General features: G+C 31.8%; 1 protein-coding gene and 1 long non-coding RNA gene across 3 annotated transcripts in view; both read right to left on the bottom strand.

Annotated features, from left to right (window-relative positions):
* Positions 1-13,531: 13,531 nt before the first annotated feature.
* On the bottom strand, positions 13,532-41,307 carry LOC131844723 (neuroendocrine protein 7B2). Of its 2 annotated transcripts, none has more exons than XM_059193669.1 (6): positions 41,233-41,307; positions 16,394-16,484; positions 15,723-15,946; positions 14,785-14,948; positions 13,972-14,156; positions 13,532-13,618 (listed from the first exon to the last, which is right to left on the bottom strand). In XM_059193669.1, exons 2-6 carry the CDS (start codon positions 16,475-16,477, stop codon positions 13,544-13,546), a joined length of 732 nt encoding a protein of 243 aa, XP_059049652.1. In that variant the 5' UTR covers positions 16,478-16,484; positions 41,233-41,307; the 3' UTR covers positions 13,532-13,543. The 2 variants fall into 2 exon arrangements, with proteins under 2 accessions (XP_059049652.1, XP_059049653.1); XM_059193670.1 differs by having other exon boundaries at positions 14,791-14,948.
* Positions 41,308-70,832: 29,525 nt separating this feature from the next.
* LOC131844725 (uncharacterized) overlaps positions 70,833-72,089 on the bottom strand; it is a 12,542-nt gene continuing 11,285 nt past the window's right edge. The window contains exon 4 of the long non-coding RNA XR_009357603.1: positions 70,833-71,119. This is a non-coding gene — a long non-coding RNA (uncharacterized LOC131844725). The remainder of the gene's footprint in view (positions 71,120-72,089) is intronic.

The following is a 72,089-nucleotide window of genomic DNA, read 5'->3' as shown; positions in this document are numbered from 1 at the left end:
CTGAATGTACATTTGTTAATACTAGCTTATTCTATAATAATTAAGCATGTAAACAATTGATTGCAAAATATAGAGAAATTGAAAGCTTGGATTCTTAATAACATTGTACATTATTATGTATCAATCGGTAATATTTTACCGATTGATATCTATTTGTATTTGATATTTTAACTTGTTGTCCATACAATACTATTAACAACTGCTTAGTTACTTAATATTATCGATCGATGATTATATATGGCTACTAGTTTTTGAGATTTGTTGCTCATATTTTATACAATACTATTCATATCTAACTTCTTTCTTTATACACGAACGTTATGTTCATTCATAAACCATGTAAAGTTGTCCTTTTTTTGTATGTACATAATTTTCACATAAGTATAGAATAAGCTACATTATATTTTCTTAAATCTGTCCACTCATTCATGCATATCTTTTTTATACCATCCATTCATCTTATCTTTGGTCCATCACACCCTTTAATATCTACTTATATACAACTAACTATTTGAAATTTCATTCTACTTCTTTGATATGGTTTCAGTGAATTTAAGTAAACATAAAATGTTTTTAAAAAATTTTCATATATGTCTTTCCATCTTATCCTGAACATTCACCTTGGAGCGATTTTTAACCAGCTACAAATGTACAGATATTATGACCATTTTACTTTATACTCGAGCTGGCTGTTTGAATTACAATCCACGTTGGAGCCTATACGTTAACTATACATACAGGACATGATCCCCACCAAATAAACATAATAATATATACATTTAACTCTACAATGATAATTCTAATATGTGGACTATAATTAAATTTTGATTATTTACATCTAATTTCTATTTTACTTCTTTGAATGCGCCCTTAAATCTAATATACATTGTAATGTAATATATCTATTATAAGTTTACATAACTAGTAAAAACGAGGGATGAAAGATATGCTTTACAAAAAGTACAGCTCTTATTATACTTTTTAACGAAAGATTATAAACTACTTTTTTAATATTTAGGATTTTAATTTATGAAAATAACAAACAAGGTTGAATAGTACGATACATCCTAAGCCGATCTCTTCAATTCGTCCGTCGTAACCTTTCGTTTTCATGCGAAACCTCTACAAAATTATCATTAAGGATTATTAAATAAGTACTCAACGAATTGGGTACGTAAAAAAACATAGACTATCACAGGACACAAAAGCATATAAGCGAGGTTCATTTGAACAAACAACAAATCTTGTTTTTAATTATATAAAGCATATTTTTGTGTAAATTGAAAATAAATTTTATTTTTACAAAAAGTGTTATTTACATTTCGTAAAGTTAGGAAAGTGTTTTTTTCTGTTATTAATGAGAGTCAGCATGTTTTTATATAGTTTTTTTTAAAAGTGCTTTGAAACAGTGATGTTTCGTCCTGGACAAGATTTAAACTCAGGACCATAGGCGTTGGTGACCGAATATGCATTGTTATTGATATATGAAACTATATTCGTATGATGTTCGTACAGAAAAGTTAATGGAAACAGGTACGAAGTTGACATAGATACAATATTGATGGAAAATTCTTTTATCAATTAACAGGAAAATGACAACGGAATAATATAAGTCACTACCATTCAATTTTCCGTTGCAACTAGAATGATGTCACTAGTTATTATGTACGTCGAAAATCTTCTCCATATTATATAATAATAAAAATTTAGGATATAATTTCGCATAAATATAAATTTCTAGAATGTATCAAACACATAAAATTTGGTCCAGATTCGCTTGCATCCCTATCTTTTTTCGCAGTTTGGTCTTAAGCTAGGTATTGTATATTGCAGCCTGTTGATATAATTATAGATGTGGCCGTGCTCAGATTGCGGAAAAAACGACATTATTAAGGATAACTCAAAAAGTACTGATCAGATTCTTTTCAAATTTAAATGGGAGTATATAACAAGTACATTGTTAAAAAAAGTCAACAAAAATATATTGTCGATAGTGAAAATGTTCTCTTTTTTTGAAGTCGGCAAAATTTGTTACATACTCTAGGGTAGAAGATAAGGGCGCGCACTAGTCCGGACCTTTTGAGTGGTTTCATAAGAGACATACTTTCGTTCGTTCAACCCTCGCAAATTAAAAGGTTCTTTGGTCTGCTGCGTGTATCTTTGTAACCGTTATGGTTCGTATGTACATCTTAAATATAATTTAACATAGTATCTGTCTCTGAGACCGTTAATGCTACATTTATTATATTCTAGTAATCGGCTTCTAGCCTTAGTATATACAATCTAATGTTTTTAAGGATATTCAGCTACAGCATATTTACATTTTAGATCAATTTCCAGCTTATATTAAATACTAATTACTTAATGTAAACGAGAGATAATAAACAGAATGTAAATATTTAATAAATTATTATAATATATTTAATAAATAATTATTATAATAAATTAATAAATAATTGTAACATAATTAATTTAATCATAGTTAAGTATACACATATTATTTAATCATAAAATTAGTAAGTAATAAAAGAAAGTCTATTGTAAAATTACAAAAAAAGAAACTCAAAGAATAAAGGAGTTTTGTAATAAAAACTGCTATAGTCTTCTATTATAATAGAGAAAAGTATTCTAGATTATACGAAGTCTATAATTACTTGAGTACCTTCATTAGCACATTTTACATATACTATTACTAAGTTTTTCACCTACTCTACATAATTATGAACAATATTATCACTTCGGTTTGTTTTATTTTAAAAGTAAGTGCCTACCTATAATATCTTTTATAAATTAGTATATTAATTTAGATTTTAAAACTAATAATCCACAATGATCTTGTAAGAATATACACGTATTAGAATAATGTTAATAACTAGTTAAAATTATTACAATAACCTATACTTTACACGTTAACTTTTTAAAATTTTACGATGATTTAATAAATTATAATTCATACAATTATTGAAATAATACACATATTGTAAAATAAATACAATAATATATAAGTATAGTGTTATTTTTTTAAATGAAATGGTAAAAATATTATAAATTTCAGTATGAGGGAACTGCATTGATTTTAACTTGAATATATGTTTGGATACCGCCTTACTTCTGATGGTAGCAGGATCGATACCTTGCACGGTATGAATATTTGTATTCTGAGTATGATTGTTTGTCTTGTTATAGTTATGGGTACTAGAAAAATATATCATTTGTCTAGTACCCATAACACAAGCTCTACTTAGCATGGGACTAGATGACGATGGTGAATAGTCCTGGGTTATTATTATTAATATGTATTGTTTTATTACTGATTTTATACAAAATTATAATCGAATCATGATCTAGATGAATCAGCTTATCTTAGGTAATTTGGTAACATAGTGAATTCATATTTATTATAACAGATGTTCCTATGTTCGAGTTAAATTACAATACACAGTTTTCATGTTTTATTAAAAATAATTGAAATAAAGCGACGCCAGATTAATTTTTTATGTAGTGAAATTATTAAAATATAGGTGATAGAGTTATGGAGAGAATAAATTAATATAAATAAATATTCATAAATTGAAATATAAACTTTGAAAAGTGTTGCCAATAACGAATTATTTAGTAAATAAGACTTAACTAACACGTTTCACACGCGTGAGGTATATTGCGGTAATCTATTATATCATTCCTATTTAATGTATTACAATGGTAAATACTACAATATTATCAGTATGAGGGACACGCTGTTGTCTATTTTTATCTTATTAAATATTTTCACAGATACTAGTAGCTACGGATTATGTATTATACGTATGTAAAATAAAAAAAAATAGTTAATTGTTCATTTGTATAGATTACATAATTTAGCCATGTTTTTGAACTGTCTGGTCTCAAAATTTTCTTTTTTAATTAATAATTTATTAACTTCAATAATTTTATAAAAAAAATGCGATATACATATTTATTAATATGAAAAATGAGCAAATTTTAACTGAATATTTTATAATAATGCAATGATTGACAAGTTAAGGTTAAAATAATCAGTGTTGCCATTCCGATAGTAACCGTCCGTATACCCCCAAATTTTGTTCATAATGTCTACAAAATTTCATTCTATCAATCCCCCCCCCCCAACCCTCCCACCACCCCCAACTGTACAAAATTTCATGTGGCAACACAGACATAATAATCGACGAAAAAATTGGAATTTAAATAGAAATGTAGTAACATGACAAAAAAAAAATCTTTTTCAGAAGTACACTATTGATACTGTTAGCATTTTCTTACCGTTAAATTAAAAGAAGAAAAAAAAACTTGTATTACATTTAATTGTGATACTTCTTTAATATTAATATTTAATAAAATATTAATCTGATACCTACTTTGAATTGATAAACTACACATTTAATCAAAACGGTCGACGACTAGGAACTAGGTGACTCTGATTCATTGTTTCTATGTATTTTAAATTTTTTCAAGAGATATGGCAACATGAAATTTATATATATAAAAATGAATCCTTATTTCTGTCGGCCACGCCATAACTTGAGAACGACCTAACTGATTGCATTATTTTTTTATTGTTTTCGAGAGGGTTCTTGCGGAACAAAATTATAGAAAACTGTTAACTTATTAAATTACTATTGAGGGCCGAGTGGGTAACTTGTATTTTTAATTATTACTGTAAGTGAATACAATATTTAGTGCCATAATTTACGTAAACTTTTGCAAAGAGATATATTAGGGCCCAATTCTGTGCTTTATTTTAGATGGTTGAAAACTATTTTTTTATTTTATTGGATTGGCAGACATGCTGACTGTATACCTGATGGTAAGTGGTAACCGTTGTCTATATATATATACAAGAACAGCACTACGGATATCATGTTACACATATGATGCCAATGATGCATTGGTTTTAGAATATACAGTCGTCAATCAATTAGAATCTTAGTAAATTATGGCATGGATATTTTTTGCTTTGTAATGTTATATTGTTTGACCAAATATTGCGATATATAACCTGATTATTTAGAATAAACATTGTCTTAATATTACTGACTATTACTAAGTTATTTTTGTTATTTTTTAGTTTTTATATAAAAATATATTTTCTTTTAGTTTATTAAAAATAATTTGGACTTAATTAATATCTATTTATATACAAACTACTCATTTGACTAGAGTGATTTCTCGCCGACTTGGTAAAATCGCCATGGATTCATTATAGCTACATTCTTATACTAATTCTAAATTTCAGATCGCACCAATGAATAGTATTAATGACTAGAAGTTTATAGGAAGCAGACAAATAAATAAAGGAAGCAGTCAAATTTTGTGGCCAATACATGTGAATATACATAATTATTTATAAATATAGTAGAAATATATAGTATACATAATACGCCGACCCCAAATAAATGGGATAAGGAAAAAGCAGATGATGACGATACTATATTTATAGATAATTTCGTACGGGAATTTAATGATCTTCGTTTATCGTAATAATTTTTAGACTTCATCTGGTAGAAAGATAAGTGAAAAAATGAATGTAAGTTAAAAAAAAAGTTGTTCATAATGAAAAGTACTAAAAATTAAATATATCTTTGACAAAAGGCATGACAGATAATATAAGATTATTTAGCCAAAAAAAGTGCCTACTTAGAATATCTCAGGTTACAAATAGTGTCACCAATTTGTAACTAAAATGCAAATGAAGGTCTTGGAGGCCCTATTATCATTGATATTAACAGGTAAATCTAATAATAATCTGGTAATAAATATCATGAAACAAATATATATGTAATTTACATGTAAATATTATCAGGAAGAAAACAAAATGTGCCAATCAGGTCGTGCTCAACAAAATCTTGGTATTGGAAAGTATAGCAGTCAATTTATGCGAATTCGCCATGATGGTGTAACTGATCTGATATTATATCCATCTATAATCCTTGAAACAATTAAAACCTTCGCAGAAAACAAAGAATAGATACTTGGATAGTTTTTATAATGCTGAATTTTAAAATTATCCATTAATTTCATAAGCACACTACACTGTGTCAGCTGGATATAGGGATTTACTAAGGCATCCCACAAGGCACGATCTTCAGCTCTCTGCTTGCATCTATTAACCGTTACCTAACATTGTCAATTCGCATGAGTGGTCCATATTTCACCATCGTATGTCAGACCAGGTAAGGCACAAGATTATATACTTAAAAAAACTAAATAAATAAATATAAATACTAAATAATAAATTTCTAGTCCATAAGCATTTTGACTTTACTAACATCTTCGAGATTTCGGCATTAGATTTTTTTTACGAACAATTATTATTTAAGCGACACTATTATAACTTAGAGCACGTTAAGTAGGCAATTTATTTGACACGAATATATATGTTAATATTTTAATACAACTATTTATGTACACAACTACATGCTTTTCTAGTTCTTTGTGACTTTTTTTTATGTACAGATATTTACGACTAAATTCTTATATTATTATATTTATATACCATATCTAATTTATAATCTCTGTTAGACCTAAAATTATTATTAAAACTTTACCTAATATAGATTTCAAGTGGAACAATTTCAAATGTACAAGGTACTATATCTAAGTAATTATATAATTTTGAATCTCTGTTTGACTTAAAATTATTATTAAAAATCTATATCCTGATTTCAATGTTCAATTTTTTGTAATGTACAAGAGTTTGGTACTATTTCTAGGTAAATTAATTCTAATGAATATATTATATGTAAATACTAAGGAAGACGTTCATATTGGATGATGTATAAACATACTATATTATTGTTGTATTCCATTTAAGGTGTTAAAAAGTAACAAAATTGTAATTTAACTATTATTTAAAAAACAACCTAATAAATATGATGTACTTAATAAATAGGAACAGACTTTTTTATAGATTAGTCATCAAAATAAAGTTAAATTGCTTTTTTAAACCAAACATGCATATGTTTCAGGTTATATATATGAATGTTATTGTCCAGGGTTAGTCGTATAGGGTGTACCAACACAAAAGAAAACAGATAGAATACTGCATATTCAAATTGAAAAATAAACTTTGAACCTTCCATATCAAAGAAATAATGTGGCAAGTTTGTGCCAAAGTGTGTAAATATTCGTCTCCAATTTCTCATTTTGCTTCTGTAGAAAGAGAATGCTGAGTCGGCCAAAAAGAAGGCAGTGGTAGAATGCGGAAGAAAAAATAGGCGGTTGAAAGCGCCGAACTCGTCGGCGATCACGCTGACGATCGATCCGGCGGCAGCGGAGGAAGGGAAATTTTCAGAGAAAATTTCTCTGGACGCCATCGGCATCACCGGCCTACGGGTCCGACTGGGTGTGACTGGATGTCGCATCCTGGAAGTGCCAGGCGCCGACACCGGCAACAAAGCGAACTCACTGGCCGCAAGGTTAGTGGAGAACTTGCCAGTAGGAAAAGTCTGGGCCGCTAGGCCGGAGAAGTCGGCTGAGCTGAGTCTATGTGAGTTGGATGACTCAGTAATATTCGAGAACGTCGTCACCGCAAAAGCGCGAGAAGGAAATTGGCCCCTAAGGCGGTGGGCCAGAATGAAGATTTTCTTCACGTAAAAAAAGAAGTTATGATTATGGTTGGTATATTAAATTAAGTTGCATAAGTTAAGTTGCAGACATATAACAGTCCCATAGGGAACACGGTCTAAGCTACTTTTTAATACCTTATCTGTATAATAATATTCATCTCAATTCTCACCTAACGCAGATGTTGACAAAAATAGTGGGTGATATTATTAGCTTTTTTTTTCGAATGATAGGAGGCGAGTGCGGATGGCATTCCAAAGCGGAAGGATTATAGAGCGGACGACGGCCTACTCCTGCCTGACGGATATGACCTTAGTCAGAGGGCACTGCTATGAATTGCTGTCTGTATTTCCTAATTTCGTAACTGTGATCTGTCCTAAGTTTGATCGCCGTATGATGCGGACGGGGCATCGGAGGGATGAAAACAGTTACTCTAAATTTTCAGTTGATTAAAAAAATATACAGTCTAAACGGTAAATACTAGTCAGGTGGTTTTTCCTTCAGCCATGATTCAGATGCTATATAGGTATCAATGAGTCCGATCGGTTCAAAAATAAGACCCCTGTGATGCAAATTGCAGGTCTCATATATGACGATACCAAAATCGACAAATAATGCTTTTAGTGTTATATTATAGAACTTGACAACGGGTCTCAATGTTGAACTGAACGCGCTCTGTAGCACAAGATTTTACCTAATGGCTGAAGAAGTGGCTTCATTGATCCACCTCAAAAATCCACAAGAACCAAAATTATTACTGTGTGATAACGTGTTCTGAAGGTGATATTATTATTGTCTACTGCCACCCGAAAAAGAGATTTGGTGTTCATTTCAAACTACTATCTCAGGTTTTGTAACCATGAGTCTACCTGTCTGTCGCCTGGTCTTCGGCAGCCTTATTCCCATATATTCTGCACTATCTACGGTTGACTGGTAGAAAATACTGTATGATGTTAAGTGCAGCAAACGAATTATTTTTTGTATTATGTGCATTTAAGGTAAATAATCTAATTTCGACTGAACTATAAATGACAGTAGACCATATTCTGTAAATTTACCAAATTTTTGATGTTGAATATTTTCAAAATTTCTCCATTATAAAGGATTTACAGATGCAAATAATGACATGCTTGGCCCTCGTGGTTCTAGTATAGAGTTGCCATCATCGTACATTAGGAGGAATATCCATTAATTAATAATTAAATATAATTAATCCAATCCTAATTATTTACACTACAAGCTTTCATGTGGATATCGGTGTGAGTTTTTCAAATTTACAACTTAATATTAATATTAATAATTAATTATGTACTAAGTACACGTAGCTATTAGAATATATTCATTTCTTATCTTTATCTTTACTATCCACTAAACTTTATAATCTATTTTATATACATTGCATGATATATTTTGTCCCATTTAATTTATCATCACATAATATTGATGAAATGCGAAATACTTACATTATATTACGTTTTAATACTATAATAATCTTCTTATTTACATTATCAACTAATAAAAATCATTTACGGACATTTTCAAATGTTTTCAGTACTATTAATACTTATCACTACTCTATACCCCGTCTTTAATGTCATTTCTTCGTATGTATTAATAAACCTAGAGTCTTAGCTTACTGGAGATAAAAAAAAAATATATTGTAAAAATCCTGTAAAACAATTTAAGATTAAGCAACTTAGGCATAATATAAATAAGACAAATTGTTTTCTAAGTAAGAACTACTAGCTGGATATATTGTAAAATTATGAATAATATCACTGTACATTTGTGTATTTGACTGTTGTTGTATTTTGTTGTAAATAGAGATATATTATTAATTTCAATGTTGTTGTTCACAAAGTAATAATTTATTATTATTTTTTTTTTATTTTAATAAATTTTGAAAAATAAATGACATTCCAATTTATAAAACATCGATTGCATCTTATTATGTGTAGATATAGAGTTATAACATTTATGTGGAGTGAATATTTTCGTTCCCACTATTTAATAAATAATTAAAGGATTTTATATACTTTAAATATGTGATATGAACTTTAATTATTACTTAGAAAACAATATAAATACGACATAAAAATAGCATAAGATGTTTATAATTATAAAATATAATAAAAGTTTATAAAAAAATCACTTAATAAAATAATCAGTTGTGCTGTTACAAATTGTGTTATGTGTAGCCATCTTAATTAATGTAATTATAACCTATTATATACCTATATTATATTACATGCTTTCTACGATTATTCAGACGATTGTTCTATATATCGATTTTGTTAATAACCTACGGATTTACACTTTATGTCTCCATATAAGTAATTAAGCCTATTTATATTAATACTATGTAAGACTTCAAAAGAGGAACATGGAACAACTCTTTTTTTGTTTTTTGTTTAATTAGAATAGCATGCTCACGGTCCACCTGATGGTAAGCGGTGACTGTCGCATATATCGCATATGTAATACATTACTGGATTGACTAAAAAAACGTTCTTTTTTGGTATTAGACTTTATTCTTTAAAATTTAGAGTGCATTTTCGATCTGTATTTTTTAATACTTTCAGTATTGCATTAGGTACGCGATATATGAATGCAGTATGGGCATAACATTATCATGTAATGCCAGTGATACCTGCCATTCCAGAGGAAGATGATGACAAGCCTCTTTCCAGTAATTTCTCATATTTTCCATATCTCTATTAATATTTATAATATTTTCAAAACGATATTTCGCTTAGAAAATATTATTGATATTACATTAGTTCTTCAACATTAGAGATGGTTACTTATTCCAAAGATATTAATAAATTAAATGTCTACAAATCCAGCAAATATATTTACACCTAACAAAATTCACAGCTTCGGCGTTTAGAAATTTGTTAAACTAAAGTAAACTATACATACAGTAGGTTTAGGGGTTACTCATAAACTACGACGAACGTAAGTGGGGGAGGGGTGAGGATCGTCACAGTTTGACATAGTGTGACAAAGAAGTGGGAGAAATAGTAGAGTCTGTAGTCTAGTATATTTGAGAAACAACATTATATTAAAAAAGGATGCTATACTAAAGGTACAAAGTATTCAGAACCAATTGATGTTATATTGATTTATTAGCAAAATCGAATTGCAAAATAAAAAAAAAATGTATGGGGAAGAAGGGAAGAAGAAAATCGTACGATGTAATTTATGGATAGCCCCTTACTGCAAATAATATATTATTTTTAACGTTTACCTATTATGTATTACCTATTACTCAGTGTGTCTTTATATATCTACGATAATTACACAATTTAACCTTCATTCAATATAACTTATATATATATATATATTTAAATGCAATATTAAAGAAATAACGGAACCATATCACGTTTTTTTCGTATTATTGAATTCCTGAGAGCCAATGGCTTGTTGGTTTATTGCCCTGAATTCCACCTAACAGATAGTGAGTTCAAATCTAGCAGACAAGAAATGCAAACTTTTGTGTATAACTTAAATTAATTAAAGTAATTTATATTTTTGACTGATTCGGGTGAAGGAAACATCGATATGAAAACCAAAAATTATTCCGAAACAGCGGTAGGCTTTATTACCTTAGAGAGAGTTAGGGTTTAGGATTTAGGATTTGTCAAATGTTGTCATTTTGTCAAATTTGTCAAATGGTGTATTAATCAATTGTTGAAAATGTATCTGAATACCCCAATTGCGATAACAGCCATTATGGTTGTTGAGTTCTTGATAATTCTCTCCTATGTTGCAACCGCAATGATTACGAGTAAACTGCAGATCGGGAAAATGTATATATTCGTCAACCTTCACACGTTTTCAAATGTTGGAACTACTAAAACTCCACGATACCTATCTCGGCATACTACAGTCACTGCATCAACACATACAAGACACTTTCCCATTTTGATTGTAATATGTGATTTAATCAACCTAATCTTTCGGGAGTATACAAACCAGGTGATGGTCTATTTGATCTTAAATGTCACCTATCGCTTAAAAGAACTACACCATGGTTATCACGACATCATATGGTGCCCCCATGAGTTGTAATTTGGAGGACTATCGTATCCTGTAATTTCACTACCATGTCTCACCCTCCAACCTAAACACAGCCTATAAAGCAAGCTGCTTAGCGGTTGAAATAGGTGAGACAGAGTACCCACGCCCTACCACCCGATTACTTAGTATAACGGCAAATCTAATTTTTCTCTCTGATGTTTGATTAGTTTCAATAACAGCGTTGTAGACTTTATAGAGAAAGTTATTATGGGTGAACGTAATATTTCTTTGTTTTATCTATGAGGAGTAAATATACATATATCGTATCTATGGGGTATTTACTCATTAGACTGCTTATTTTATCTCTTACTCCTTTAAAATAATGCATGAGCATTAACAACATCATTAAAGACTTTATAGAGAAAATTATGGGTGAATGTAACATTTGTTCGTATTATCTATGATGAGCAAAAATATATATCTACATCATTAAAATAATGTATGAGCATTAACAACATCATTAAAGACTTTATAGAGAAAATTATGGGTGAATGTAACATTTGTTTGTATTATCTATGATGAGCAAAAATATATATCTATGGAGCATTTACTCATTAGCATGTTCATTTTATCCCTTACTCCTTTAAAATAATGTATGAGCATTAACAACATCTTTAAAGACTTTATAGAGAAAGTTATGGCTGAACGTAATATTTGTTTTGTATTATCTACGAGGAGCAAAAATATGTATCTATGGAGTATTTACTCATTAGACTACTCATTTTATCCCTTACTCCTTTAAAATAATGTATGTGCATTAACAACATCATTAAAGACTTTATAGAGAAAGTTATGGGTAAACATAACATTTCTTTGTATTATCTATGATGAGCAAAAATACGTATCTATGGAGTATTTACTCATTAGACTGTTCATTTTATCCATTACTCCTTTAAAATAATGTATGAGCATTAACAACATCTTCAAAGACTTTATAGAGAAAGTTATGGGTGAACGTAACATTTGTTTGTATTACCTATGAGGAGTAAAAATATTTATTTATAGAGTATTTAATGATTTGACTGCTCATATTATCCTTTACTCCTTTAAAATACAACAAGAAAGTTTCTTTGTCATCACCTAGCGATATCTACTTGAAAGTGAGATTACTAGCGTGCCGTAATTCCTTTAATATTACATGCAAATAACCGTATCCTAAACACTAATATGGGTAATATAATATTTTAGAATCATTATAAACCGACGTAGTCGATTCAAATATACTATTCTATAGTTATACTTTCAAAATTATTCAATATAAGATGTAGGACAGTTTAGAATAGATTGAAAAATTTGCAACTTAAGATAGGATAGCGAAATTTAGGAGAGACGAAAACTAGGTCCAACTTTATACCCTGCAATTGAAGAAATTATAATAAGCGTAGAAATGTGAAACAAAATATATTATGAATTGACCAATACTGATTGTCTAATGGTTTCCGATAACTTTTGTAGAGAAATTGTTTTTAAATTTGAGCCATATGTAATGCGATATACTTTACAAACTTTAAATTGTGTACCTAACTTTATTCACTTTTAGTGAATAAAACTATACCGAAACCTACCTATCTACCTATCCGCTCCAATTTGATAGTCGTTTTTTGTAAATATTCAAATTTATAATGAAATTTTAATTAAAAAATTTAAATTCTCAATTTTGGTTCCGATTATAATGATTATGCACCGAATACTCCTATTTAACTATCAAAACTGTTCTCATAAAAACTAATCCCAAATGAGGTTGCAATAGATATGAAAATTCCATACATTTAATTCACAGAGATAAATGGAGAGACGACACTTTGAGTATAATCTCCCCGGACAATGTTAAAATAGACACTAATTATTATGATATAATTAATTATAACTACACATATTAATATACGGTAACATCAAAACCCTTTTTGGCAGCGATAGGTAGACGCTCGCCCATTAAATACGGGTTCTCAACCTGAAAACAAAATACAATGCAACATGAATATTATTATCTCTAAGCAGATACGAAATATACTATTTTTTTAAGCAACTGGAATGGAAAAAATATATATCTTATCTTAATCATAATAATTATAAAAACACGACACTTTGGAAGTGTGGATGTTTGAATGAAATTTATTATATTGAACATAAATGTCTAAAATTTAAACTTTGTTTAAATAAAGGGATTATCATTATACTTATTATATATACCTACACAATAATAATTACGTATAACTAAAGGTCCAAATTTATGAATGTATTTAAAGTAGTACCTATATGCAAGGCTGTTTGTTTCTAATAAATAAATAAATAGTCGTAACTAACATCAGGCTTATATTTCTTGGCAACGAGATTCTTGTGGTGCTCCGGAAATCGAAGGTCCAAGTCGGAGGAGGAGTCGGGTGGGCAGCTGAACATGTGCTCTCCATCACACATGCACCGTTGAGCCAGTTGGTACTCGCGGCTGAATGCTGCTGTATTCTCAAACTCACTTATGCATCCCTGGTCTTCTGTATTGTTATAGAATAATATTTTACAAGTGAAAGCAAATGAAGGAAAAATCTTATTTTAATAAAAAATATTTTTATCAATACTTATTATGCATAAATTATTTATTTATGAATTATTAGTGTCCAGTGACGCTGTTTACGAGTATATATAAGACAATTTATATTATTAGCTGAGAAAGCAGTTTCTATAAGTAAATGAATTTATAGAATCATAATTTTCTTAAATTATCGATTAATAATAAAAAAATAAGTATTTCTACTTTGTAATATGTGTATTGATAAAAAAATAGGTAGGTATTTTCCTGTTAGAACTGATTATATGCAGTCATTATATAATAATATCATAAAGTTTCTATGGAAAAAACAGTTATTAAAAATATAATAAAATTTTAATACATTTTTAATAACTGTTTTTTTAGTATCTATTCATATTATACTTATTATCTACTAACGTAGTAAACAAAAAAGTCTCTAAGATTTAGATTAGATTTTATTAACTTATCTCACTGAAACCAAAAGCCATCCTACAAAGTAAGTTATTTGGCGGCTAAAATAGTGAAAAGTGAGGTCCGCAGACGTATTTTTCGAAAGACAATATAAAAAAAAATTGATATTTTAAAGTGATTACCATTACCAGTATATCCGACTGGACACGGGTTGGGAGGGTTGCAGTATGCTGGTAAAACGGCGTCGGTCTTAATCATTTGCCTGTTGGGGACGACGCCTGATGGCTGCAGTCGCTGTTCACCCTCGCCAGCACCACCTGTCACGTACTGATGGCCCCACAGCGAACTAAAAATAAATAAACTGTTGAATCCAAAGGAGCTTGTGGCACATTTGATGGTTAGTGGTTATTTATTATCGCCCATGAGTACCTGAAACATCAGGAGAAATGAAAGTAGTTTCCCGGCCTTTTAAGAAGAAGTGGGTAGAGGAAGGAATAAAGAGACGGATAGGAGTTAGGAGGACGGGCGTCCGGAGCCTCGACTTACCATGCGAAAAGCGATAAAACTTAACATTGATATTCTGAAGAGATGTGGTATTTTACGGTTAGAGCTGGCCCATTCGTACTGTACAGTTATAGATGCGTAGTACAGCATGCTGTATGACCACGCATAACTACGCTTTCCATTTAAAATGAACTTGATGGTAAGCGGTAGGTTTTTGGAGTGATCTGATTTGAACTTACTACCTTTGGAGTCCATAGATCGTAGTAATTAACCACTAGGCAATTAGGTTCTCTAAAGTCCACTAACATGCTGACCTCCTTCATGAAGGAGGACTAATAGTCGAACGGGGTGGTATATCGGTGCTACCGTGGCAGATTACCGTCATCAGTGCGTGATCACGGAGACTTTATATTTTATTATAAAGTCATATGTATGCTAGTATGTAAGGTATTTATCATAGGAGCCATTAGTAGCCTGAAATAAATAATAATAAGATTGGTTCACATTGCAGTTGATTGCTGTGAGGTTTTTTTTATACTACTATGGTGAACAAGCGTACGGCTCATCTAATGGTAATTGGTTACCGTAGCCTATATACCTGACGCCTGTTAGTTACCTGTGCTGCAGGTACTCTTGGTCGCGCAGGCTGGGGTTGGGGTTGCCGTCTATCAGGGAGTCGTAGTCGAGCTGTTCGTTCTCCAGGTCCTTGCTGGCGCGGGCCATCAACGCTAGATGGCGGTCGCTCGGGGGGAAGTCTAGGTAGCTTGATGCAGCATCGTTGAAGTCCTTCCCCATACGCTCCACAACCTCACGAAGTATTTCTTGTGTGAGTATGTGGTCCTAGTACAAATATGTAAAAATAAATACATTGCTTTCAAGATTGTGGTCTCTGTTGGGGGTTTTTTTTATAGATAAACTCATATAGTGTAAATTTAATACTTTTATATCAATAACTAATTTTAAGAATTGTTTATATAATAAAAAGAGTAAAAAATATACTTTATTAAAGATATACTAAATAGTTTTATATGTGTGATATTTTTTAGTTTCAGAAATATATTAATCTGGTAGAATCATTATTGCATTGTAGATTACAATTAACGATATATTTTGTTACATTTCATCATTTCATGAACTTACTGTTTTCATATAAAATATATTATAAATAGTAAGTTATAAAATATATTACAAATAGTAAGAAAATAGTAAGTTTATAATTTCACATAAAATATCAACATTTAATTAACATTAACATAAACATAAGTTTTAAAAATAATGCATACAGACCTTTTCCCCAATAGAACCATGGGGGATAAACCCCAGGGCCCCGACGACGCTTAGCGCCAAGACTACAAATTCTCGGTGGCCCATTACGAATCTGTGAACAATAAAAATATATCTATTTAATAATAATAACGTTGGATAATCCACACAGCACCATCTATCCCAAGCTAAGCAGAGCTTGTGTTTTGGGTACTAAGCAACTGATAGAAACACTTAGAATATATGTATATTTTTGTAAATAGAGACATAACATACATAGAAAACCATCCGATCAATACAAACAATTATACTCATGAATACAAATGTTAGTATCGTACAAGAAATCGATCCTACGACCATCGGAAGCAAGGCGATGTGCTAAACTGTTGGACCATTGAGGCCGTCTCAGCCAATAAATAGGTACAGTTAGGATTAAAATTAAAGTAAAATAATTGCATTCTTTTTAGATATAATATATTGTTTTATTTAATAGTATCGTCAAAAAGCTGACATCTCAACAAACAAAGCGGATGGTAAGTGGCAACCATTGCCTACATACACGCACCACCATAGACATCTCTTTATCCTGTGACAACGATAGGTGCTCCTCATCCTCGGAACACTCGAATGTTATGCCTCCTCATCTCATAATATTAGTCCACTAGAGGCATTCTTTGCGTAAAATACACCTTGGTTATGTATACTACCGTTTGACTTTTCTGCCGTAGTTCTAATTTGAAGTATTAGATATTATTATAATTCATTAGTAAAATGTATGTATGTGGGGTATATTTATGACAAAAATTATCTATAGAATTATATCTAATCTACGGATCATTAATTGCCAACCTGCGATTACATTGTCCAATTTAACTACCATAACCTCACGGTATTGAGGATTGGATGATGAATGACGATTTAGAATATCAATTAAAAGCTCATACGATGACTAATCGATTCATACACTGTGGCCATAGCAACAAGTAAACTAATTTTTTAGTCGATCAAAATTTTACGAGTGCCAAATGACTGGTATCAATCAAATGATACATGACATAACATCATTGTTAGATGTTTATGTAAACAAAAAAACCGAGTATGTATCCATTGTGTGGACACTTGTGTGGGCGTGCGATAAGATGGCATCAAAATGTTTTGTCAATCGGCCCCTTTGATCCGCGTCTCGATGAACTTTAGGTGCGTCATTGGATTGTATTTTAATTAATAGATACATTATATTATTAATGAATAGTTGGCGCAAACGAAAGAATTAGTGATTTATATTGAGATAATATACATAGATGTTAGATTATGATTGTTTATGATACTAGTGTATAGTTCATGGTCAGTTCCACAGACAATAAATTAAATAGACGCCGCAATTGCACTTTACTCGAAAGTGTTATCGTTTCATACTTTGTATATTTATTTTTAGTTTCAAAGCGACAACTTGAATTCTGTTTATAGAATTTGAATTTCACCCTTGAATTTGTATCGTTTGGCAATATGAGCAGTAATAATATTTTTACAAATAAAATTAGAGCATACCGAGGTAATAATTTGTCTTCAGAAACTATTCGTAATTTATGAGATCTTAAAATGTAGGTACTCTACAATGTCCGTGGGTCTGATCATGTTTAAAGGTGAGAATTTCTATTTGCCATCAGTGGTGCTGTAAACTTATTTACTTAAATTCGCATTACATATATAATAGAAACTGGAAGAAATTGCTTATGCGATAAAATCGTCTTTTGTACTTTATTACTTCTGTTTATGTTCTTTGTGATTTACTTTTGGTGCAATAGAGAGTAAATAAATAAAATTGGTCTTTACAGCTGTACGTCTTTTCTCCTATAGATCTTTCTATTAATTGATATATGAGTGTCAATATTAACAAATTCTTCCACAAATACCAATGTCTCGTAACCGTATTAAATAGCGAGGACGAGCCGCCTAAATAACTGTACACATATATTAAAAAAAACTATTCGTCTTTCTCGTTGTCCACGTTACATGCCGATATAAATGTTTGTCTGATTGTTATTTTTTTAAGACTAAACGGTTAAATGGATATTAATGAAATTTGATATGAAGATAGACATCACAACGATGGGTAATAAACTTTTATCTTAGAAAATATTTTAGAAGGTTATAATTATTATATAAATAATATTTTCTATGGGCCGATTATATGATTTATCTCAAAAACTACTCACTAGTAGATTATAATCAGGGACTAATTGTAGAATCTAGTGATTATAAGATAAGTCATTACGCGTATAAAAAAATATCTTCTTATTTAAATATTTTCAAAAGAGTTTTTTTTTATTTTCGTTACGTAACACCATCGTCAGCAGAAGAAATATGACATCCTTACTCTAAATGGGGCCATTTCAAAGGAGAAACCTACACACATCTGATAATGCAATGTGGGACTAGCAGGATGTTTTCCATAGAATATAATGATACCTACATTAAATTATAGAGATATTATATATTCAACAAACACGTTAGAGGCTAGACATGACCTAGGTTTAGACATAATTAGTTTGTCTTGTGTTTATTTGTTACGCTTACATATATTAGTTTCTATGTATATTATTTATGTATTTACAAAATGAAAATGTACCTATTCATAATATTTACTAACAACGAGGGTGTGGGCGCCGGGAGTACCTACCCCGGTTGATCGGCCTGCTCCTATAGTGAAGGCCCTATTTGTTATATTTGATAATTATATATAAAATAAAGATATTATTTGATAATTCAAAATCGGTGCACGTGGAAAGTACTAATGACACATAAAATGAGACAATATTTTTTTGTAGTCGGTTAATCAAATTTATGACTTAAATTTTGTTAATCGATTTCAAAAGAGTTACTGTACCGTGTACTATCTGATATTGAAGCTGTGGTGTGATGAAAATTTTCAAGAATATGTAAAGTAACCTGATATCGTCTTTATTAAAATTCGTATATCTATAGTTCTTTGCAATTTTGTTGTGTTCAATATTATAATTTGCTGTTATAATGAGTCATAGACAATAACTACAAAAACCAGTTATATTTTATAACTTGGGCGCAGTTATGAGGCGCCAGTCGACCGACGTGAGGACTGTGGTGAACATTTCCATATTATTTATGATTAAAAGCTTTTAGCAACCAACTACAAAAAGGAGAAGGTTCTATTTTTCCGACTTTTATTTTTCCTTAATCCAGTTGCGTTTATGTTAATATTATTATATTTTGATAATTTGGTTTAATATAAATTTCAAAACTTAATTTCTAATATTTATTTTACACAAAAAATAATAACGATAAATTTTAGAAATTCTTTGACTTATAGAAAGTTATGTTAGAGTATCATGTACTTAAAGTAAAATTAGATTTCTCTATTCTATAATAGAAAGCGTTAGACTATTTTTTATGTTAAAAAATACACACGAAGTTGCGAGTCACAGCTAGTTTTCATATATATATATATATATTGAATCATATAGAGTTATATCCACCAGATTATACCAGATCTATTCCAAGATTTGCAAAATTATTTGCAGATATTGAAAATGCATCAATATAGCGTAGGTTACTATTTAATTATGACAGTGCAATATCTCTTTACGGCGTTGTTCATGTGTATAGGAAACCGTTAACTTTCCATGTGACTACAATATTACACTTTACTGTGACATTGTCACATGTCAGACATAAACATTGTTTTTAATTAAACTGGTTAATAAAATAATATCATCGGTACAGTTGGCTATATATAAATGTAGCGAAAGATGGTTTAGCGTTACACTTATATACTATATAATACTATATATAATTGAATAAAAATGTAAACAATTTTATTACTAATTATAGGTAGACTGCATTTCGTCTGCATGGTTACCTCAGTCTCACAACGTAACATTCTCTTATCTGTTGTTCCACCTATTTCAGAAAACGGTTGTTGGGTATTATGTATTATGCAGTGAAATTAATATTAATAACATAGGACTAACTCAGGACAACTTACACAGCGCTATATAGTCCCGAGCTAAGCAGAGCTTGTGTTGTGTATACTAGACACAAATACTTAAATGCGTTTTTGTTTTTAAATACATACATAATACATGTACGTAGAAAATACACACCCCGGTGCAAACATTATACTTATGAATACCGAGTGAGGAATCGAACCCGCGACCATCGAAAGTAAAGCGGACCACCGAGGCTGTCATTTAAATTATAGGATAAAAGACATAATTTAGTTCTGTGACTCAGTGTCGTCATTAGTATCACATGATAAAGTGATAGTGCAAGATAAGTGTCAATGCTTTGCAAGGGCCGTAAATGGTGGCTAGAATTTTTAAAATAATCCTAATATATATATTCGTTCGGAATTCTTGTTGTACTAGGCTGGCCTCACACTTGTCTGGTTTTTTATTCTATCTAATCAGTAACATTCGAGGTGAAGAAGTCGTTTGATTTGTTATTTGTTTCCAATAATTTGATAGCGTTAGGGTTAATCCGCATTGTGAATTTTTTGTGTGATTTTACGAATTATATGGAGTGCAGACAATCGGTAAAATATGGATAAATTATAGTAATAATTATAATATTATAGTAAATTATTGTACTATGCTTGAATTTGTGTAGCTAAGCCTAGGATAATTAACACAGAGTACTACAATAGTATTGTTGTGTTCACTGTTGAAAATAATTCAAGGTACCTCTTTCAGACAACATTTTAATTTAAATATTCCTAATATTTAAATTTAATTAGTAATCAATAATCTCATAAAACTATTAAATCATTTTAAAAACATTTTTACCTATAGAAAGCTAAATAAACAATTGAAAGTTACATTTAAAATAATTTATATACAACATTTTTTGTCACTATCCCTACCGTCCGTTTGACTGTAACCAGTCGAAATGGACGGTAGGGATAGTGATAAGAGGGTAACCATCGAATTTAACGACAAATAACAAGGGTTTATTTTTTTCCTGAATAATAAAATAAAATAGATTAATGCGATAAATGCATTCGTGGGAAGGCGGGGCGTGTAGCCAGTGTGTTATATGTGCTAAATAATCGATAGACAAACTTTCGATTACACAGAATCGATTTGCAAATATTACTTTCTACTCCCTACTCGGGTGGCGAAACTATTTTTAGCTCTTAATGCATTTGCTGCTGCAATGTCTACGTATACCATGTTCTATTGAGGATGTTATATAAGTACTTAGTGTAGGTAATCCGCAGTGTAAATATAGTGAAATACAAAAGTAAAATATCTTATTATATAATAATAATAATAAATGCGAAAGTTTGTTAGTATGGACGGATATTTGTTACTCTTTCACGCAAAGAGTACTGAATGGAATTTTATGAAACTTTACAGTAATATCTACATTAGAATAACTCATAGGCTATAATATCAAGCAGGCGAAGCCGCCGGCACAGCTAGTATATAAATAATTGGTAGAAGTAAAAGGCTCACAACATATCAATGGCGAAAAATTCCGAAAAATAGAAGGCAATACTGTTTTTAAATATAAAATTCTAATCGCAATGTCTTCTATCTGGCCAGATATAAATTTAATAACAAAAGTTCCTCATAATATCAACCGAGCAACGAAAGCTCTCATAATACAGACGTTTGTCCATAAAACCAGAAACATATATATTGTCTCGGAAACCTGCAGAGAGAATTTGAATTAAGGTGTAAGAACGCTTGGCTATATTCAGTTGCAGATTTAAGAACTATATAAAGTGGCGTTTTGGTACTGACGCTGTGAGGGTCTATAGAAAAGCATGTCTTGTTTCTTATGTATTGACTAGATCAAGTACATATTTCAAAGATACAAGTATAATAACCAAATAGGTACCGATCTAGGTATATATCTATATGAAGATTTTGGATTATCCTTATGAAGTTTTTCGAGTAGGTAGAGTTGTTTTTGTATTTTATTTGTGATAGAGATTTTATTGATTTCGTATTCAATATTTTGTTTTTTTAGATCCTGTCTCTTGCATATAGTAAACATATATATAAATATATTTGTAGTAATGGAAATTTATATAGGTATTGTTGAACTATGAAATTAATAATAACATTTAAATATGAATAAAGTTTCTTTCAAAAAGCCTGTTAAACGCGTAGGTAAGCAAACCCTATTTAAATAAACATTACTAATTATCCGGTTTATGCATAATTAAATACATTTATATATAATTTCTTATTAAGATATAATATACCCATGTAAGTAGTCATAAGGCAGAAAATTGTGAACTTTAAATTTGATTAAAAATCAATCGTTTTTTCAGATTACCTCGTTTTTGTAGATACCTTCGTCACACTGTAATCAGATAATAAATGCCTAATCGCAGTTTACTTTATTACAGTTACAGAAAAAAGGCGAAAATGCAAAAGAAAGGAAGTGAATAATAGGATAACAACAGACAGAAACGAATGGAATTTATTAATATCAATGATCACGAGATAACTTTAGAAAAATCACTATGACGAGAATGTTTAGAATTTTTAAAGCAGTCTGCACAAGGCTTTAGGATAAAGGTGCGATTAGGGTCAGTAGCGTAACTGCGTCACCAACTATCTAACCGTGCACGTGGTATCAGTTAACGGAAGAAAGAGAGGAAGAGATAACACTAATCAAAGGTTATCAGTGTGGCTTGTAATGTATATTTTTTATGTAATTTATGCCATAATGACTACTAACAGCATTTTTGTCTATAAATATACACAAGACTTATCTACCTACTTTGGTATAAAGTAAACATTTTTTTTAAAACAATGGAAGAGAAGGAGGTTATTAATATGTTGTGTATTATTTATACTGATATTATTAGTACGAACTCATACAATTTTTGTATATGTAGGTAGGGTACGAGCTCGTAAAATCTCTGTATTTTTTTGTTTTGATTTTAATAAAAGAATTTTCAAAGTTATTTTGGCCGATTAGATTAATTAATTCTGAATTGAAAGGGTTTATCTTATTAATCCCATAAATACAGACTTCATTACGAATAAAGTACTTTTCTTGTTAAATCTAAAACGACTTGAGCAAACAATTAAATTATTGTCTATAAATTTATACCCTTTATTTTAGTTGAAATTACAACAGATTATAACAGACAGGCAATGTCGTTATCTGTATTAAATAAATGGCTAGACAAATATCTATGACACTCTATTTGCAATTTATCATTAAGAAATTGAAGGGACCATAGGCGAATCCCACCCGGGGTTCAACCATTCTAAATGCGACGCTGGTCATGCAATGCACGCGACTAAATGCTAGATAACGCGGTCCCGCAGCTTTTGCGATTTGCAATATACATTAAACTAAAACAGTCTACACACAAACCTAAAATCAGGGACAATATAGGAGCAGCCGTGGGAAGTGCTCTGGATTACTTCCCAGATCGCCTCGTGTGTAGCGAAGTTGCTAGAGCCAGTTCAAATTCAAATTAAAAAATATTTATTCATTTTAGCCGCATATGAATGTTAAATTTTTAATATAATAATTTTTTCCCTACCATCCAGTTCAGTATACAGCTTCAATTTAGAAGAATTGGTAAGAAACTCAATAGAAATTTCTTATTTTAAATTCGTCGAGAATGCTTAGTCGCATCGTGCTTAGAAAATGAGAGCTTAAAATTGGCCTCAATTTCGCTTATCAATATTCCCGCTGATCGATTTACGCCTACAACATTATTGCACCTAATGTGTAGTGTGATTTGCTACACACAATAATCGTTCCTAACGATCTATCATGTGACTTAAAAAATAGATTTAGGGAGTTAGGGAACTCCCTATAAATCAGGGGCAATATTGGAACTGTGTAACTGGTAGGGTACCACTGCTCCAATTTTGCCCCTGACTTTAGGGCAGTGTGTAAACCTTTCGAGCCTGGACTCAGATCAAGTTTATACACGATGTCCATTCACCCATTCACTAGTATTCATTCAAGCTTTCTACGGTCAAAGATTATCATGCAGACATGTCATATATATTGGGGTAGTTATAATGGATTTACTAAGCTGAAAGCCAGTGATGGTATTCATGAAATAATTTTTCCAAAGAAGTAAGGGAAACATATGAAATTATTAGTAAAATGTTCAGATAAACTGCACGGTCAATTGATTAATTTAGAATAAATATAAAAAATTTAACTTTTCACTTTTCCACCTTTTTTTTAGTGATTAAGTGATTCAGATCCAGGAGTAGGTAGTCTACCTGACTTTAAGCTACTCTTAGGAACTCTTTACGATTTCATAATAGCTACTTTGGGTGTTTATATTTTTAGGTAACTACCAATAAAGATGGTTACTTAAATAAACTGTTAATTAAACGATTTTTTTAGATAATCGTACAGAGATAATAGATTTTTTAAAGAACAATAAACAATTATTGCATTGTTGTTGTTTTTTTCACGCCCCCAGTTATATATTTATACCATATAAACAACTATGACATGTCTATTACATATTTTATTTTATGACGGTTTTTATGGTATTTCTATATCGAAATTATAAGATTACATGGTAGAGTTGCAGTGTATATTATTTATTGTATATTGTTTACTGTTATTATAAAGAAGTTACTATTTGTATTTTATAATGGACTCTATTTTCCGCATTTATCCTAGTTACGATAAAAAAATTAAATTATTATTTGACGATAGATTTGATATATTATAAGAGTCTGTACCTGACCTACATGAATAAAGAAATTTTGAATTTGAACTTGATTATGTGTAGTGTAGTAAGTGAGGTAGATATAAAGGTAACTTTCGAACTTTTTACTCGTTTTATAATTTAAGATTTTATAATATTTATATAAGATATTGTTTTATATTTATTAGTTTTTATTCTATGAAGAGCGGAGGTGTGTAAGTGGAGGGGGCGGCAGGTGCGCGGGCGCCGGCCGTAGGCGATCTGTCGGCGCGTCCACCCGCGCTTTTTGTGACAGCAAAATAAAGCTTCCAGTAGACCGATTAATTGGTAATTACTCAAAAATGTGATAAAGGTAAAGAACAAAGGTACATTTTGTATTTCAGCTATGTACTAGATATAGGGAAGATTGGTAGAAAAGTTTGTGAGAATTATTTATATAATTATTTAATTACTGGGTGTTTTCTATATAATTTATGTAAGTTCTAGATGGCCGAGTGGATTGTTAAGGATTATTATTTATTACTAGCTGACCCGCGCAACTTCGTCTGCATAACACTTACTTGGCATTTATCATAATATTTCGCCCAGTTTATATAATATAATTTTAAGTTGTAACCTATGTGTTATTCTAGCGTATGAGCTGTAAAGTTTCATCAAATTTCGTTCAGTACCCTTTGCGTGAAAGAGTAACAAACATCCAACCATACTCATAAACTTTTTACAAGCGCGTTTATAATATTACTAGCTGACCCGCCCAACTTCGTATGCATCACACTTACTAAATATTTATCATTATATTTCGCCTAGTTTCCATAATATCTTTTAAACTATAGTTTATGTGTTATTCTGATATATAAGTTATATTACTGTTAAGCTTCATCAAAATCCGTTCTGTAGTTATTGCGTGAAAGAGTAACAAACATCCATCCATACTCACAAATTTTCGCGTATATAATGTTAGTAAGATATTATATCTGTGCAAAATGGGTGTACTGCTTATATTGCACTAGACTGTTGTTAACATCGATATTCACGTATTAAAATGATTTTATGAAATCTCCTTAAAGGGAAATTGAGTTCAATGGACAATAAAACAGTTCATAAAAAATAAATAAACTCAACGCGGTTATTTGATCTATGTTTGTCATTGTGTCAATATTGATTCGAAGTTGAAACCTTTAAATAACTAATTTATTACTATGTATATAATAATAATATTTATTAAAGTAACGAGATACTTGGCATGCCCTGTCCCTGGTACTAACCACCAGCTTAAAAAGCTGTGACATAAGACCGAATAACAATAATAACCCTGGACAATTAACATAGCGCCGTCTAGTCCCAAGCTAAGAAGAGCTTGTGTTATGGGTACTAGACAACTAATATAAATACTTAAATATATATATATATTTGTAAATACATACATAATATACATAGAAAAACCCAGACCGATATAAACAATCATACTCATGAATACAAATGTTTGTACCGTGCGAGGATTCGAACCCGCTACCATCGGAGGAAAAGCGCTGTCCTAGACCGCTAGACCACCGAGGCCGCCAATAATCGAAATACATGAAGATATTTTGATAATATTGTTACACCACATAGAATGTGTAATGTGTTCATTTTTATTGAGCACTGACCACAGTTCATTACTAACTTAAAATATAAAGGCACTGTAGTAAACTAAGCGCCGATAACTCGTACTGTTAGTGTTGTTTTGTATGTATACGTATATATACATACATACATATAGTTTTGTTTCGTCATTACAAATTCGCTGTTGGCGTTACGTTACACTGCGCCTCCGCGTTAAAAAACTGGTTACAGATACAACTGTTGTACTGAAGAAAACATGAATGAAGTCATGATACTAATATAAACAAATAATATTATATACTAGCTGTGCCCGCGACTTCGTCCGCATGGTACTTTGCATGTAATAGTGACCTTGACCACATAAAGAAAAAAATAAACCAAATAAACCCAAAAACTCCAAAGAAAAAACTTTATTCTTTTTCGTTCTAGCTTCATTAATGATGAATTTCCATACAAATTTTCATCCTCTATTTTATTTTAGCCCCTTAAGGTTTAAAGTTTTACAGACCTTGAATGTCATATTATGTCTGAGTGTTTTCTATGTATGTTATGTATGCATTTACAATAAAAAAATCTCCATCGTGATAAATTACTGATGAATTCGATGGGCTAACTGATCTGACCTCATGCTCATCTTATCATCCTCCACTGGTCCCCGCCAGCGTAAACCGTTAGCGCAGGCAGGTGCACCATTTCATAATAATACAAAAAAATAAATAAAAAAATCTAAGTATTTATATCAATTCTCCAATAACATAAATTTTGTTTACCGTGGTACTATATGGAGCTGTGTTAATTGTCCAGGCTTATTTATATATTAATACTATATTATATATAATGTATATTTGAACACTAGTACTTGGTTAACATAATTATGTCTCTACTACCTGCTAGTAATATTTAACGACGTGCCAAACTAACTGAGGCAAACAAAACATTAGTATTTCAAACGCGTGCACAACTTTAGGTCCGGGACCGAACGAATCTATAATGTCATTTCTATTTTTACTTGCATGCAACATCCCACAGTACGACTGTAAGTGCGTAATTAAGTGAAAATTGAGGTTATCACGTTTTACGAATGTTATAAACGCGCAAGGTTTTTCGTACAATCGATCCCTCATTCAATTCAAAAGGGAATCGAAATTACAACGGCCTGAGCCGAGGTTCGAACCACTAGAATAAAGTCGTATCTGTCAGGCGGGAGTTGGCCTTCAGCTGCTCCATAAGTCCTTTAGAGTTTGGAGTGCAATCTGCACTCGTCTCCTATCGTCTATTGAAGCTGTGAAGGCTACTGTGGCCAACAGCATTAGAGTAGTTCGAAAAAAAAACGAATATGGATGGATATATCGGTTGATAGATGTTTGTTACTCTTTCACGCAATAACTACTGATCGGACTTTGATTAAACTTTCCAGTGACATAACACATAGGCTATAAATTGTATACGAGTGAAACCACGGGCACAGCTAGTTACCATATATATATATATCTTTACATAGTATAAAATGAAGTCGCTACCGCTGTCTGTTCGCTTAGATCTTTTAAACTACGCAACGGATTTTAATACAGTTTTTAGCAATAAATAGAGTGATTCAAGAAGAAGGTTTATATGTATAATATATATGGATGTACATGTATTATACATATAAACATTCCTAAAATATACCAAGCCGGGACGGGTACCTAGTAATATCTTATTAATAAGTAAAAGTAGTAAAATCTTGAAGTTTGTAAGTATGGATGGATGTTTGTTACTGTTCATGAAAAAACTACTAAAAAACGCGGACACAGCTAATATAAAATAACTGTATTGAGCAAGTAAAACATTGCTTACTTGCGATAAGACCGCCTTTTGTACATCTACTATATCTTTTGTCAGTATAACTCGTGTATAAAATACTTGATGCAGTAAAGAGTTTATAGATAAATAAATAAAAGATGATGCAAAAGGCGGAATTATTGTATTTCCATTCGCCAATTCTTTCGGATGTACTCTAATAAAACATTCTAGATAAATCTGTTAAGTTTATTTTTTTTCCAATATCTTTTTATTAATATTTCAGAAAATATAAAGTTTTATACATAGAGGATACATTTAATGCCTGATAGCATTCTGTATCAGTTAAATGTCGCTGAAAACTACTAAATGGAGTACAAGTTGTACTAAAACTTCTCGTTTAAATCATTTAAAGGCATCATTTTTATTTTAAATACTGTATATATACTTATTAACTATTTATTGCACTAAAGGTTAATTATAAAGAATAATAATATAAAATTTTAAATAAATATATAGAAAATAGATATATAAATTAGTAATAATCTACAAAAAGCGGTCTTATCGCATCAGCAATTTCTTCCTCTAGATAGGCGAGAGATATACATAGATATTTTAAAAGTTTATGCTTATTTTAACAAAATAGTTCAAATTATTTATGTCAATTACCACAGTGCTTCACAGTCGGTAATAACAGATTCAGACTATAGATTTTCCTGTTATTTCATTTTGTATGTAGATATCTACAATGCACATGATCCTATGTCTTTGATAGTGTAAATATCACCATAGATTACAAAGTACTGATAACATTCGATATCGTACCCATTACACCGATCGTGTCCCGTGTATCGATTGTTTTTGATGTGAGTTCACGTGAATGATTCACACCTTGTTACTGAATCGATTATGACGGCAATAGTTGTTTTTTATCACGCAATATATGCAATAATACGCAGATAATATTGTTTTTTAAATGAACAGTGTATTTGCTTTCGATAGTTGATTACATTACTTTGTACTTAAATAAAAGGGATTTCATATAAACAAATAAATAAAATGTCTTATTTTACTGGATGATAATGTAATGCTACACTAAACTCAGTTAACGATACATATTGGCGGGGACAAGTGAGTGATGATTGAATGAGCATGAGATCAGGTCAGTTAGCATATCGTGAGCAATTAACGACAATGGTTTGGAGGACCACCAGGGAGGACCGTGTAGGAGTCGACTTGATATTATACAATACTAGAAATAAGCGCCTAAAGAACTAAAATAAAAAAAAAATCACTAAGAAAAAATATGTTGCCTGTGTGTACGAGAGTGCGTTAGTTAATAATCGCGATATCTGCTTCACTAATATGTTTTCTTTGTTCATAATTGTGAGGACAAAAGTTTATATAAAAGCTAATGTATATAAAATTCTACGGAAAAATAAAATTATCAGCTAAAATATCTTATACCCGTACCCGTATTAATAAGTATACCAGTCCAATTTTGCTAATGTACGACATTTTGACGGATTTTTTATGTTTCGTACGAGGACAAGAATTTTAAGACTGGCAACCCTAATAACTTTATATGGAAACTTTTAATTTAGAACCCATCCCTGAATCACGTCACGTTAATGTTATGATGTTTAATCATCCGATTGTCACACTTGTTACACATGTGAGACTCATCCTCCCATATGTGACGTCACAAATTTACATTTTTATACTAGGAACACCCAGTGTAAGGTTGTCATGAAAACAATTTAAATATTAAGTTAAAACAGATGAAGTTATAAACATTTTTAAGTATTGCGTCAATACTTCCAATTAATAAAGTTATTTTGTGTCGGTAAGATTCGATGTCACCACGTTTTCTATCTCTAAGTCGATGTAGATCATAAACATTCTAAATTTATTTATAAATTTCTAGTAATATATAAAAAAGTCTAAATTAAATCCTCAGATATATAGTAAGAAAATATATTAAGTCTAATATTAAATGAACATATGAAATCTTCAAGGATACAAAACTTATTACAAAAATAATTAAACTTATATTATTAAACTTACTTGCAGGTACCTCACATTGTAGAAATCACATATTTAATTCTATCTAAACTAAAGCACACAGTTGTTAGTTAAATATAAATTTCTATGTATCTATTTATCTATTTGAAACACCTACAGCCTTTGTCCAGGTAACGAATGATCGATGCAGCGACGATCAGATATGTGCAGGTCCTAGTACTGCACGGAAATGTACTAAGGACTAGGTAAATTGCAGACGTCGTTACAGCGCAGGTGCAGCCATCCCGGGCTGAGCTTTATGGATGCAATTAATCAATAACTGCAAGCTCTAGTACCGTAGACGACCAATGCGAAATATATAACGAGCGACGCTCAGATATGCGCATGTCATAATATTTCAGGGAAATGTACCAGAGCTAGGTAATAAATAGCTAACGTCGATACAGCGCAGGTGCCGCCATCCTGGATTGCACTTTACGCATGCACTAATCAATAACTGCAAGTTCTATTACTGTAGGTAAAAAAAAAAATGGCGTCCATCCCGGAAAGCGGTCAGGCCTTCGAAGTCGTAGGCTGAATCTGTTTTATGTCATTTTCTTCAGTTGTCTTATTAACAGTTAGTAAGTTTATTCCGTACAACGGTCTGATTACTTTTTTATCTAACTCATTTAATATCAATACTAGTTAAAGCATATTAAAATCGATAGATTTAGATTTTACTTGTGTTATTCGAGTGCTATTATAATTAAGAGCCTGGAAGCGTCTCGCGCAGCGTCGCGTCGGTACCTACGCCCTGTTGCACATTGTTTGCCGCCATGTTGTCCCATGACGGCAAAATTTAATGCGTTGATATATGGTGACGCAATTTTTATAAAGTTTTTTTACCAGGGTCAGATATAAAAGTGATAATGCTTGTTCTTTGTGAAGCTAATATTATATCCTCAGATATATGATAAAAAATAAAATTCGTTCTAATATTAAAAATAAATGTATGAAATCTACAAGATTATAAAGCTTCTTACTGAAATATTAAAAAAATACTGAATTACTTACCTGTTGGTAGGTATTACACATTGAATAAATCTTTCATTTAATTCTATCTAAACTGAAAAGCACTCGAACTTCACTTAAAAAAATATTTCTTTGAATCTAGTTATCTACTGGGAACGCCTACAGCTTCCGACCTATGATCTTCAGTAGCGAATGATTAATGAAGTGACGCTCAGATATGCGCAGGTCCTAGTACTTCAGGGAAGTGTACTAAGAGCTAGGTAATAAATAGCGAACGTCGATACAGCGCAGGTGCAGCTATCCCAGACAGAGCTTTATGCATGCAATTAATCAATAACTGCAAGTTCTATAACCGTCGATAACTAAATTTAGGGGTTTAAATATGTGTTTGGAATTACTTACACAACGAACCGGACTGATCGTACGAATACATTGTTTTAACAAATTCAAATTATCAATAGACAAAGACATAAGTTACATTTTATCCCAGGCACGAAATATTAAATTTACATTTTCGGGTTCAAAGTCGTAAGCAGAATTTGATTTCTGTCATTGTCTTCAGTTGTTTTATTAAAATTTAGCAAATTTATTATGTGTAACAATGAAAGAATTGGAATTTTATATATACTATTCTAGTGTTACTTTAGTTATAAGGTACGATATGATGATGACAAATCTGTATATTAAAGTTTAAAAAAAAAGTTTTTTCTAATTGCGTGACCTATTATAATTGAGAGACTGGAAGCGTCTTGCGTAGTGTTGCGTCTGTACCTACACCCTGTTGCACATTGTTTGCCGCCATGTTGTTCCATATCGGAAAAACTGAATGCGTTGGTGAATGTTGGCGCTGTTTGCAATTTTTATCAAGTTTTGATACTGGTATAAAAATGTTCTTACTTTAGAATATTATTTTTTACGTTACTCGTGCCGATTTGGCAAGTTTAATATTAGGTACAGTACACAATTTTAATATTCTTTCTTGTGGGTGCTTTTCGTCACCGGCCAATTTGTGAAATATTTGAGTCGAAAAATATGTTCTAATATTAAAATTAAACATATGAATTTTACAAGATCATAAAGGTTATTACTGAAATAATGAAAATTATAAAATTACTTACCCGTAGGTTGGTATCTCACATTGAAGAAATCTTACATTTATTTCTATCTAAACTAAAACCGCAATCAAATGATAGTTAAAATATATTTTCTTTGTATCTATTTATCTATTTGGCACGCTTACAGCCTCCTGCCAATGATCTCCAGTAACGAATGATCGTTGGAGCAACGCTCTGATATGCATAGGTCCTAGTACTTCAGGGAAATGTACTAGAGCTAGGTAAATAGGAAATGTCGATACAGCGCAGGTGCAGCTATCCCGGACTGAGCTTTATGCATGCAATTAATCAATAACTGCAAGTTCTATTACCGTAGATAAAGAAATATATACGTCTAAATATACGAGTATGTTTGGAATTGCTTACTACATAACGAACTGGACTGACCGTATGAATACATTGTTTTCACACACTCAAATTATTTACAGACAAAGATATGTTATGTTTTATCCCAGGCAAAATGTTAATAGTTGTATTCAGGCGTTAAAAGTAGTATTTGATCTATGTCTTCAGTTGTCATATTATTATTTAGTCATTTTATTAGGTACAACAATCTCCTGGCTGTTTTTTATTTAACTCAGTTAATAATAATACTTATTAAAAGCAGATAAAATCGATAAATTTAGAGAATTGTATGTAATATTCATGTGCTGGAAATGTAAACTATGTAAATGTAAGTGCACAATTGCAACTGGTAAACTACTAAACTATATACTAAACACTGTTTTTTAAACTTTTTAAAATTATGTTTTTTACTAAATGCGTTACCTATTATAATTAAGAGCCTGAAAGCGTCTCCCGAAGCGTCGCTTCGGTACCTACGCCCTGTTGTACATTGTTTGCCGCCATGTTGCAACATGGGGGTAAAATTTAATGCATTGAGAAATGTTGACGCACTTTGCAATTTTTATCTAGTTCTTTACCAGGGTCAGGTACAAAAATGACGATGCTTGTTACTTTAGAATAGGATTCTGGATATTATTCTTTACGTTAAACGTGCCGATTTGTCGTATTTTACATTAAAGTATAAGGTATTATTACTGAAATAATGAAAATTACCATAGTACTTACATGTACGTATCTCACATTGAACATATCTTACATTTAATTCTATATAAACTTAAACGGCACTCAAACTTCACTTACATATAAATTTATTTTTGTCTATTTATCTATTTGGAGTGCCTACAGCCTCCAACCAATGATCTCCAGGATCGAATGTTCGATAGAGCGACACTCAGATATGCGCAGGTCCTAGTACTTCAGGGAAATATACTAGAGCTAGGTAATAAATAGCGAACGTCGATACAGCGCAGGTGCAGCTATCCCGGGCTGAGCTATATGCATGCAATTAATCAACAACTGCAAGTTCTATTACTGTAGATAATAGTATATGGAACAACATGGCGGCAAACAATGTGCAACAGGGCGTAGGTACCGATGCGACGCTTTGCGAGACGCTTCCAGTCTCTCAATTACAATAGGTAACGTAATTAGAAAAAAAATCTTTTTGAAATAGTTTAAAATACAGATTAGTAATATGTATTTCTAGTTAGATTTGGCGCGTACAATACGCTAGCTAAAGTTGTTACGAATACTACTTATAAAATTCTAATTCTTTCATAACATATATTATAATTAAGAGCCTAGAAGCGTCTCGCATAGCGTCGCATCTACCTATGGACGCCGTATCGTCGTCTGTACCTACGCCCTGTTGCACATTGTTTGCCGCCATGTTGTTCAATGCCGGCAAAATTGAATGCACTGGCAAATGTTGATACACTTTGCAATTTTTATTAAGTTTTGATACTAGGGTCATCTATGATGCTCGTTACTTTAGATTATGATTCTGGATATTATTCTTTACTTCATATACGTGTCGATTGTTTATATCACAGTTTTGTTTGTTATCGGTGTTTTCCGCCACCGAAGAATTAATTATTTAAAGTGATACAAAATAATTTCTAAAGGTTTCTCAAATTCTACGCCCTTTTTATATATAATTATATGTATAAAACAGCAAGGATATATACGATACTCTCAACTTTATATATATCTCAGATATATGATAAGAAAATATATTCGGTTTAATATTAAATTTAAATATTAGAAATCTACAAGATTGTAAGCCCAATTACTGCAATAATGGAAATTACAAAATTACGTACCTGTAGGTAGGTATCCCACATTGATGATATCTTACATTTAATTTTATATATCCGATATCTAAACTGAAACGGCACTCAAACGACAGTTAAAATATATTTCTTTATGTCTATTTATCATTTGGAACGCTTACAGCCTCCTGCCTATGATCTCCAGTAGCGAATGATCGATGGAGCAACGCTCAGAAATGCGCAGGTCCTAGTACTTCAGGGAAATGTACTACAAGCTAGGTAATAAATAACAGACGTCGTTACAGCGCAGGTGCCGCCATCCCGGACTGCACTTTACGCATGCACCAATCAATAACTGCAAGTTATATTACTGTAGATAAAAAAAATGGCGTCTAATTATGTCTTTGGAGTTACTTACACAAAAAAAATTTGAATAGACAAAGACATAAGTTACATTTTATCCCAGGCACGAAATTTTAAATGTATATTGTTCAGGCGTTCCAAGTCGTTTCCAAGGCAGAATTTCATTTATATTATTTGTCTGCAGTTGTCGTATTGTTTTTTTGTCTAACTCAGTTAATATTTATTTAAAGCAAATTAAAATTGATAGATTTGGAATTTTATATGTAAAATTGGAGTGCTGGAGTTATAAAGTTCAAGTAACAAATACAGGAAATCTGACTTCAAACATTTTAAAATAAGATTAATTACTAATTGCGTTATATATTATAATAAAGAGCCTGGAAGCGTCTCTCATAGTGTCGCGTCACTACCTACACCTGTTGCACATTGTTTGCCGCCATGCTGTACCATGTCGGCAAAATTTATGCGTTGGTGAATGTTGACGTTGCAATTTTTAACGTTTTTATACCAGGGTCAAGTATAAGAATAAAGATACTTGTTACTTTTGACTATGATTCTTTACGGTACACGTGCCGATTTTTTATATTACAGTTTTGTTTGTTGTCTGTGTTTTCCATCACCAGAGAATTAGTCGCAATTGATACCAAAATTTTTTTTGGGTTGGTTTGATTCGAAGTCACGACTTTTTCTGTCTATAATTAGATGTAGAAAACAGCAAGGCTACCACATTTAATATATTTCTAATAATAGGTAATTTTTTTGGTAAGATTACATCGTCAGATATATGATAAGAAAATATATTCAGATTAATATTAAAAATAGATATATGACATCCAAAAAATTATAAGGCTTATTACTGGAATAGTGAAAATTACAATATTACATACCTGTAGGTATCTCACATTGTACAAATCTTATATTTTATTTTAGCTAAAACTGAAACGGCACTCAAATATCACTCAAAATACATTCCTTTGTGTCTATTTATCTATTTGGAACGCCTACAGCCTCCAACCTATGATCGCCAGTAGAGACTGAACGATGGAGCGACGCTCAGATATGCGCAGGTCCTAGTATTTCAGGGAAATATACTAGGAGCTAGGTAATAAGCAACGAACGTCGATACAGCGCAGGTGCAGCTATCCCGGACTGAGCTTTATGCATGCAATTAATCAATAACTGCAAGTTCTATTGCCATAAAAAAATTTGATGCCTAAATATATGTTTGGAATTAGTTACATAACTATAACGAAAAGTATATTAAAATATTAAAAGTATACTGATCAGGCGTTTAAAGCCGTAGGCAGAATCTGATTAATATCATTGTCATCAGTTGTCTTAATAATATTTAGTAAGTTTTATGTACAACAATCTGAATAGAATAGAATAGAAAATCATTTATTCAAATAAACTTAATTTAAGCACTTTTGAATAGTCATAACAATTTGTTTTTTATATACCACTCGTTCAAACTACCAACAAGCACAAATTTTTTGGGTCAAATATAAATATGCAATGAGATTAAATCAGTCGTAGTGATAAGAGCAGACCAGTCCCTACAAGCAGCACTCGTTCAAAACAAAAAATTGATTGCTTTTTATCTAACTCAGTTACTAGCAATACTTATTTATCAAGTCAAAATCGATAGAATTGGAATTTTATATGTAATATAATTAGTTAATATAATATACAAAGTGCTGGAGTTATAAGGCAATTGCAACTAGAAATACATACGAGAAATCTGTATTTTAAAATTTTTAAAGTGAGGTTTGTTACTTATTGTCCCTATTATAATTAAGAGTCTGGAAGCATCTCGCGTAGAATCGCGTCGGTACCTACGCTAGGCCCTGTTGCACTTTGCGCTTGTTTTCTGCCATGTTTTTCTATGTCACCAAAATTTAATGCGCTCATTCACGAGCAGTTGACGCACTTTGCAATTTTTATCATTTATATCAGGATCAGGTATAAAAATGATGATTCTTGTTACTTCAGATTTTGATTCTATATGTTACACGTTCCGATTTGTCGATTTTTATATTACAGTTTTGTTTGTTGTTATGGTTTTCTATCACCGGATAATTAATCGGACATTTAAATTGATACTAAAACTTTTTTGGCTTGTTCAGATTCGAAGTCTTGACTTTTTTTGTCTATAATTTGATAGATAGAAAACATTGTTGTTTTCTATGAAACTCTCAATATGTATGCTTTATACATGCTAATATTATATCCTCAGATATATGCTAAGAAAATATATTCGGTATATATTAAAAATAAATACATGAAATCTACAAGGTTACAAGTATTATTACTGAAATAGTTAAAATTACAAAATTATTTACCTGTAGGTTTCTCACATGGTAGCTATCTTACATTTTATTCTGATTAAACTAAAACAGCACTCGAACACCTGTTAAAATATATTTCTTTGTATCTATTTATGTATCTGAAACGCCTACAGACTCCAGCCTATGATACCAGTAGCGAATGATCGATGGAGCGACACTCAGATATGCGCAGGTCCTAGTCCTAGGTCCTAGTACTACAAAATGCACCTAAAGGTAGGTAATAAATAACAGACATCGATACAGCGCAGGTGCCGCTATCCCGGACTGCATTTTACGCATGCACAAATCAATAACTGCAAGTTCTATTACCGTAGATAAAAGAAGTTGGCGTCTAAATACATATTTGGAATTACTTCCATAACGAACTGGACTTACGGTACCAATAAATTGGTTTGACAAACTCAAATTATCAATAAACAAAGACATAAGTAACATTTTATCCCAGGCAACAAATATTAAAGGAACTCGTGTCGTTCAAGCGTTGTAGGCAGAAGTTTGTCTTTGTCTTATTATTATTTCGTAAGTTTATAAGAAATATTTAATATGTTTAACAAACTGTTTGCTTTTTTATCCAACTCAGTTACTAGTAATACTTACTTAAAGCACATTAAAATCAATAGAATTATAATTTTGGATATAATATTTGAGTGCTGGAGTCACAAGGTATACCAGTTGTACGTGCCTATGGTAACTGTTAAACAACTGTATACTTTAAAACTTTTTAAAATGAGAATTGTTAGTAATTGCCTTAACTATTATAATCAAGAGCCTGGAAACGTTTCTAACAGGTTCTAGGTACAGACGCGACGCGACTGGAAACGTTTCCAGTCGCGTCGCGTCTGTACCTAGAACCTGTTGAACATTGTTGGCCGCCATGTTGTTCCATGTCGGCAAAATTTTATTTACGTCGGTAAAAGTTAAAGCACTTAGTAAGTTTTTACGCCAGGGCCAGGTATAATAATAAAAATGATGACGTTAATTACTTTAAATTAGGATTCTGAATATTTTTGGGTTAACCAGATTCGAAATCTCGACTTTTTCTGTCCATAAGTCCACGTAAAAAATACGCTACGGTACTTTCAATATGTCTATGTATATCTAATTAATAATATACAAAAATTTTATCTATATAAAATCCTCATACATACAGGAACATACAAAGTCTAATATTAAATAAACATACATGAAATGTTAAAACTTTGAATAACTAAACTTACATAATTCCTTACTTGTTGGTATCTCACATCGTAAAAACTTAAATTTTATTCTATATAAACTGGAACGGCACTGAATTGTCACTTATATGATATATTACTTTGTATCTATTTATGTATTTGGAACGCCTACAGCCTCCAGCCTATGATCTCCTGTAGCGAATGATCGATGGAGCGACGCTCAGATATGCGCAGGTCCTAGTACTTCAGGGAAACGTACTACAAGCTAGATAATAAATAGCGAACGTCGATACAGCGCAGGTACAGCTATTCCGGACTGAGCTTCATGCATGCAATTAATCAATAAATGCAAGTTCTATATCCATAAAAAAAATGTCTAAACGTATGTTTGGAATCACTTACGATTAACTTAACGATCCGGATTAACCATACAAATATATTGTTTTCACAAATTTAAATTATCAATAGACAAAGACAAGTTAAATTCTTGTCACGAAATATTAAATGTATATTGTTCAGGCGTCCAAAGTCGTAGGCAGAATCTGATTTATATCATTGTCTTCTATTGTCTGATTATAATTTAGTAAGTTTATAATGAAGTTTTTAGTAAGTACAACAAACTGCTTTTTTTATCTAACTCAGTACTATATATATACTATACTTATTTGAAGCTCATTAAAATCGATAGATTTGGAATTTGGTAATAATCGAGTGCTGTAGTATATAAGTGGTATTTTAAAATTTAAAACGATAATTGTTAGTAATTGCGTTTAGTATTATAACCAAGAGCTTGGAAGCTTTTCCCGTCGCGTCGCGTCTGTACCTACAACCTGTAGCGTATTGTTTGCCGCCATGTTATTGCATGATGGAATTTTTTACGCCTGGGTCAGATATAATAATAAAAATGATGATATTAGTTACTTTAAATTATGATTCTGAATATTATACGTGTCCATTCGTCGGTTTTTTAAAGTTTTGGTTGTTGTTGTTTTCCGTCACTAGAGAATTACATTGTCGGACATTTAAATTAACAGTTTTTTTTTGCAGTGGCCAGATTAGAAATCTCGACTTTTTCTGTATATAAGTCTACGTAGAAACAGTACGGCTACGGTACTCTCAATATGTCTGTCTGTATTACTAATTAACATATCAAATTTTTATCTATATAAAATCCAAATATGTGTGTATAAAAATAAATATATTAAGTCTAATTATATATGGAAATACATGAAATATTAAAACTTTAAATAGCTTAACTTACATAATCACTTACTTGTTGGTATCTCACATTGTAGAAATCTTACATTTTATTCTATCTAAACTGAAACGGTACTGATTTTTCACTTAATAATATATTATTTTGTCTATATTTATCTATCTGGAACGCTTACAGCCTCCAGTCTATGTTTTCCAGAAGCGAATGATCGATGGGAACGACGCTCAGATATGCGCAGGTCCTAGTACTTCAGGCAAATGTACTAGAGCTAGGTATTAAATAGCGAACGTCGTTACAGCGCAGGTGCCGCCATCCCGGACTGCACTTTACGCATGCACTAATCAATAACTGCAAGTTCTGTTAACGTAGATAAAAATATAGGAGTACCAGTATGTGGAATAAAATTCTCGAACAGGGATGAATTAATTTAATCCTATATTTTTCTCTAACTCAAACTACTAATACTAATTTCGTTACACAATTAAGAACCTGGAAGCATCGTCCGTCACGTTGGTACCGACCTACTATTTGCACATTGTTTCCCGCCATGTTGTTCCATGTCGACAAAATTTTATGTGTCGGTAAATGTTGACGCACTTTGCAATATTTATCAAGTTTTTACGCGAGGATTACGTATTAAATTTATCATCTTTCTTTCTTTAGATTATGATTCTAAATATTAATATTATATATTTGCATCGTTCTGAGAAATAATTCTATTCGTTGCTAGCGTTTACCATTATCTACAAACCTTATACAATGTCTTTGTCTATTAAATAAACTAGAAATATCAATATATTTATAAAATAATTTATTGTTTGTCTATGACCAACACGTGGGCGACGCCATTAATGACGAGTATTTTTGATGGCTACCTTTATAAGTACTTAATTTCTTTTAAAAAAAGGCAAAATGCACTATAATATAGGTATAGCTATGAAAACAGCTGCCATTTGGGCGCTAATGACTATACTAGTTATTAATTAGGGCTGCAGGTAAGACCTATGTGGGATCGCTATAACAAAGGAAAATGGTGGATGCCGCTTACACTGTCAAAATTTCTGCTTCTTCCTTTGTTTAGGCTAATATCCACGTTTTTAATAATATCAGATTATATACCATATAAATAGGTTTAAGAGATACCTACATTATAATATCAAAAATATTATTTAGAAAACCTAACTACTTTTTATATTACTTTAAGTAGATTTATGTACTTTGTAGTTACTCGTTATTTTGCATTTATGTAATAAATAATTTATGTAAAACAAAGGATACCTACACAAAATTTCATGTTCATATTTCAAAATCAACTGCGCAAAATTTCACCAGCAACTACAGAGTACAAATAACAATAAAAGGAGAATAAGAAGTAATTAAAGGAAATAAAGAGCCCATAGATTATGAAATGGTGACTTACATGTAATCGAACCAAGCTCGCGATTATAATGATCAGGGCCACCGCTAGGTACATGCACTTGTTTTTATTAACTTTATGCCAATTAAAAAGTTTATTAATAGAAATAAACTGTACTGGTGACGCGAGGAAATTTTGTAATGTACTCACCAATTTGTTATCAGCGGGGGAATGAGACCCGGCGAGAGAATTTGCGAGATCGATGAGGGCGCGCATGCGCCCTAACCTAACTACGCAGCTACCTATTTTCCTTTGAACTTCGACATTTTAGTTCGCTACGATAAAATGGCGTCGTGTTGCTGTGTGAAATATTCTATATGTAATCATCTTCACAGATTTATGATAAATTATTTTACTAATATCATAAGCGCTAAAATTTGTAAGTATGGATGGATGTATGTTTGTTACTGGACTACTGAACGGATTTTGATAAAACTTTATAATAATATAGGTTATACATCAGAATAACACAGGTTATACATTTCACGCGAGTGTAGGTAACCGCGGGCTAGCTAGTATTGACATATGATTGTCTCACTGTTGGATAATTGTCATTTATGGAACACATAGGTTATTTGTTATAATATTTACTAGTTTATTATATTAATAATAGTATAGGAATGACGAATCCATTGGGGAAAATATTATATATATTATATGTTTGCTTGGACTGCCTACCCCGTTTTGTTTTATATATAAGTACTAAATAGTAGATACCTATGTAATATCTGTAAGAATACGTCCACTATCGATAATACTCACACTATTAATTACAAGTAATATAGTAATATTTAGTTAAAAATATATATTAATTACAGTACCTAGATATTCACTATATATAATGTTTATTTAGCGAAAATCATCAAATTTATTACCTATTTATAAAATATAAAACAGTTCGCTATCGATTAAATCATATGAAAAAAGAAATATATAATCGATTGGAGAGTACCTTCGACGTTTTAACTTTAAAGTTGGAAATCCAACGCAACTTCAGCTTATTTTTATTAAATATGCACTTAAGTTATAGGTAAGTATTTTTGCAACGCAGACGAAGACGCGGGGAAATGGTAGTGCCCGAGTAGTAATTTCCCCGTCCATTATAATGATGATGTAACCAAAGATATATTAGACTTCATATATGTCCATAACACGTGTAAGTCTTTGTATTTTAATACTCGTGTACTATTAAGTAGGTTTTATACTGCTGTTACTGGAATAATAATAATAATTCTCACTGCGCCCTCTAGACCCAAGCTACGCAAGGTGTACAAGACAACTGATAGAAGTACATTAATATAGATAGTATATTTAGACAGTAGATAGTTTTTTTTAAATACACACATCGTGTACATAGGGAACACCTAGACCAATAAATAATAATCATACTCATGAATACAAAAGTTTCTAGCGTATGATTCGAAATAGCTTAATGTGCTTTAACCACTAGACCATTGAGGTCGTTAGTAGACTTCAGAAATAGTTAATTATGTTTAATGAGGTCCGGACCTCTGTCATCAGTCGACTCATCCACTTCAGCCACCAGGTAGTTTGCGTTGTAAGCTGCTGGTTCTGTTATCATGTATTGGTGACGATTAGCATATACTTATCAGCAGGGTTGTGAACATGTTTGGCATTTAAACTACATAAAATGTCTATGGATATTTTTAAGCAAGAAGAAAAAAGTAAGTAAGTTTTAAAGAAGATAGGTAGTAAATTATTCATTCTTTCATTTATTTATTTATGGTAAGGTAAACGCTGTGGTAAAATGTATCTAAATGGTAAATGTATAGAGGTCCTTATTCATAATGGCGTCGTATTCGAGTAGGTGCCTATTCAATGTCAGTTCGTTTCATAATTTGTAAAGTTTATCCAAAAGTTTTCTTTCCAAATTACGTTTTGAGAATTTATCCTGCAAGTATTACGGATTCCTCAATTTATGTTTCACTAAGTTCCTGCTTGACTTGTGTTTTATTGCCATTGTGTCGAATTTAGTATTAAATTAATTAATTACATTTAATTACTAGAACTTCCTTTCTTTAAATGTGCGCACAGTTACATCAAGGACTGCATTATCTGCCGAAGGTTTATCTAAAGTGTAAGTAGATTAAGGTTTTTCAAGACTTTTTTGGAACTAATCTAATACTGTTTGCCGCAGCTGGACTCTACGGCTGGTACATTAAGGTTTCTTAAGGGTTGGGAACGGGCACGTGATTTCCTGATAATTAGGTGTCCATAGGGTGTAGGTATAGTTAAGACCTTTTGATTTCTCGAGGATGGGCTAATTGACGAGTATCTTGGTCATCTTATCATCTTCCACTGGTGCTCCGTTTGGTCCGTTAGGTCATATTCCCGCAAGCGGGTGCACTATTTTATAATAATTGAAGAAAACGGCCAACGAGCAATTTACCGAGGTACTTAAACACATAATAAATGCATATGTCGGTACTGTATATATGGCTGCCATGATGCATGACAAAGACCAATATACCAGACATTGCTGTCTCATTCTATCTCATGAGGGTGATAACGATCGATTCGGCTGTCCAGGCCTCTGATCAGACCACCTGCGCGTTGCCAGGGCTCTCGTTACCATGGAGTCGCATTTCCCAGATCAGACGGGTGCGCTGTTGGAAACCAGAAGGTGATAAGTTCGAATTCAGGTTGCTATGCCTTATGTAAAAGGCATAGCAACTCAATTAACATAAAACAGACAAGTATACTTATTTTTTGTAAAACTGAAAAGGAAACGCCATTACACATCCTATGTGGTTGTAGCCCACTCATGCATAAATGTAATATCTTCTTTGGAAAGTTTACACTTTACCCTGAGGAGATAGAAACCATCGCTCCTAAGAATATCCTTTAATTCTTATCGCTAACGGGTCTAGGTAGCGAGTACAATATATCTATGTAGGTCGCAGAGCTACAGATCCGAGCAACTGACAATAGCCCAAACCCCCCAATAATAAAAACTTAATTTTTATGTAATTGAAATGGCAAGTTGGCAGCGCTCCTTATGGTAAGTGGTAACCGTCGTCTAATACAGCATGGATATCACGTTATCATATAACACCCGTGATACTGATAAAGCGTTGCCATTGACTGGCCAACTGAGATGTTATGCTTCTTATCCTGTAATTTCATTGCATTTTCTCACCCTACGGCCGAAACACAGCTTACAAAAAAGGCTGCTTGGCGACTGAAAGGCTAGGCTTAGGTATTTATTAAGGTTATACGCTGGCGTCTTTATATGAAGTACCTTAATAAATATAATATTTTTAAATTTTGGAATTTTAATTATTACATTATCCTATTTGATTAAAATTTTGAGGAAGAATCTAACATAACCCCATAAAGCAGGGTTTCTTCTACAAAGGTCTGCTATCAGATATAGCATATTTTTTTCCTATTTATTTTGGATAATTCACGCAATATCTTTATGAATTATAATCTTTGTGTTATTTATATATATCTAGATATACATCCAAAAAACAAACTTTCTCGTTTATAATGTAAGTAAAGATTTCACTAGTATTTAATTTCACAAACTCTTTATGTTTAGTCAGCTTCTTTGCCTTCTATGCCCCTAAAAAATAACTATCCGATTACATAATAATCCCAATTTAAAAAAAAAATCAAAAATTTAGAGAACCATTATTATACAAGCTACGAAGTTTTGGGATTTGTAAAATAATTTATAGGTTTTAGATCCACTGTTCCTTGACGTTACTAACGTCATCTCACTCACCCCCACGCATAATTTGGCTCACTGAACACATCAATAAAATGTAACTATTGAAAGTATACGAAAATGACATTGTGACATTATAATAATAATCATCTAGGACAATAATCACATAATTTTAATCAAGTCCTAAATAAAACTTGTACTATGGTTATTAATGCAATAATTATTATGATACATAATATAAAAAATTCTCATATCAAACGGTTTCTTAACAAAACTCCTCCGAAAAGGCTTGACAGATTCTTATGAAGCTTTGTGTGTATATTTAGTAGCGCTGAGAATTGGATGGAACCTTTTTTATATCTATAAGTAATGAGAATTTTTCACAACAATATTTATTACGTTTAAATTTTCTGAAGATTAGTTTTGCGTTTAAAAATTCATACATCCCTAACTTCTATCATCCTAGTAATAATAAATGAAAATAAGAGAGATGCGTGTAGAGACGTTTATTATAGCAGAGCGCAGTGACAGAAATGTATAAAACAAAATGTATATAAAGAACATCATATTTTGAATATGGATGAAAGAATATATAAAAACTGCCAGTGTTCCTCATTGTAGGTCTAACAATCCTACTACCCCTATTTTTTAATACCAATATTAGTGTGGTATATTATAAAAGTATATGTGGCAACACTGTAGAATTGTAAAAAATTGTATATTTATATATATATAAGGTTAAGTGAAAATAAAACTATTGTAATCAGATATTCTAAAATAAAAGTGTAATAATAATGATAATTTATTTATTTGCTTGCTACATGGTAATTTTGATCTTACAATATAATATAAGTACACAACATGCAGCACCGTAGGGGTATGCAAATATTGAAATTGATATCATAATTATTTTAATTAAATTTCTTTTATTCATTCATTATAATAGGTACTATAATAAAATAATAAATGTCACAGTATTCCACTAATGTCAACCAGTATGAAAACTATAATTACATGAAGTTAAAGTTTGTATGTCAAATAATCCCTTATACTGTAGAAGTTATTCACAATTAGCCACTCCTGTAACGTTGCCCTAAAATGCCTTATATTACATTGTTTGATAGTATCAGGAACTTTATTATAAATTTTATTAAACATAGCAGTGCTATTGTTTTGATGGAGGATGGATGTTCTCGGGATAATGTCTAAAACTAACCTCTCTGCATTACGAGTGTTACGTGGATATATATCCTTGGCTTTCGTAAAAAGTTCCTGATGCCGTTTAACATGATTACAGACTTCCAATATATACATTGAAGGTACCGTTAATACTCTAAGTTTGATCAACAATGGCCTACAAGACGTACGCGGGATGGCGCCGCATATTGCTGTCAGATATTTGTTTTTGTGTAATGAAAGCACTGTTTAAATGCCCACTGTTATCCCAGACAATGATCCTGTACCTTAAAACGGATGCTACACGCTACATAAGTAATAAAAGTTTGTGTTTTCATACAAGTGAACATATAAAAATTAGTACCTACCTGAATTTGCAAGGCTAAACAACGTTTGCCGGGTATAGTAAACATTTACTGAAATTTACGTGACATAATTTCCGGATGGCATCTACTTAGACTCGGTAAATTTGGTCATATTTCCGAATACTGGTCACAATTTAACTGACTGACTTAAAGATTGCCATTCTCTTCTTTATTCTATCAGCTCTTCTCCGGAAAATCTGAAATGTAAATTTGAATATCTCTGAGATTCTCCATTATTAGTAATTTTTGTTTAAATGATTTTCTTGCTTTTAACACAACTCTTTATAGATCTAATTTCTTGCCCGTTTTTTACTACCCAAACTTCATCTCTCTCTCTCTCTCTCTCTCCATCTCTTTCAAGCAAAGTGTCCATAGTCATCTCATGAATCTCTTAAATAATTATTCATCTTCTCATTGTATGTTTTTACATGTCACAAATGATTACAAGTGTACATGCATTTATACTTAATTGTATATATTTCTAATTTTTAGTCTCTGAGCTTTAACAGTTTATTTATTTGAATCTCTATAATATAATTTATTAAGTATGCATTTTTGTATTACCTACTGTTCATACCAAAGGAGACTGGTAGAGAACCATGGTTTATTTGTTCAATAAAGTTATTTAAATAAATAAAAAATACTTCAACTGGTAATGAATCTGTAAAACCCCTTAAATTATGTTTTGAAGGCGCTAGTATAGGCACCTTAAAATATTTTTTACATGTAAATTTTTATACACATGATAAAGATTCAAGAGTCCAGGGGATCTAATGGTTATATCAAACTGACTGTACTCTTGAATTTGACTAGACTTGATAAAATTGTCACATCATCAGTTATTTACCGGAACCTCATCTTCGTGTATCAATTGTCTTTCGTTCTCGTGGCAGTTTTAAAGAAATCCATTCTTCGTGAATCAACGTACCTACTTAATAAAAAGGTATAATATGGATATTCATATGAATTACGAAGTATGACGTTGCAGAGAACAAGATGTTCTCTGGAATGGCAACGTCATACGTGGTGGTGGCAACGCATGAGTGGTATAATATGATATCGTGATATCCGTAGTGTTGTTCGCGTATGGTTACCACCTACCATCAGGTAGACTTGCTTACCATGTAGCTTATATACCATTCCAACTTCATAAAAAAGTAACAAAAGATTTAATATTAAAAAATTGAGTAAAAAGATACGTGTATAACTCATTTGACAAACATGTATCTTTAATAAAAAAACTTATTGAAGGTTTACAGAGCTCATTAGTTAAAACCACAGATAACATAATATTACATAGTTAAAACGTTCATTAGCGCTATTGAAGGTTTCTTGTCAGTTCTTGTTAGCTAAAAAGCACTCTGAACAATGTAATTTTAACTTATCTGTAGTAGTAGATTTGACATATTTTAAGTTTGTAATAGACCTACATATGTTTATCTTAGTTTAGTGTTTTACTTTTGTTTATTAATTTTATCTTGATATTATTTTAATTTTTAGAGACATCTAAACTTTGCGACAGAAACTTATTGCTATATTATGCTCCTACAATTGTTAAAATAGTTCACAACAAATTTCATAGATGGCGCTGTCGCTAGTAAATATTTTGATACATATTTCACTAAACGTGAGACAGATGGCGGTCATGGTTTCTTTTAAGCGTAATTATTAATTTATCATAACACTAGTGGCCTGCCCCCAGTTTGGCACTTATATTTAAACCAGATTACAATAAACCTTAATGAATTATATACCTGAACCTTCCTCAGAAATTAGTCTGTTTATGGATGAAAGCGGCATGAAAATCTTTCAGTACTTTTTGATATTATCACATACGCCGACGAAGATAATTTATGGATTATCTGACTATTTAAAAGAAGATTAAACGATAATCAAGTCAATCGTGGCTAGCTTCATGATGGTTTCACGTAGGGACCTTGGAGCTTAACATAACATGGTCATCATTTCTAACAACCGGCTTCCTCATCTAATATATTAGGTACCTATACTTTATGCAAAATCATCACCTAGAAATGCGATTGTAAAATAATTAGTTAATAAGAATAGACAAATACTATTCTTATTATTCTTCACTCGTCGCAAGTGTTATACTAGATGACGAAGCAGGAAAGTATGCTCATAATTTGCAGTTTATTATTAAACAAGATTTCTAGTTGATGATTTAGCATGCTAGTCTGTTGTCTGATATCTAAATAAACAGAATAATAACAGAAAATCGATTTCTATTAAAATCACGAGTATAAAGAGAGAGATAGAGTGTACTCTGTTATGAGTATGAGTTAATTCTAGAACTACTGCATCGATTTGGAAATGTTTTTACTATTTGAAAGGTAGGTATACTGCAGAGAACCCTATGTTCCTATACATCTTAAGTCAAATATTTCTTAAATAGATAAATAATCATATAAATGTTCCTAACCCTATGATGTTAAGTGAAATATTTTTAAATAGATAAATAAACACATAATATTTCACATATTAAACAGAACGATGACATGTGTTGTAGGTTGAGACGATGTATATATTAGCAGATGATAATGAACTGACGAAATGTACATAGTAATATTGACATTATATACTAAATAACAACAGTAGAATGTAAGTAAAAGGTATTATCTACTAAGCACTGCATAAACCGAGTATTATGCAGTGCTTAGTAAATAATATTTGTCTTACTGGCCTGTTCTTAATTGCAAATATTGCGATATGATTATCTTGGAGTAACTATGTCCCATGTATTCCTGTTGCTTCATTGTAGAGATATGGCTTTAATTGTAATTATACATAGATAGATGTTAATTAATATAGCTACATTGATTTTGGAAATTGGCTGCTCTTAATTGGCTCTGTCCTGGGTGTTCCTGCTTTATGCTATTAGAGTTTAAGTCAGGTATATAATTTGTCTTTAGTTCATTTTGCAAAATATTATGATGATTATAATATTAATAATATGCTTGGACAATTCATACAACACTATCCTAAGTTAATTATAACTTCAGTTGTAGTTACTGGACAACAGATATTAAAATTTATATACTTTTTTTGTAAACACTCAAATAAATACAAACAATGATACATGATACAAATGGTTCTACAGCGAGGAATCGAATTCGTGATCATTGCAAGTAATATGTACCTAGACGATTAGAATTCTAGAGCGTCAATCGGCTTGGAATTTTTTAATATTATAGTAGTTGTCAACGATTAATTGGTTAGAGATTATCTAACGAGATTTACTATGTAAACCGTCGCGTGGCTTCGTCTGTGTGGGTGTCTCTATCTATTTCAGTTGTGAGACAGCTTGCCTTGTAAGCTGTGTTTCCGTTTAGAGGGGAGAAAAGGCAGTGAAATTACAGATATGTATGACATCGCAGTCTTCAGACATAGTAACCCCTTAGTGAATACCACTCGTGCGTTATAGCCATGCATGTCACAAGGTACGCTATGTCCATTGTATTGTTCACATATATAGGCGATAGTTACCACTTCCCATCAGATATAATATTTATTTATTTAATACTAGCTGCCTCGCGACTTCGTCCACGTGGAATTTAACTTTATTTTTCTAAAATAAATGTAGCTAAAATTACTCCTTATTACATCAGCTACCTGCTAAAAAAGTCTCGTAAAAATAATCCCGTCCAGCCAAAATTTGTAAAAGATGTTATTTTGGTGTATGTACCATATTTATATTCATATGCATGTAGTAAAAAATTTCAATATTACAAAGAGACATTCTAATTTTATTTATATGTTGAGTTTATTTATTTTTATTTAGTAGTAGTTTTCGTATGAAGAAAAGAAAGACATAAATAATGTCCTGTGGTATTTGTTATTATTTGGTGAAATAATATATTAAATTACAACAGTATAATTATAAAAAGCGGCCTTATCCTACCTTACCTTTCCAGTCTACATAATTACAAGAAAAATATTACACATACGAGTTTGCAATTCTCTCAAAAATCATATCGTACCTACATATACATATATAGTGTATGCTAGGAGAGCATAATGCAAACACAACTTGTGTGAAGAGTTATTTATTTATTTATTTAGGTGCCTGTTTATATTTGACTATGTTTACATGTGACCGCCCGTGCAACCCAATAAAAAAGGGTCAGAGACGTTGCTGTGGTGAAGAAAATTTTCCAACTTATATAAAATATTCGAACGCATTGTAACAGGCTTTTTCGTCACACTCATTGATGAGTACTATTTATATAAATAGGATCTATATCAATAACCTTTAGTGTTAATAAAATATTAATAAATATTTATTCACATTAGACCCATAGAACTCTTATGTAGAACATAATTTTATATCAATATCACTATTATGTACATTCAATGTTGGAGTAGATATACTATTATTATTATAATAATGATATTTCAGGACAATTCACACAGCGCCATCTAGTCTAGCTAAGTATAGGTTGTCTTATGAGTACTAAACTACTGATATATATATATATATATATTTTTTTTTTTTTTTTTTGTAAATAATTACATATTATACATATATAACACCCAGACCGATACAAAAGAATCAAACTCGCGACCATCAGATAGTAAAGCGGTATGCTATAACACTAGACCACCGAGGCTGTCATAAACATTGGGTCTGTAAACATTGGCTTTTTATTTAATAAATAATCAGTTATGCAATTTACTATTGTAATAATCATGAAATAGCCAACAAAACTAATAAACAACCAAAAATAATAATCACAGGACATGAAAATTAGTACTACATGACTCTCATATTCTTTTTTTCCACTTTTCCCGGATATAGACTACCGGTCTAGTACATTTTCTAATGTTTACAATATTTAAATATAGTTTTTACACTCTATAACATGAGTTACTTAATGTTAGACATATACACAAATATACATTGTAATTAAACTGGCTTTAAAAAAAATGTAATTCAATTGAGATTCTTGCCAGTTCTTCTCAATTGGATCTATATACCGAACTGGATGGTAGGTAAAAATAAATAAAATTAGAATGTAAAAATTTGACGTTCATAAGCGGCTAAAATGTGAATGAATAAATGATTTTTTAATTTGAATTTGAATTTGAGTTACAAATATACCATATGTATAACATATATAAGATAATATTATATACACACATACTCACACAAGCCTGTAAGCGTGGTATTCAGGACAAGGCGTAACAAACCAACATAAGAAAATGCAAATTAGTAATATTATTATTAAGTTGTCCTGGATCATCATCATCATGTCATCTAGTCCCAATCTATGTAGAGCTTGTATTATGGTTACTAAATAGCAGATATAAATACTTAAATAAATTTAAAAAATACATACATAAAAGATGTAGGAAACTCGCAGACATTAATTCATGAACACAAATATTTGCACCCTGCGAGGTGTCGAATTTACAACTCTAATACCGAGTTATGACAGAGGTAACCATACAGACGACATTGTACATAGTCTGTTTAATTTAAAATATATAAAATCATTTATAGCTGCAGTTGTACATACATAAGCATATATGTGTCGTAAAGCACATTGTTACAAGACAATGGAATTGAAGGAACAGTAAAACCTGTAGGTTGTAAACGCTTCAGAATCAACGTCCCTGAAAATACTAAAATTTATAGTCACACCATCGATCTCATTCACCTGTAACTGCTAGTACGTATATGAAAATAGATGATTCCTATACATTTGATATCATAAACCATAGAGTAACTATAGAGGTAGAAGATTCGATGATGGATAGATATAATTCGATAGCAAAGTTCTTCTTGTGACGAGTCTGTTTTCTAAACGAGTAGAATTTAAAAACTATTGTATGACTATTGCTTAAATGTGCTTATAGGAATATTAAACTTATGTTTATTTGAATAAAGAATATTTCTGTTTCTCCATTTCCATAAAGGTTTTGCAACATATTCTCGCTTCTATCTAATAAACCTCGCTCGCTCTAAAAATACAATATACATATAAAAATTACGTTCAATTTGGGGTAAGATAGGATACTATATATTTAAATTTATGTACTACAAAATAGTATTAAGACAATAAATAAGAGAACGTGGGAGCGTGGTGGCCCTGTAGTTTATGACACTGACTTATACCCATAAGGTCAATTCATCATCATTTCAAGGCATTCAAACATACTATTTTACTTTTTCATCATGGCGTCGATAATTTACAATGTCTCTGATTCCTCCTTAACACACTAAGTGACCCACCGGTCACCATATGGTCAGTATGGTGACCGGTGGGTCACTGCGCAACGGAAGTAAATTTACACATTGGGACCGGGTGATCACCCGTGGGCACTATAATTGAAATAAATCTAGGGGTTAAATAATGTCAACATCATCAACAATAAAAAAATGCCGGTCCCTTTGTTACAAACAAGATTTTTCAATGCCGTCTTCAATGTAATACAAAATAACATGTTATATTTGGTTTTTACAACAACTTTAAAGAATGTTTCTATTAAGTTGTAATCAATTTTGTATGTAGTTAGACTTCAAATCTCGCAACCTAAATTCCCGCTACCGACTCGAACATAATTTTAAGTTATCGAGGTCGTTTATAATGTTTATTTAAATTGTAGGATATTGCAAAATATTTTAAACATCCTAAAATCTGTTTCAGAAATTTCCAATTTCCGTTGGTTGCGTAGATGGTGAAACGTATTAATAAACTTCTTCAGTATATCACTCGACTTAGTTATCATCTTGACCGTAAAACAGCTCAAAAATTTTTAGTAGACAGAATAAAGATGTAATGTAATCAGAATATAATTAGAAGAGGCCAGAAAACGTTATACCTACACTTGATCAAAACACATTATTTAACAAAAGTCTTGATAGTGTGTTAGGGTAATTAACACATAGGGGTAGTAAAGGGTTATAAGAAATGCCAGTGAGTGGTATATAATTTAACATATTTTTCTAAAAAAAAATCTAAAACCTTTAAACTGCGGAATCACGTAAGCATTCTTTCAGGCTTTACAGTTGATGTACTTTTTTACGACTAACCCTACATATCCTTCATTTATGTGTAGTTCAGCCTCAATGAATTCTTATGGAGAGACTCGCAGCCCACCAGTGGGATACAAACAATGAACGAATGAATGAAAACTCTTTATTGTTCCTCTAACAGAAAGATATAACTATTAAATAAATTAATATGAGAGGTGAGGTGACAATTTGCGGTCTTATCGCTAAATAGCGATTTCGTCCAACAATGTGATGATGCAAACTATATTCTTACCTAAATCATATTTATTACTTTTGTACCTATATTTAATCCGTAAGGTAAGGTTACTAGAACTGAGAATTTGAAGACCTTAACTATTCAACTAATGAGGTGTCTCTATATAGTTCACTTACGTATTCAGACAGTCCCTCCGTAAATAAAATGGCCGGCTCTCTAAGTTACCTGCTACCGGCGGTTTTATGGCACCGACGTAAATACGTAAGTACTAACATTGAGATTTACGTTTTGGCAAAATTGTTTTAAAGCGTCTACGGACGACACGATTTTCATCCGATTGGTCGGTCCGTTTTGGATCGTGTCTTCTTTTCATATATAATACACAAATTCGCGATCATTCGCTCGCCGAATTCAGTTACTTTGTGTAAATTTAAATATTATTGTGTTGTACTCTTGATCCTCATCTTTTTTGAATCGATCTCCAAAGTTAAGTTAGGACAAGAGTTGTTATATCAATATGTGGGTCCATTGACTTAACTAGTGAGAATTTGAGAGAAATAGAAGATTAATCTTATCGTGTATAGACAGACGGTTTTGTATAACAAGGAGATTATTTGAGAAACATTTATTATACACTTTTATAGAAATGTTTGCTCAAAGCTAGAGTAGCTTTGAATAAGATTTTCTTAAGTGGTAGATTTCTACCATTGAATAAGCTTAGCAAACATAACAGTTAACCGCTAGTTATACAACGGTTTGTTATGTTTATGGATATTGCTTTATTTCACTACATATTAACTACTACTAATCTATTTATATATTTCTATAGATTAACAAATACTAATTTAAATTGATTCTACATATTTATTTATTATACTTTTTACACGTTTAGACTTAGAAATGTAAAGTTACAACGATTATTTAAAAGAGCAACACGTAAGTTACTTTATCGTTCTTCTTGTGATGAGACAGCTTTATCGGTAGATTAAAAGCATGATAATTATAATTATTCACAAGTCCTTAAATTAAGTTTATTTGAATAAAGGGTCTTCTATTCTATTCTATTTTATGATATTTGTGCTATGTAATAAGAATCACAAACAAGCTGATGGTTCACCTGATAGAAAATGATAACCTACACGCGCAATTCTTGTATACGTATATGAATAATACCGGGTTGCGTTAGTAAATACAGTGTGACGCTCATGACCTCCCATGCATTGCCATTCCTGAGGTCCAATTTATTAAACCCTCGTACTCTGTAATTTTCTTACCATTTACCCTTTAAGAGAGAATACAACTTACAAAACAAGCTAATAGCGGTGGAATTAGATGAAGATAGTGGAATTCAAATAAATGACTACTCTACTTTGGATAATAGTAACAATATATATGTGCACCTTCATTACGCTAAATTAGTTTAGATAAAGTTTTGTGAAGTGTACAAAGAACTCGAATCGCAAACAAAGAATCTGGCTATAAAAAATACGGATAGCATCACTACAACTCCTTAGCTACCGAAACTTGGTAGTCCCAAAGGCGATTACGAAGGAATTGCTTACACGAACAAATAACAAAATTAAGTCCACACAAACAATGACACTAAAGGAGCACCCAGCTACAGACAGAAAGATATTATGTGAAAACTTAGACAATATCACTTAAGGAACCTTGGTACAGTCGTAGCATGAGATCAACGAAATTGGTTTAACTTCGACAGTAAAGGGGGCTGGTGTTATTAGCATTTTATTTATTTTGATTCCAAAAGAAGGTTTACGATCTTCGGTCACTTTATTGCCGACCAGTATGTACTTTAATCGATAATTGAAGCTATAAAATTGCCATTCGCCTTGTGATATAGAGACTTCGACTGCTTATAAGTAAGTTAAGATGTTTTAAAATAATTTTAAATGTTGTTAATAATTGCGGAAATTTAAATTTTTATTACATATAAGTAAAATACAATTTCTGTAATCATAAGAGTATAAGACCTTATTAACTATTTGGATGGTTTTTGAAAATAATAATGAAATGAATTTCCTGCCGCATAAGTTCTTCTGAATCACAAATACTACGTATTCGTATTTCCATACAAATGACGTAGGTAGCATCAGTCCCTTTGACAACAAACGAACAAAGACGCATAATTTAGTAGACAAACAAATTAACTTCCATGTTTATAATATTAGTAAATAGAATTCAACCGCAAATTATATTAAAATATTAATGGAAAAATTGATTACATAAATAAAGTGACTGTCAAAAGCAGTCTGTATAAAGCAATTGCTATGGGTACCTCTATTTAACCCATATTGAGATAGGTTTATCTTGAAACTTATGTTTATATGTATAATATAAGATAATAAATTCATGTACCTTATTAAAGATACACAGGTAAATGGAAATTAATTTTCATACAAAGGAATTTAATTTCTATCCACAACATAAAATTCACATACTAATTTTATACGTAAATGAGAATATTAAAGGGTATAGATTGACGGAGGATTTAATACGTTAAAGGCAAAAGTTACTGAACGGATTAGAATAGAATTTTATACACAGATAGATTACATCCTAGTTTAATAGACAGCATACAGCTTAGTAACATACATAAAATACTTAGAAAACACCCCGATGCATACCAACAATAATACTCATAAATACAAATGTTTTCACCATGCGAGGAATTGAACCGGCGCTGACTATCGGCAGTCCATCGGCAGCGGTGTGCTAAACCGCTCGATCACCGAGGCCTATAATGAGATATAACAAATCGCTATGTACTCGTCAAATCAAAGTAAATTATGTAGAATCTTTTTTCACAACGACTGTATCTGCGTTTAAGTGCACAACATAATAATTCACGAAAAAGCAGGATATTCCGCTGACACTCGCTAGTGTTCGTTTGGATAATCGATTTTCTATCCGTTCGAGTTCGAGTAATTTGCTCTACAAGTTGCACAATGGAATAGGAATGTTCCAATATCTACCACATATCGATACCTACGCATTGACTACATAATAATTTATGTTTTTGAGATAACTCATTTAAGTACCTCTAAAATATCGATATAATATTGTATAGATATTTACCTATATACACTATACGATATATACCTTTGAAATTATTATATGGAACCTATAAAGGTTTAAGGGAGATCCCTCCTCACATATATAAGTCAGTTATTAATAGGGACTTACGCCAAACCTATGTAACCCCCCAGACGAGCCAGGACAGACAGTACTGGCTAAGATGCAAAAGACCCGATAGGCCGATTGCAAATAAATAAGACAAAGGCCAGGTAAAAGAAGAAGAACCTATAAAGGCTTCGTGTCATTTTGTGAATTACGTTTTTTGTGTCATTGGGTATTGTTGTACCTAAACACTCAATACTCAATACACCAAATTACTCTGTTCTATTTCTAATAGATAAAATCTGAACTGTGCTCTTTTTGTTGTAGCGATATAAGTATTTTTTTTAACAAATTATTTCATAAATTACTTCTTTTCTGTTACAAATATAACAATAAATACAATAGCTATAAAGTTCTGACTAATTTCACAGATTAGACACAAATGTTTCTAATCGATTCCAAGTATTATCGTTTCTATATCGAGTAACTATCGCAATACAAAAAATATTTTGTATCGGAATAAAAGTATCGAGCATTTACTTGTTTTACATGTATCGGGCCTACCATTTCTGGAATGAAAACAATAAAGGCTGCAGCCGAAGCTATGACTACGTGTAAGAAGTTATTGCAAGTCAATTACGTTTCCGTACGTTCAAATACACAATACCAAAGAAAGGAAGGATTCAGCGCGCGGGTGAGGCCACGATTGACCTATTGTGAACAACTAGATTGTATACTATCTGATGGAGGATTCAAGAATCGTTGGAACTGTAAAAATGTACCAAACTACCGAAGAAAACTATAAAGTTTTCTTCGGTAGTTTGGTACACTCAGATTACTACGTATAAACGTAGTAATCTGAGTGAACTTCTACTTCAGAAGCCGAGTAAGCTAGCTTTGTAAGATGTGTTTTAGTTGAAGAATAAGATACGGCAGCGAAATTACTACGTAGAGGCAATATATGGCAATGTAAGAGAGGTACGATTGTAATGTCCGTGATGTCGTTCATATATACATGCCATTGTTACTACCTATTACGTTATATAAAATGTGAAATTCGCTACCACTACAAAAATTGACGGCCTCAATGGTCTGGTGGTTTAACACACCGCCTTACTTCCGATGGTCGCGGGTTTGATTCCTCGCAAGGCACAAACATTTGTATTCATAAGTATGATTGTTTGTTTCGGTCTGGTTGTTTTATGAATAATATGTATTTCCGAAAAAATCTATGTATTTTTATCAGTTGTCTAGTAACCATAACTCAAGCTATAGTTATGATGGTGCTGTGTGTATTGTCCTAAAAAAAGCGATTTGAAACCGCAAAACAACGGAGTCCCGCCATAAAATATAATATAAATTCTATGAATTGTATTTAAGGAAACGAAACAAGAGATTATCTAAAAATTAAAGTTGTTAACACTAGGTTCCCTCTGCTTATTTGAAGTTAAGACATATATTCAGATAATATAAAAGTAAAATTAGTAGTCTTGTATATTCTATCGCAGATCTATGAACTCACATATTCTGTGACGGTCGTAATTATTGTAGCAGAGTGTTCTCTCATTTCCGTGAAGTAATAGGCGAGAGGATTTGTATGAGGTCTAGACTTAACGCTTGTTTCAATTCCGCAAGTGTGTATTATACGAGTACATAGAGCTAGTGCGTAGTTACTGCGAGAGCTCTTATTGTCAGTCGTACAAAGCCAGTCACTTATGTATGTTGCAGGCAGTTTGTCATTACGTCATTTTGCAAATAATCCAGAACTAAAATTACCGATCGGCGTGTGTCACCTGACAGTTATGCAAAGTAATTTAAGACAATGTCAACAACAATTATTGACAACAAATCTCTAGTTTCCTATTTCAAACCCTTAATAAGTGTGGCTTAATACAAATTGAAAGAAAAAAAACATTAATAGTATATGGCAGGTAGCAGGCAGTTTAGTAGAATATAATGTCTTAGAAAATAGTAGTAAAGGGATTTTTATTGCTAGAATACAGTATTTTTATTATCTGTGATGTAACTATATTTAATAAGGTATATATAAACTTAAAATAAAACACTCGACTTCATCTTAGTTTGCGAGTGAAACAGTAACAAACAAAGAGGTAAACAAAGATTTTTGACTTTTATATGAATTTCGTGCAAAGCTGTTAATTTAAAATTACAAACAGACACATCAATTTTATTTATTTCTATAAATACTATATATGTATAAGCGTAGGTTTCTTTTACGACATCGCAATTCATTAAGGAGGTAAAGAGCTTTCCAAAATTGTTACGTGGGCGATAATTGATTCAGGCTGGATCAGGCCGGGATAAAAGCTAGTTCCTGAATACAACTAGTTTATAGATGAAACACATACAGTATTCTAAGTTATTAAGTTTAAGTCTGTACTAAGTAATTTGAATTAGTCTGATTTATCTCTGATGTTCACTCATTTTTTATTTAAGTATTAATTGCAAACAAGCTAGCGATCCACAACATGGTTAATATTAATTGACACTTGTATATATAAATAGCTGTTGCTATGTCTACACGTCTATCACGTCATCATGATACCATTCATAGGTTGTCAGTGCCTTGGACTAAAGTGTCTCTTTTTTACGACAGGATAATTTCATAGAGCCCCACCAACTTTCATAGGGCCCGATAAGAATAGTCGGATTCTTACTGGTTAAAAATCTGACGCCATTCCACGTCAAATATATCGCTGAGTACATTACACTATCGCCCAAATTCCTAAGGATCTTGAAGATTTACAATTGATAGGTAAACCGGAGTTTAGGTTTAGGTTTTATTTACGTAGACACTTTGTACAAAGTGTGTCATAATTTTGCATTTGCTACAATATACCATTATTTGTACCTCACTATGTTATTGCATTCTGCCTTAGTTCTAGGAATAACTAAAGCATAAATCATACTATATGATACGTCTAGTGATTAATTGTATCTTTGCAGAGTATAAAGTGAAGTCGCTTCCGCTGTACCGTAAATATTTTACTGTACTCAATAGATTTTAATACGGAGGATACAGGGATTTAAGAGGGAGTTTATATATATAACTAGCTTTTGCCCGCAGCTTCGCTCGCGTTAATTTATCTCCTTAGGAGTGGAATTTATCACAATCCTTTCTTAGGGGATGCCTACGTCATAACATCTACCTGCATGCCAAATTTCAGCCCGATCCGTCCAATGTTTTGGGCTGTGCGTTGATAGATCACTATGTCAGTCAGTCACCTATGAGTTATATTTAGATATATACCATACATATTACAGTACCTACAGATAAGCCAAACAAAGATCAATATTTATTAATTGATTTCGTACATAATACAAATAAAAAAAAATACTTTGGACAATATTATCTTTTACACTACAATACAAGAAAAATAATTATATTCAGATACTAACACAATACTGTACGGTTAAAGGTACTTTATGATATAGCATAAATACTAAAAGTGACTGCAACACTGTTATTGAAAGAGTGCCTTTCACTTTGCATGCGCGTTTTTCATTTACGAGAAAAGCATTGAACATCTTTCCAAGTTTGTCTCAGTAAAGTTTACCTTCCAATTATTGTTGTTGAAGCAGCTATATAATATAGTTATGTAATATTATGTTATCTGTAATGTTATCTATGACATGGCAAATATGAATACATATTTAGATATATTCATACATACTTTATCCCAAAATTTTTATAATGTACGTACAAAGTAATTAAGCTTTTACATCTTACAACTCTCTATTTATTTATATAAAAAAACATATCTTTTGATAAGTCTTCATTATCCCATTTATTTGAGGGCGTAATATATTTTCCTTTTCCATTCATCCCTGTTAGCAGGCATCTCGTTATTTACTTCCTTTCTTATCATATCATCTTTAACACAGTCCAACCATCTCTTCCTCTGCCCTTATAACCATCCCCATTCATATGTATCACTTTCCTTGAAATATTATTTTCATTCCTACACATACCTTCAGATAAGTAATATAGGTAATATACGTATCACTAGAGCTCACTATATAACCAATAGTGGTTGACCAGCAAGAATAAGCTCTCTCATGAGTTAAATGTTCTCGTGTTTATCATAGTACGACGTCCACGCTCCTCCCGCCTATTCATTTTTAATTCCATCCCCTACTCATTCCTTCTTAATAGGCCGAAGACTAACCTGTTATTCCCCTGGTGTTGCGGGTGCTTATAGGCTTAGCTAATGACTGGTTAGCCGCAACCTCATATGCTCAAAGTATATAAATCTAAGTAGAAAGAATCCTACTTGCATTGTTTTTTTTTATGAAACATAAACTTTGTAACAGAAATTAATGTGGTCCGGACATTGTCATTTAGTATCAATCATGAGGACAAAGTAATTTTAAGATATATTTTTAACGTCCTTGTTTTAAACTAGGTACGTTATTCCGCGATGAGTGAAGAGAAATATTTGCACAGGACGGTGATTTAAAATGCCACGAAAGGAGGACTTTATGCTTGAGAATTTCACAGAGGAAGAAAATCGCTTCTCTACACAAATATTTAAATTCACAGCCACCTGAGGGAAGTTGATTTGAAAATTGCGTCTTTTAGCAGTGGTTTGTGCGTATTTTGAAGGAATTACTTGCACGGAATAAATTATAAAGTACACATTATATACATACGAGTATAAGACATGTTATGGTTAAATTGTCACTGCCTGATTTATATATATATAAATATTGACGTTCTGGGTGGTCTAGCGGTTTGGCAAACGGCCTAACTTCCGTTGGTTGAGGGTTCGATTCATAGAACGCTAAAAATATTTGTATTCTCGAGTACGAATAGTTTGCACTGGTCTGATATTTTCTATGTGCGAAATCATCTTATACGTATGTAGAAGAAGTAATATATTTAAGGATTTCTGTCGCCTGTTAAATGTTCATATTATAACTTCTTCTTAGTTTAGTACTTATAACGGATGGATTAGATTTGATTTACGCCAATATTATATATATTTGGCATGGTGTACATCATGATGTTATCAATATTTCTGACTACCCCTTCTGGGAGAAGAAAAGAGGAGAAGAAGCGATGAGGCTATATTTGTTTTTCTACTAAAACTTTAGAGATATTATTTTCTAATAAGGACTGTAACTTATAATTATTACTGGACATTATGGGCACTTTGGAATAAAAATTAAGTACTTTCCAGGTGAACTATTGGCACTATAAATCTCAATTTCCATACTATCGCTCGTTAAAATAGACCACAAGCTAGAAAAATGACTGCGGTTTACCTATAGGTGAACGGAGCATCTTCGATATTACAATCTGAAAGTGTTCTTTCTTAATATTCTTCCTAATGTTATTGTTGTAGTCCATCAATTTTTTTATTGAACTAATGTTCTTTTTACAAAAAGTATTATAAATGTCATAATAGTAAAAATTCAAAATATGAACTATAAAAACCATGCGGCCAGTACGTCAGCAAGAGTTATGAATGTAAAAGCGAGTCTTTTAGTCTCACGTTATCATGTGATGATACCCTTCATTCTAGTACTAAGGGTCTCAACTATCTATTATGTTATTTGTGATAGTACTAATGTGATGTCACTATATCTTACAATTTCACTGCCTTATCTTACTCTCAAACTCTCAGTGTTTTTTTCTAACCTCTTGATCGTTTAATTGTTCCACCAAATGTCACGAAACCGTTCAAAAAATTTGTACGCGAACAATTAGAAGTATGTAGCCTACTTTTATACTGTGCACTGTGTAATATAATAAATAAACAAATACACACATATCTAGTGTAAATTCGTTAAAGTTGTACTCAAGGAATGAAATACTATATTAGTTACTGCTTTCAATTTGTTATATCCTTAATTTTTAGAATTAACACTATAAAACGAAGACAAGTAAATAGGTATTCCGCCCATTGAACGTTAAAGTGTACGTACGTATACGTGAAACTGCAGGAACTTATTTATATCTACGTATTGTTTTAAAATTAATCTCCAATCCTCTCTCCGGCAAAGGCGCAGTGGAAGTTTACCACTAAATCTCAGCGGAGCTCGCCGTGTTAAGTGAACGGAACGCACCAACATAAATTTACAGGGTACCTCGATAAGAGAATTTAGATTGAAATTGAATATCTTGATTAATTTTGTACTTAATTATAAAAGTAAATATCATCGTATCATTTTCCTTATTCCATATTATTTAGGGCTGGCGTAATATATTTCTCTTTTCGATTCGTCTGTATTCGCAGTCATCATGTTGTTTACCCTTTCTTGCCATATCATCTTTTACACGACTAGCTCTTTATCGTCCTTTCTCTGACCTTATGACGTGATTGTTATAATATATTGAAATATAAAAAGTTTTTATGCGATTTTATACACTGGTCTGATCATGAAATTAGTTTTGTTCCTTTTTACACATATACACCTTAATACACTAGCCTCGTACAAATAAATGAAAACATCTGATAAAATCATATATTTAGTTTGAATCTCTATACCGATGGCCTAAAGTCTTTTCATATTATCCAGATTTGAATTTACGCCTTTTCGTCTTAGTACAACTAGGCTTAGGACGCTAACATAAAAAAATAGATTATAACAAATACAGATTAATTAAGTCATAAAAACAACATCAAACGATTTTTTTATCTAGTAACTCTGTCACTCCTCATCCAATTTCCACGTTTTCTCTGACTTACAATTGACTATTTTTTATTTCTGTTTCAAATGTAAATTGAGTTGAGAACTTCGTTTGAGGTGACATCATTCGGGGGTCCTTTGTTGGAGGTAACGAAACTTGTTCTTTTTCTTTTTCATATTTTCTCTTCGGGTATACACATTATGTAAAAATTCATCTTACTTGTTCACTTGTCTTTGATTATATTATTTGTTTAGCACACTGCTTCATGTCGTCCGTACCTCACGCGTCTTGATGGTCGCGGGTGCAATTTCGGTACTTTTTTACTACTTACTGTAACGATCACATACTAGGTATGTTGATTGTTCCATAAAAATTAGATAAATAAATCTAATACCTAATATATAGAAGTGACGTGATGTTATAAGTATATAGTAAGTGCATATTAGTAGAATTAAGATTTGTTCGTGGAACGGATACTTAAATAATTACTTCATAAAAACGGCTACAACTCTCAATCGTGTTTCTAATATTTCGTATTTCGTTCACATGCTACTTGCAGATATTGTAGGGTCCTTATTTTCTAAGTATTGTTTATTTAGGTAACATAAATTAGTATACTTTATTAGACGTGGTGTCACTTAGGTAGAACTCAAGCTGAGAAGATGTCGAGTTAAAACAATAAATTAATAAGTTTATTAGACAGGGCACGACATGGGACAGTGCCTTGTTTAAGATTTGCTTTAAGGGTCGTTAGCAAAAAAAAATAGTAAAAGTAAGGAGGACCAGGGGCGCGGGGAGGCAATGCGTGTCATGGTGGGATTGAGACACGGAGAAATCAGGACAGTTGGTTTTGGAACGGATAGCGGGGTAGTCGATCTGAAATAGGCAGCGGGTGTCGGAACGAGTAGCGGAACTAGCGGACTAGTCGATCTGAATTAAGGGTTAATTTCCGTGTTCCTTGAGAGACGGCAACGAATAATGAATCCGGGACGGTGCAACAGTGGCTGAACGAGAGACGTCGACGTCAAAATGTTATTGGTGAGATAGAATAGCTACCACATGACAGGTCGTATAAAACTTTAATTATTATTTAAGTTTATTGTAATTTTATTTTAGTCATAAGGTAGATAATTTGGGTACACTTTGGAGGGGAGCGTGGTGATGTTAATAATTGTATCATAGATATTGTAATATCTATGATACATAAGATTGGGTTCCATTCATGTATATAGGTGACAATGGCAAACGAGCTTCGGTAACGGTTGCTGTAACTGTGAGTAGATTTTAAGTAATGGACAAAACGTTAATTATTATAATATGCTCAGTGTAATCAACAAACTACTGAACCGATATTTAAGGAGGAGCGACTGAAATGATGATGATATTTTATTTATTCTGATATAAAACTACACTATTAAAAATAATTTAATAGATTTTGTTATTGATTTACTAAATGTGCTCCTGTCCATATGATTAATATTTAATTATTAAGTACGGCTTAATAACTGATAAATATTTATAATATAATCATTCATTTATATTAAGGGAAATCTTGTCTGACCCCTAAGAGTTTTATATGATTACTTTAATAGTTTTGAAGGATAATGGGAGCTTTCCTTTCTTTTCTCGAATGCATGTTTGTACACATCCACAAGGTGGAAGTTACAAATAAACTATTATATATTTTCAAACCTAAACACAGCAATTTCCAAAAGTATGTATTGTATGTTTGTATAGTTTTACAAGGTAAAACTTGCAATTATAAGAATAATGTTGAGCAGAAAGACAGTGCTTTCTTTAATTATTGTGATGGATGTTTGTACATTTCCACAAGGTGGAGAATATCTTAAATTGGAATATTTAAAATGGAATATTTAAAAGAACCACGTCATTAATATGAACATATTGACTGAGCATATTGAAGATAATCACCGGAGTAATAACATTAACTATTAAGGGATGACATTGACTATCTCTTTATGGAACGAGTTATGAATATATCCTTTCTGGGACTATAAATTTGAATTTTTAACTAATTGGGTTTTCAAGAATAATACAATCATACGAATGTGATACATATTACAAAACGAATTGTAGTTAAACTATAGAATTATTCAAATACTAGATCGCGTATTTTTGTTAACCTCATAATGATTCGAGCATAGATAATTAAATATTTTGTGGTGTGAATATAATATCAGGTGAATATTCAAATATTATATATTTTATTTCTTCTATATAATCATAAATCAACATTACAACAATAACAAGATTTGTATGGACGTAAAGTAGTTGCTCGAAGTTGATGTGGGAATAGCAAGTTCTCTGACCAGCATAGGGCGGTATGTCAGCGCCGATCGGGCCTTAGGGTACATGGTCACAGCCGTACTCAACTGTGGATGGCAGAAAGCCTGTTAACTAGGTTAAATATAATATTTTCGGATGTTCTCCATGGTTATGTTCACTTTTGACTCTAGATTTACATCTGTTATGACTTGATTCGTTCAGTGTCGTCGATTCTTGGATGTAAGTTTTCCTAGGCCCGGCTGACTAGAACCCTACCTTGTTCTCGCAACTCGTGTTAGATCTAGGTCCAGGAGTGCCGAGAATGGATTGTCTTATGTCGGGTTTTAAGGGCTCTTAATGTGGTCAGGAAGTAGCAGATGTGGGTCCCCTGCGCGAACCTATTTTAAAGGTGTAACTTAACTGTAGCACTATCGTATGCGTCCATTCTGATAGAATATATTACAACTATAGTTCCAACTGGGTTAGTTTTCAATAATGAGACTAAGATATTTATCTTCTTTCTTTATCCAATTTTCATACTACGAGGGAACTACGAGTCGGTATCCAGGTATAAGACGACGCGTGCACGCGACGAAGGTGACCTCCGACAGCATCCAACGAATCTTACAGCTGGGTTCCTGATAGTTCTAATATTAAGAAGTTATGTATAACATTAATTTCAATCATAAGCATGTAAACATTGTAACAGAAACATTATTATAACAAAGAGCAAAATCCAAGTTTCTTGCCCGTATCTTCTTGGTCGTAGATAGGGTTCCGAACGGGTGGTAGAGTCATTTAATATTAAATTCATTTAAACCACATAACGAATCGAATAACGCTGCTCACGTAATAAAACCGAAAATAAATAACTTCATTTGCGGCTCAATCCTTGTTTTATTTCTTACTACTATTTCCTAGATAATAATCAAGTAGGCTTCATATTTTGCAGTAGGTTATTTCTTAGGTATTAATCGTAACAACGTAGAGTCCTAGACGATCACTTGGCCATCACAACGACATATATACGTAAGCATTAGATAGGGATAGTTAGGTCTGTGTTACGACCGTCTGTCGTCACTCAGTGTAGGTTATGTAGGGTTAGGGTTAGGGATGTTACCTTACTAGTGCTTTTCTTTGTGTACAAAAAGAATGAACGTGGGTTATTCGCGCGAACCTGTACCCCATTAAGAGAGTAGAGTTGCTGCAGGTTCTGGCCTCGGGGCGATCTCCTTAGCCACGTCAACTCCAGAGGCAAAAACCGCTGGAGTTATATTATACATAGATATGCCTATGGACAGGAAATTTAAATTATAAATAAATTTATTACGCTATAGGGATGATATGTATAGCTTAACGTAACTTAGTTGCTAGAGTCATATTTGTTTTTTTATTTTTATGCATTTTTCTATTCATATTTTTTTATTGTGTGATATACATATGAGATATAGATCATACATATACGGTTCAGATATTTTTCTATATACACAAAAATCTATATTTATGTCTATGAGTCATCTCATATCCATAATACACGTTCGTTTAGTTTAGACCTATTTAGTAACGAGCAAGCTGTCCAAAGTTATTGATTACAAAAAAATGTAAGTATATGAATACTTACATTTTTTTGACATACGACATACGAAAATATTATATTTCACTAAAGAATTCTGAGACAACTATATCACTATTGGTCCGTGGCATGTTATACAGCGTATATATAGGAATATTTTTTAACAAGAAATGTTAAAAAGGCATTTCAACAGCAAAAGAATTTTTAAATTCTAACAAGTAGTTCGAAAACAAACTATTCAGCTTTATTATTGTAGATATAAAGCAGAAATTTAATTATTTCAGTTTTATCTGTCTAGCACTTCCTTTTATAATAAAGTTTCCTTTAGTAATAAAAGAAGTACCTATTGTTCTTAATAATAATTTAATTCGTTGTTAATAGGAAAAATGTACTAGAAGCCTGACGAGGAAAAATAATAGAGAAATTGTTCATAATACTTTTACAGTAAGCAAATATAATTTACGAACTATTTCTTATAATATAATATTTTCTTATATGTGTCTTATTAAAATATTATTTTATGTAGATAGACACAATAAATATATATTGTACTTTGTATTACTGTAGTACGCTCGTAACGAAGTAATGAATTATTTATGAGTATTATGAATAAAAAAAATCAAACTTTCTTTCTTATGTAGTTCATAAGAAAGAAAGTTTGATTTTTTTTAACGAGATAGACTTTCCCGTCTATTTCTTTCGCCAGATTATTTGCTTTATAATATATTTCATTTGTAAGGTGAGATAAAGCAGAGAAATTATAGGGTATTCTTATTCTTTAACATTACTTCTCCGGAATTGCAACGCATAAGTCATATAATGGATGGTGATGTTAAGTCTAGAGAACGCAATGTAAATAAATCATTAGGCAGTACTTATTTGATGGAGAGGTACTCTTATGAATGATAATGGAATGGTGCACCTGTCTGCGCTAACGGTTTATGCTGGCGGGGCACCAGTGGAGGACGATAAGATGAGCACAAGGTTAGGTCGGTTAGCCCATCGTGGTAAATTCACTATGAATTTATTACGATGGTTTTTGGGGGGGAACGGCGTGGAGATTAACCTGACATGATACATGCAATGGGGTTTCACATTACTAATAATCCCCTTGTCTCCAAGTAGAGCTGGTTATATGAAAGTATTTGTGTAAAATATGTCTGATATGCGTGATTGATTATATAGACGATGCATGTGTTATAACCCTATTATATTATTTACTTATTTGATACGCTCTTGTCAGAACGGCCTTGGTCATTATGTAGTGGAGTGAGAGACTGATGTCATCCGCCTTATGACAGCTCGCCATTTCTCCCTACTGGCTGCCATTCTACTATACTAGAGGGGACCGCCTACCGCTGCGCTGCTTTGACTTGGTCGGTCCATCGCATGTATGATCGTCCACGAAGTCTAGTACCGTCAACCCTACTCTGTATGACAAGCCGCTCTATGGATGAGTTTCTTCTTGCTTTTTTTTCGGACTACTCTAATGCTGTTTCCCGCAGCTGGCTTTTACAGTTTCATCGGACAATAGTGGGCGAGTGCAAATGGTACTCCAAACCCTCGAAAGGACTTATGGAGCGGCTCCCACTTGATAGATACGACTTTAGTCTAAGGGCACCGCTAAGGGTTTGAATCTCGGCTCAGGCCATCGTAATTTTGATCCCCGTGAATTAGACGGGGGATCGATTGAAGGGGACAGGTAAGGATGCGTGATTGTGTTAAAGTAGATAAACGCTACTTGATACCGAACTCTTCAAGAATGGAGACATATGATTACAACTTTATAGGCTTAAGTATTTAGAACTATCATGTAATATGTTTTTGTATCTAGTAAACCGTAAAACCGCTCCGAGCCGTGCCACACGCGGCTGATTCCCAGGCTTATTGTTCAGTTATAAACAGGGTTGGATTACGGATCACTGACTTCTTGATATCCGGAGATATCTCGCCCACAACACTGAATCTCCGTCCTTTATGGTAATAATATTATTTCAACCCTCACCATGGAAATGAGTAGTACCTTTACATTATGTTTCTGTTGTATTTTAATTCGGTGGCCACGCAGTTCGAGTTTTAATTAAACAATAACAACGTTTTTGATATTTTAAAGTAATAACTACTAATTTTAACGTATCATTTAGTTAAAATGTGGGAAGTTTACAATTAAACTATATTGTTCTGTACGTATTAAGCGATATTTCTTTGATTATTAATTACTAGTTACTCGCCTTGACTTCGCACAGGTGTACATGTATTATATATATAAACCTCCCTCTTGAATCACTCTATCTATTAAAACTGCTTCAAAATCCGCTGCGTAGTTTTAAAGATTTAAGCATACATAGTGACAGACAGCTACAGCGACTTTGTTTAATACTATGTCATAATAGTGATGATGATAATTATGATTATAAAGGAAAGTTTTTGTTGATGAAGCAAAATGTAAAAAAATGTTAAATTATAGAAATTACGTGCATTCAATTTTTATTCACAAATATTTAAGTCGAAAAAAGAAGATTTAGGACATCTTCATTGATGTCCTAAATCTTCACTGCCTCTTCTATATAAAAAAACGGATCTAGTATATTAATATTGTTTTGCAATTATTTTATTTTTCATAATACTTCTATTGTAAAAACTAAAATAAGATAAAAGTAAGAATTAAAATTAATAAATACATATACAAATATTAGGTAGTCATTATGCCTAGTTTTCATTTTAACCTAATTCTTAATATTACTTTCCTAATTATTATTTTTTAACACAGTGTGATTACTATTCATACATCATTATTGATGTGAATTAAATACGAGATTCTCAAAGTAATGTTTTAAATGTATTTCATTATAAGAAACATGTAACAATCAATGAATAATTAAATTATTGGATATCACTAGGGGTCTGTGGTCTGATTCGATCTCAGAACTCGCCGCAGTCCACCGCGACCGAGCGTCCGGACGTTCCAGTGACTAAGCCAATTGTGTCTTTAGGGTTGCCAATACTTATTACTAAATGTGATGAAGTTTTATTGAATTCGCCATAATTCGTGAATTGATCTAATTTCCTTTCCATATCATTCATTATCCACTGGGTTCGCGTATACCTACTAGTCTAAAATATATTCAATAAATAATCATATAAAAAATAATAGTGTTTTATTTGTATGACGACCTCGGTGGTCTAGCACAGCGCCTTATTTTCAACAGTTGCGGGTTCGATACACGGCACAAATATTTATATTCATGATTATGATTGTAGGTATCGATCTGGAAGTTTTCTATATATTTGTTAGTTATCTAGTACCCAAAACACAAGGTTTAGGTAGTTGAATTTGGGACTAGATGTTGTCCTGGAATGATTATTATTATGTTTCAGTTGAATTATTTATCAGTTTTTTAAATTGAAATAACTAATCAAATTGAACGGTATGTAATAATAAAATAATATGTGGTGCGTTACCGTAAAGTCCCATAAGAATATTTTATCATTTCAGTTTGATCCATTAAACAACATAATGTACATATGCAATAAATAATGTACATATAGTTTACACATATTTACTTTCACATTTATATGACTTTATTTATTACAAAGAAATGTAACGATGACAGATAAGAAAGTTGGGATTTGTGCGTCGTATTTCATAATGCCCTGAGTTTCTGACGTTATGACCTCCCCTGTTCTAACGCCTACGTTCCGTAATAGCTTTAGTATGATATCTCTAGGGAGACTGTGCTTGAATCACGCAGTTGTTCGTGTAGCAGTCTGCAAAGTAAATCATGTATTTAAATTTGAATAGTATACGCTGAAAGACAAAGGAAAATATGTATAAGGATTTTAAAGAGCAGACTATATTATAACCGTCTGAAGAAATAACTAAACAGCTGTATTAGGAGAAATAAAATGATTTCTTCTAATAGTAATAAATAATAATATTTTATTTAATCCGTACTCTTTGACATTGTATGGCATGATAACTTTTCTGTACTTACTTAATAGCACTAAGATTTCAATTATACCTATATATAAAATACATGTAAAAAGTCATCTATATATGTACTTCAGTCTCAGTATTTTAGTCGCCAAGCAGCTTGCTTTGTAAGCTTTGATGGTAATGTTTTGGTTTTAGAGTATAATTAGAGACTGTGAAATTACAGGATCAGTGGCATGAGGTTTCAATTCCCAGGAATAGCAACGTATGAGCGATATCACTGTCCATTGTGCTGTTATTTAATTATTTATAGGTTGTGTATATGAGAGGTTAACTGTTAAATATATAATTAGATATGGACATTGTAATTGTAAATTCAATTATTATTACTGTTTGCGCCACAACTAGTTTAAATGCACATTTCGTGTAATAGACAAGGAAAGACATATTCACGATCTAGGGCCGAAAGGAGCCGAGTACACTCGCACCACCGCTGGGAAAAAAAAGATGGCGATTTCTGTTCGTTCCCGCTCGTGTCTGGGAAACGCCGCTTGCACATAATTCCGTTTTATAATAATTGAATCACTACGATTTAATATAAACTATTGAATTGTGAAGGTTTATATATATAGATAGTGTGTGTGATTCAAGTGATTCAAGGTGTATATACACTAATTACCGCCGCGCGTGTTGTGTGTGTGATCGGTTCATCGATCATCATCATCGTCGATCATTGATTCCTGCACCAAGACGCCATAGCAGAAGGCCAGGTACGCTCGTAACTCCTTACTTTGCCCGTGATCT

The sequence above is a fragment of the Achroia grisella genome, unplaced genomic scaffold, assembly GCF_030625045.1.
Source record: "Achroia grisella isolate CSIRO2021 unplaced genomic scaffold, CSIRO_AGI_Agris_v1 utg4116, whole genome shotgun sequence".
Taxonomy (NCBI): Eukaryota; Metazoa; Arthropoda; class Insecta; order Lepidoptera; family Pyralidae; genus Achroia; species Achroia grisella.
This window is presented reverse-complemented; position numbering and strand designations above follow the sequence as displayed.

Excerpts from the sequence above, each read along its gene's own strand:
- LOC131844723 (XM_059193669.1), bottom strand. The coding sequence starts at position 16,477 with ATGGGCCACCGAGAATTTGTAGTCTTGGCGCTAAGCGTCGTCGGGGCC. Across the intron at positions 14,157-14,784 it reads AGTCGGATATACTGGTAATG|AAGACCAGGGATGCATAAGT; the intron begins GTAATCACTTTA and ends ATAACAATACAG. Across the intron at positions 13,619-13,971 it reads CCAAGAAATATAAGCCTGAT|GTTGAGAACCCGTATTTAAT; the intron begins GTTAGTTACGAC and ends TTTTGTTTTCAG.